Consider the following 72,089-nt stretch of genomic DNA (forward strand, 5'->3'; position numbering starts at 1 on the left):
CTGGCTGATGTCATTCCTGTCATTGGCATTCCGACCCCCTGATCTCTGCTTTCTTGCGTCAGCAGTCGCATGTTTCTTTGTGGTGAAATTAAACTTCTAAAACCCGGCATTTTATAGGCTGAAGGAACAGTGTGTACTGCTCGCAAGTTTTTCCACATTCTTACATTATGTATAACAGCAATGGATGGGTAAGTTTTGACCGATTTTAATATTGACACATGATCAAGCTGATTAAAATGATTTGAACTACTGAATTGTTTTAGAGAATATTCATGATTAAAACCCAGACGTGTTTGCACCGTTACTGCTCAACCTGTATGAAACAACTCATTTTATTACTTGTTGCGTTTTTAATGTCGCTCAGTGCACTATTCATTGATAAAAGAATACCCCGCGTGTTGGAGGTGAATGGTGTTGACCAGCTGTCTTCCCTTTACTCTATCATTGTTAAATTAGAGAAGTCTAGCACAGGTAGTTTTCAAGTAGCTCACGACATTTAAACAAAATAAACCAATCAAAACAAAGAATTGAGAGACAGTGAGTCTATTCGTCACTGATTGAGTTAATTGTTCAATAGCATTTTTATTAACGATGGATTAGCATGGAAATTTTGCTGATAAGTTATTGATTAAATTTATCTTTGAGTTAGGTCTCGAAATTTCTGTTGAAACATTGTTTTTAAAGTTAGTTCTAACAATTAACATAGCCTGTACAGAACAGTGTTGAAAACAAATAATTTAATTTATCGTTGTTGAGTGGACCTAATTTCAAATTATACTTTATCAAATAATCTGAAAGAACCTGTCCAATGATAGAACACGTTACAACAACAGTTTTAGAGGGCCTAATTGTTGTATCTGTTAATATAATGGGTACAATAGACCCGACACGGCCAAGCGTGTTAAGGAGTGTGACTCGTAATCTGAGGGTCGCGGGTTCGCATCCCCGTCGCGCCAAACATGCTCGCCCTCCCAGCTGAGGGTGCGTTATAATGTGACGGTCAATCCTACTATTCGTTGGTAAAAGAGTAGCCCAAGAGTTGGCGGTGAGTGGTGATGACTAGCTGCCTTCCCTCGAGCCTCACACTGCTAAATTTAAAAACAAACAAACAATGGGCACAATAATTATATTAGCAAAGAATTTCTACACTGGTTTCTTTGTTATCATAAAGAGTTTGGTGTGAATAAATTATCTAACACATTAATATTGTAAATTATATTTTCAATAGCTTGATTTAGATGCTCTCTAGCGGGCACATTGCGTTGAAATCAAAGATGCTCTTAAAAGTAATCATCGATTATAGAGATTGGTTTGATTTGAATTTAGTGAATGGCTACGTGAGGGCCATCTGAGGGCTAGAGGGAAGACAGTTATTCATCACCACCAACTCTTTTATCAACGAATAGTGGGATTGACAATCACATTGTAACGTCCCAATGGCTGAAAGAGCGAACCTGCGGTGCGACGGGGATTCGAACATGTGACCCTCAGATTACAAGTCGAGTGCCTTAACTGCTGCTTCTAATTTAATATATCCAGGCTAAAAGGAATTGTGAAGGTCAAATTATTCTCAACTTGACAAGAAACTACCCCTAAGTTCATTGTTCAGATCAGTGCCCCTAGCGCTTGACTATTTTGTCTTGCCTTGTACATATCAGCTGGAAGATCGTTAAATATAATTTTGGTTTTACTTTGTGTTTCAGTTAATTATGTGATACTTGTGTTTTAAAATTAATATCTGAAAAGATTAATAATTGGTATAAAATAATCAAACATCGTTTTTTCTCTACAAGTCTTATATCACTAGGCGTGTACAATACTTTGCCAGAAGCTAAAGTATCTGTGGCCTGGCATGTCCTAGCGCGTTAAGGCGTGCGCTTCGCAATCTGAGGGTCGCGGGTTCGCCCCAAAACATGCTCTCCCTCCCAGCCGTGGGGGCGTTATAATGTTACGGTCAATCCCACTATTAGTTGGTAAAAGAATAGCCCAAAAGTTGGCGGTGGGTGGTGATGACTAGCTGCCTTCCCTCTAGTCTTACACTGCTAAATTAGGGACGGCTAGTACAGATAGCCCTCGAGTTGCTTTGTGCGAAATTCCCAAACAAACAAACAAACTAAAGTATCTGCTTTACACACTGTTCTTGGGTAGCCGTTTACACGTATTGCCATAAATAATCAAAGGTACATAACAGAAAAGGAAAATTAAGCCATTATATGTCAACTTATGCCTGCGACCTTTCTTAATTTTAAACCCATAATTCCACTGTAGGTTGATGATAACAACTGGAGTTGGTGATATAGTAGAGAAAATATAAACATTTACCTTTAAAAAGCATTTGATGTTCATTTAGGAGGTCCTAGAGATGGTGCAAATAAAATGTCAGAATTGTTAGACAATAAATAATACATTTACACTCAAAATGAAAATCACCTTGTAGAGGAACTATTCAGAGTCCCACTACAAATAATTACATTAAATAATGAATTTTTATTAGAAATAATATAAAAAAATCTAAACTGAATATATATCTTTAAACTGCGTACTTGTAGGAAAATTCTTGTCAAATTTCAAACAAGTTTATCCACTAATTTTATTTTTGGAACAAAATATTAATGTGAGAAATAAACTTACTTTATCATTTCACCCAAAATCTATTCAATTATCAGACTAAAAAGATCAGGTTAAGAGAAAGTAGATGTTCAAGTTTGGATATAAATTGTTCATCACAAGTTTGATTATCACATAAGTGGAGAGTTCTTACATGATTATATGCGTTATATGGCAAAGAAGCATTTGATTAATATGGACCTTCAATCAAAATATATAAAATAATGAATATAATTTGTACCATAACAGTAGCTAATTGGTGAAGAATATAAGTTGATGTAAAAACAGGTAATGATGTATGCAGCAAGTAAGGATTTTTTATTGACTGTGTAAGTGATTCCAGATGCAATGAGAGAAATAGTATAGAGGCTATATGATAAATTTTCTTTTGTAAGAGAGGAGGATTGAAGCATTTGAGGCATAACCGATGCTTACTGGAGAGAAAATCTAATATCCCATGCATTTCATATATCCACATAAGTTGCAGCAAGGATATTCACATTAACGAGCATATAAAAGAAGCTTCATAAAGACAGTTGTCCCAAATAAGGAATTATTAAGTGACAAGTTAAATTAGATACATAAAAAATTGTGGAATAATTTATTTGCATAAACAACTGCTATCCTAACAGAGAGAAAATCTACAGGAAGTTTATGTTAACTTTAATAACTATGGAAATGAAATGGTCAACAAAAAGGAGAGATGCATGTAAATAAGCAGCCAATCAAGAGCTTCTGACTAATTAGTGTCCAGTTTTGGTTCAAGGAATCACCAGTGATGCAACATAATTAATTCAATTAGAGGAAGGATCTACTTTTAGACTGGACCAGGAAAGCTAGTTGAGGTACGAGAAAAATATCCATGTTTTGAAGTAGAAAATTGGTTCTCTTCAGTATCCCTTAGTTAGATAAATCTATACCAGTTCTCTCTAGTGTTCCCATGGTCAGACCATTCTACACTAGCTATGAAGGCCAAACACTAATGAAAGAAGATGGCCATTGTGGAGTTCCTTTACTGGTTTCAACAGGCAAGATCTCTGTGAGTTTCAACTTGCATATTCTCTAATCTAGCAACACACAGCTTTGGAAGTTTGATCACGAATTCTGACTGAAAATGGATATATATATTTTACATAATAATTTAGTGGATAATTTGTTAAACATAGTGTCAGAATTAATGAATCTGATACAATGGTTTCTTATTAAAGAATTACATAAGCAAAATGAGGAATATGATATATCTGATGCAGAACTGTATTCTGATATCTTCAGCATTTTTGATGTCAATGAATATTTAGATATTTTTAATATGGAGGTAGAATAAAGTCTTGTATGTTGTTGTTATCATTAGTTTCTGAGTGAATTCTTTGTTCCACATGTTCATTTCCTGAGTTGGTGGCTTGTGTTCTCACTCAGCTAATACACACAATGATCTTCCCTGAATTTAGATAAATTAATTTGTGACATGTGAAAAGTCGAACCCAAACAACTGGTCTTCAATGGCTCACATATTGCACACTACAAATGTTTGATGCCTATTATTTGGTTTGTCTACAGAGTGAATTTTTTCATGCTTTCTAAGATCCCAATTTCTTCCAAAATTTTTGCCACACACTACACAGCTGTATGGTTTCTCACCAGTATGTACCCTCTCATGGCTTTTAACTTTGCTGGTTGTTCCAAATTCTTTACCACACACTACACAAAAATATTGTTTCTCACCAGTATGTATTCTCTGATGTATTTTTAAAGAACTAATTGTTCCAAATTGTTTTTCACAAACTGCACAACTGTAAGGTTTCTCCCCAGAGTGTATTCTCTGATGTATTTTTAATTTATTATTAGTTCCAAATTGTTTTTCACAAATTTCACAACTGTAAGGTTTTTCCCCAGTATGTATTCTCTGATGCATTTTTAGGTCACTATTTCTTCCAAATGTTTTTCTACATACTACACAACGATATGGTTTCTCCCCAGTGTGTGTTCTATTATGTATTTTTAGGTCACTACTTCTTCCAAATGTTTTTCTACACACCACACAACAATATGGTTTCTCCCCAGTGTGTATTCTGTGATGTATTTTTAAGGAACTACTTGTTCCATAGTATTTTCCACAAACTACACAACTGTAAGGTTTCTCCCCAGTGTGTATTCTCTGATGTATTTTTAACTTACTATTTGTTCCAAAATGTTTTCCACAAAGTGCACAACTGTAAGGTTTCTCCCCAGTGTGTATTCTCTGATGCATTTTTAGGTTACTATTTCTTCCAAATGTCTTTCTACATATTACACAACTGTAAGGCTTCCCCTTTGTATGTATCTTCTCATGTTTTTTTAGGCTATATTTAATTCCAAAATGTTTACCACATATTATACACCTGTATGGTTTCTGTCCAGAATGAGTTTCTTCATGGCTTTTCAGTTCACCATTTGTTATAAATTTTTTACCACATACTAAACAACTATATGGCTTCTCCCCAGTGTGTATTTTCTGATGTGTTTTCAAAATACTGTTACTTCCAAAGTATTTTCCACATATAACACAATTGTATGGTTTCTCCCCAGTGTGCACCCTCTCATGTTTCCTTAGGTTACCCATTGTTCCAACTTCCTTTCCACACACTACACAACTGTATGGTTTCTCACCAGTATGTATCCTCTCATGCTGTTTTAAATTACCCACTGCTCCAAATGTTTTGCCACACACAGAGCAACTGTATGGTTTTTCACCAGTATGTATTCTTTCATGTACTTTCAATTTGCTTTTTGTACCAAACTGTTTTCCACAAAATGTGCAACTATGTGGCTTCTCCCTGGTGTACATTCTCTGATGTATATTTAATTTACTATTTGTTGAAAAGTCTTTCCCATAACTATAAGGTTTATCACCACCCTGAGGTATATTAGATTGCTTTAGGTCATTTTCATTTATATCTGTTTCTCCACACACATCACTATTTGACTTTGAGGACTTAACAACTTCTGTAAAGGAATCTTCTTGTCTTACAATATGATGACCAGGAAACTGACTTTTACAACAGTTGTTTTTACCCATTCTTATATCTGAAATAAAAATATATGGTGAAATAAACAGTTAATGAATACATTACTTTATTTGATGAATTTCTATATACATGTTATTTGTCTAAAATGATCATCACACATATTAATATCAAGATATTAAAGATAAACTAATATGATAATGTTCTTAATTTATCCCTGGATAAAAACAGCATAAATACATATGTAGAAATGTCAAGTTCTTTATAAAACTAAACTACCAGTACGCTACTTAAATAACTCAATCTACATAAACAATTACCCACGAGCTTTGATTAATGTAACAAAAATTACATTCATAACTTTCAAACATGTGGTCAGCTTCCGGTCAGTTACCTCTTTCTTTGTGAACCTGACGATGACCAAAGAAGGTCGAAACGTTGTTCGCTCTTCTATGTAAAATATTTTCTCAACCCAAACGAGCCGTTTTTGCATATAAAGATGACAGAAAAGTTTTTTTGTGTGCACTTTAGTAAAAGACTTCTTAATTATTAAAAACAAATAATAATTATTAGAGAGAAACTGAGCTTGATCAAAAGAACAATCACAAAAATATCACCTGTATCAGTGTAGGCCTTGGATAGAAACCTAAGTTGTGTTTCTAATAATGATTGCTTTTACAATTCACCTGTTTTTTTAAGCTATTTTCACAACTTCATAACTACTTCAATAGGCAAAGAGAAATAACAAATATGAACAACTGATTAAAAAATACAAGTTAAAAGGCATTTGATACTTCAAACAGAACTTCCTTATCTATAAATAAATATACATATATCTTATATATATAAAACATGTAATAAAATCTGGTAATATTTCCTTCTTTCATATTTTAAGTTATAATTTTCTTTGTACTAAGAGCCTGTGTTAAGAGACAAGAAACTGAATATCAGAACAATAACATTATACTGTTATTGAAAACTAATCTTATTAAACATTTACATGATTTTGGTCACACTATAAGATAAAACAAACCATTCTTTAAGGTTTTAAAAAGCAGTGTGTATGATGATATTTCTGAAAATTACATAAGAACTAAACCTAACTGCATTTTTTCAAGCTCAAACAACATATTATTAAAGTGTGTACCAAATATCATGTAATTAGATTACGTATTTTAAAAGTAATTAGAAGCCAAACAAGAGTGACACAAAGTTACCATGCCAGCATAGAGAGGATCAATGGGCCTCTTATTCCTATGTTCTAACATATCATGATCAGGCATTCCTCTTTTGTTCATTTGTAAATTTGTGCAAATAGCAAAACCTTTTCTTTCAACGAATATACTCTGCGTAACAGACAAACTACAATATTTTAAAATGGTGTGATGCGGATGTTCCAATACCCAAAAGTAATGCATTGTTTATGGAAAATTGGAGGTTGTTTTACTTGGGAGTTTATATTAACGTATTAAAAATTTGTTGCCTATGAACAGCTTGTATCAAAAGTTTAGTTTATTTTGTCTTATGGATAATATTAGGACACTAAAAATATGTAATTGAATATACAGTTAAAATAAAAAAGTTTTCTTTCACCACAATTTAAGAGTTTATCAATGCCTACACATCCACATATAACACTGCTTAAATGTAGATCACTGCATTCTACTCACCACCATATTCATTGACTTAGCATATTTGGGTGCATATAAAATGCAAACACAATCCCAAGAGCTCAGCATATGTAACTTGTATTGTCCTGTACCTGCTAGCAACCTCACTAGCTAATTGTATATAGAGAAAATGATTGTGGAATTTGATAACTAATTACTTACAGGCTAATTAGCTGAATGCATTCAGCTAACTGATTACTCTTCAATAAAACATGGGCATTTGGAATAACAAAACAATAACTAATTACACTAATTTTGAATATTTGATTATTTTTGTGAGTAATGACATTAACTGACCTGAACAACACTGAATTAATTGAAAACAACATGAGAAATCATAATGGCAGTATTTTGATTTTTTTAGATGGCTAGGATAATTAAAGATAGTAATAAGCAGAAACATGAATTTAGATTCACTCTTTCCCTTTTTCAAAGAATAGCTTTATTTTTACTCAGAAACTATCATTACTTTAAATTATATATGCATTACATATCATATATTCCTTGCTTTTCAAGTGTTACCTTTGTATGTTACTGCTCATTTTTTGTACATGCCTTAATTAATACCAATTTTATGATGTCACATTAAGGAGTATGATTAGTTACTAACAAAACAGAGCATTGAAAACACCTATAAATAAAATTCAAATACTGGAAACAATTAGAATTTATATTGTGGTAAATAAGGTGATTTTAAGCAGTAATTTAAGGTTCTGTGTTTAGGTACTAGTCAGAGCTCCTGTAAAAGCTTTGAGTAAATAACATTTTTTTTTACAGTTTTGTGGTATATGAGCATGTCATGTGTTCTTATCTTTTTGTAGTGTTATAATATTTATCCTGTATATGTATAAAAGTTTCACAAAACACATAATGAAGTAAACTAATTAGCTGATCTTGTTTCAAGTTCCCTAGTTTCTTTGTTACTCTCAAGTTAATATCTGCTACTGCCCATCAAGAGCATTGTTTAAAGTGATTTTCTATAAGGTTGTTGAGAGCAGAAACATTCAACATTGTTTATGTGTTTAAGTTAAGAGAAAAGAAACACAATGAGTTATCTGTGCTCTGTTCACCATAATTGAAGTTCATAAAGAATGCAGAAATTACAGTCACACCTACATTTACTGAAAATTACCAGTCAGGTGGTAATGCATATCAAGCTGAGTAAATGCAAGATTTCTTTGGCACTGAGGAATCTTGGATTTGACAGTTTGACTGGAACAACACTGAAGTCAGTCTGGTAGATGATATGACAACATCCATTACAAACAACAGTGTGACAGTTGTAAATATAAACATTGTGTTTGTGTTTAATATTTAATAAAGACTGTTAATTTTGTTTTACACTTGTGTCCAGGTTCATTATTCAATTTAAATCTCTCACAAGGTAGATCAAAGTGTGCATGTCACAATCTTTAACAAAATTGCATTCAAAACTTAATAAAATTACTTTATTATCAAAGCACTTGGTCTTAAATTGTAGTTAATAAACATAAACTTACTATTGTATAAGTGTTAAATTCTTTATTTTATAAGATCGTATTTTTTAAAAATTCTCAATTTCCTCCAGTACGAAAATCGTGAAATTTCTTCAACAAGTGTTTCCTTTATCAATTTATTGATCACCCATATTTTAAGTACAGAATTTAATGTAAATTACTCATTGTGATAGATATTACTATAACAAAGTCAAATTTCTCTAGCTTTCTCTCTTATTTGTTTAAGGAGTCATAAACTAGAAAACCAGACATACACTGCTGGCCAAAATCTTAAGGCCAATAAACATAAAGAAAACATATGCATTTTGTGTTGTTAGACTCAACCACTTACTTGAGTTGAGCTTCGAAAGATGAAAATAAGAAAAGGGAAAATAAAAATAAAAAACATTTTTAAACATTTAATAGGGAAAATGTGAACACTATAAAATTAGCCTAAATACTAGCTGGTCAAAAGTTTAAGACCATACTGAAATGAAGCATTAATCGGTAAACACGTAATGAAATTTAGTCATTTGTGTTCAAGCATTAGTGTTGTCAACATCTCCAACTGACATCTCCTGTGTTACATTGGGTAAAAACATGGCAAAGTTGACAGAGTTTGAATGTGGCAGAATTGTTGAGCTGCAAAAGCTAGGTCTCTCACAATGTGCTATTGCTGGTGAGAATGGGCACAGTAAAACTGCTGTTGTAAATTTCTTAAAATACCCTGAGGGATATGAAACAAGAATTTCAAGTGGTTGGCCCAAGAAAATTTTGACAGTGTTGAGCAGGAGGATTCAACGGGTTGTCCAGCAAGACACCAGCTGATCATCAAACCAGTTTGATCATCGACATGTTTGAAAGGGGTTTTGTAACTGAGTGTCGGAATGTAGAGGGCGTGCTTAAATGTTTAAAATATAATGTGATAGCTGCCTCAAATTATAATTTAACTTATAACTCAAAATATTTTCTAGTTCGCTCTTCTATGTAAAATATTTTCTCAACCCAAACGAGCCGTTTTTGCATATAAATGAGGTCTATACTGTGTAAAAACTACACTGACAAACACCACACCAACATTATTTATAAAATACAATGTGATAACTGCCACGACTTCTATATTGGAGAAACAAGTAGAAAAATGGAAACCAGATTCAAAGAACATAAAAAGTCACCTTCACACATTTTCGAACACTGCAAGTCAAATAAACACAACATAACCATAGAAAACACTCAAATACTAAATCAAGAAACAAACATAAACAAATGCAAAATTAAAGAAGCCTTACTTATACAATAACTCAAGCCCAAAATAAACCAATACAAAGGAACACCTTTATACCTATATTAAAAAATAATATAGTAAATAATAATAATAAAATAATATAAAATTATATATTAAAACATCTAAGCATGCCCTCTACATTCCGACACTCAGTTACACAACCCCTTTCAAACATGTGGTCAGCTTTGGTTCAGTTACCTCTTTCTTTCTTTGTGAACCCGACAATAACCGAAGAAGGTCGAAACATTGTTCGCTCCTCTACATAATACATTTTCTCAACCCCAACGAGCCATTTTCACAAATATATTTCATCTGTAACTTGTCATATTTCATTTGCATTATCCATAAAACCTCCTATGTAAACTTCAAATTTTTTAAGCTAAACCTTTATATTTTGTTTGTCATTTTCTCTACCCCAGCTCTATAAAGAGTTAGTCAATTTGACTGGTCTCACAACCACCATATAAAATAAAAATGAATCTAGATTAGTCTTTTTTATCCTAAATATCTTAAAGCTAGTAACAGTGTACATATTACTTTATAAATGTTTTTGTTTTTTTCTCATTGAACCATGTCCAACTAATATCCCACCAAATAAATTATAAATCACTCGACAAAAATCTAATGTTATCATATTAAATTATTCCACCCACAAGATGTCAACAAGCATATCCTATGAAAAAATTTTCTATTATTTTTCTTTTTCTTTATCTTTCCTAATCTGACTTCATCTAATTTAATAAGTTTCTAATTTTTACATATCAGTTACTAATATAATAGTAATAAATAAATAATAAACATGAAAAACAAGAAATATAATACTTTCTTGGGTCTTCTTTTGTTTTGTTTTTGCTGTTAAATGTTGATGAAAGTTAACTTTTTAATACTAATGGTACTGTTGCACTAAATAAATTTTTATTTAATTAAGTACTATATTTAAGAATATAGAATAATAACATCTAAAAAATGGACAATATCCTATAACTGTCATAATGTTTCCAACTCTCTAGCAATGTGAAAAAGAGCTGGTAAAAATTCAGCTAAACTTACTGATGTGTTTCCCATGGGAATAAAGTTTGAACTAGGAATAAAACAGAAACTCCTCTGTATAGAAAACAATGTAATATAATGTATAACTTGAAAAATAATAGCTTGGGTTTCTATTGGCTATAAATAATATAATATTAAACATGAAAGAGAACTATTGGCAATTTGTAAAAGAGACGATGTGATAGGTGGATATAGCAAGAGAGAGGTGCAATAATCCAGTTTATGGTTCTGTAATCAAATAATATTGAAAGCTATAGAGATTATGCTTTGCCTGAATAATAACAATATTATAATGAGTAATTTACATTAAATTCCATACTTCTCAGAAGAGTTGTAAATAAATTAGAAAATATGAGATTCCGAGAAAGCAAATGTCACAATTTTCCTCCAAGGGTGATTGAGGATTTAAAAAAAAAAAATTTCCTTATAAAAATTAAAATGCATAACTTACAGAATATTAAAATTTGATTTATTAAATGTATTTTTGTGCCAAGTCTATTCATATATCATGATAATAAAGTAGTTAAATTAAGTTTTAAATGTAACTCTTAAAAAATTGTGGCATGTGTACTTTGATATGCTCATGATGAGTTTTAGTCATGTTGTATAAAAAATGAATAGCTGGCTAATTATTATTTCAAATTGGAATCATGAAGAGTTTTAAATAAAAACAATATCACCCTTATCATTGATGGAAAACGTTTTCAATATCTGATTTATTTTAAAAATATACAAAATGGCATTCACTTAACTATATCATCATTTGCATTTTACCAAGTAGAAATTATGATTATATATATTTTTTAAAGTTCCAAAAACTTTTCAATAAAATAAGTTTGTTTGTTTTTTTCAAAAATGTACAAATTACAATCACCAGTGAAAACATTGAAAATGATTAACATATTGAATGAAGGGTACTTTGAAAATGTCTTTAAAAAAAAGAAAAGGAAACTAGAAAGATTAATCACATGAGAACAACATATTAGCAAATTCAACAAACTACCCAGCTCTATTGATATCTATTTTATCATTTTTTTGTGTGAATACTGGATTTGGCATGCAAAATTTCATAGATATGAGATTTGGAACATCCAGAGTCCATGGATATCAGTCATAGCAATAAATTACAACACATGTTGAAATATTAATCTATAAAAATTAGTTGCAGCAATGTCCAGTTAGAACGTTTCTTCATATATTCTTTAATAGAAAAATGAAGACTTTCTTTCTTGCAGCAATTAATCACATAATCCATACAAAAAGAACCAGGAAGACAAACACTGTCCAGTTAGAAAGTTTCTTCATATATTCTTTAATAGAAACAATGGCTGCTCCCTTCATCCATTTCTAAGTAAACTTAAAAATATTAACTTCTCTTTCATTAGCATTTTATCACTTTGAACCCATTTACACAATAATTCCCAAATACATATATATATATAAAACACACCAAATGCAGACTCACATACCTCAAATTAATCTTATCACATATAGTTCATTTTAAAGGATTACCAAAAATTCAAAATTTCTTTTCAGCCAATGTTAAAGAGTTTAATATTTAGATGTTTGTACTTACCAGATGCACTTTCTAGCCCAGATTCAATCTGTTGTAAATCTTTTTGAAATAGAGTTTCTGTTTTTACATTTAAAACTCTGTAAGTGGAACTATCCAGATGATCATAACTGCTGTCACTGAACTTTGAAATAATATCATCTTGTGGTACATCATCAGGCCATTCTGTTTTCACTTTGACAAGCATGTTCTAAAATCAAACAAGATGTTTAAAATTTCAATAAAAATTGCTAACAATTTGAAGTTAATAATTTCTAATGAACACTATTAAAACTATTTAAATACCTTAAACATTTTAAATTTTCATTTCTTTAAGTTAAGACATTAACATGGAAAAATTTAGAGAAAAGCAGTTTCACTTTTATTTTAAGACAGAAACTATTCCCAAGCAAATCCAGAAAGATTTAAACAACTACATAAAGACAAAAAGCTGCCTGTCTGTCACACTAACATCTCAGCCACTGTGGTACTGATCAACACACAACTTGCATGGCAAGCTTGTTTGTTTTTTTTAAATTCTTCCAACCATATGTAAATAAAATGGATGATGCACTACTTTGGGCATATAATTAGATTTTAGGGAAAGCCGATAGAGATAATGACAAGTAATAAAATCTAGCTGGGTCTATGCATGCCCCATGATTAGTATTACTGATGTGAAAAAAATCATAATCACTAGCTGAAATTCCCCATTGTATGTTTGCTCAGTTATCAGGTAGACATGCCGATACTTCGCTATATTTTACCCTTGGGTACAACTCTATAATAACTCACAGCACATTTCAATTTTGAAAATGCCTAAATTAAATGCTGCTTTTTCAGCTCAGTAGGCTAACAAAGCCAAAACCAGGAAGAGAGTCAAAAGTCTCCATAATTCATGATAAAATTCACTGCTTAACCATCACATTTTATAATGTGAGGGGTCATACAGTCTTTAAGAATCAGTGTTTTTGCATGTTTCAATATCTTGAAGATACACAAAACTCAAAATGCAAATCAAGCAATATTTACAGGTGATGACCAAGTATTTCTAAAAAAAAAGTTTTTTTGATATACAAAAATAAGAGTCATATATGGGTTACTCGGTTACTAAATTATAATCAATTTCTACAAAACATGTTCATAAAATATTTATTTTGATATAATTTTGAAAACAAATATTAATTGTTTTCCATCATTCAGCTTGTTTTAAATAAAGAAGAAAGACATTGCAATTCTTGCTTTTCCATCAAGAAGAAAACAAGTGGAGTTTCAGAAAATAAGTGTTTTAAATGTAACAAGACAATTTTTCATACACAAATGTTTATAAGAAATTTTATTTTATTTTTGTAACATTGATTTCATCAGTATCGTCTTAAACAACTGATATTTATCAGTAACTTAGACAATAATTTCAAGGTTATTTAATGCTAATTTCGATTGAGGATACATACTTGTGTACTATGTTTAGAGAAGAAACACTCACATACAGAATAACTTGGTTTCAGACAAGTTATATATTCTTTTTTGAAGTGACACTTTCACACACATTGTCATTATCAGCAAGCCAGAAGTGTAATTTTAAATCAGAACAATGAATCAATATTCCATTCTACAAATCTCTCCTGTATCCTTATAAGATATTTCTTTAACACATGGGTGAAGTTAAAATATAGATAAGTAAACAAAGTTATGGTGGAAACAGTTTTGTATCAATTTCTCATTCATGAAGGACTTATAACCAAATAGTAAATCACTGTATGTTTATTATCACTTTCAGAGATTGGCTATTTCCTGTAATGCTGTTACAACTTTCACATTAACCAGTAAATAATGATCAGAAACTATTTCAACAGCTAACAGACCAACAGAGATAGAGCTGCTGGTCATGTATGACTGGCTACAAAACCTCTGTGAGGGTCACCTATCTCAGTACATGGATATTATCATTATGTACAATGGTACTAATAATAGGAATCATGATGAAACAAAATGGCAACCATAAACATCACCTGTTTAAAACCACCTTTAAAATGCCTGGATATTATTAATGTATATTTCCAAGTATTGACTGAGTAAAACTAAAGCTTTTTGCACTTATAAAGCTGTTTAAATTGGCATATACCTGTTTACAGAGTGAATCAAAATTTCATTATTTCAACAAATTTTCATCTAAGAAAGTAAGTGACATTTCAAGACAAGGATAAAGTAACAGTGAGGAGTGTTAACATTTTCTTATACTGAAAATATATTTCCAAGAAATAGATAATTCTACTCACAGAAAACTATCTCAATCTTGATTCTGCCCCCCTACGCATTTCTAAACAAGTTTTCATAGTGAATGCACCAGTCTATATACAAGACAAATTTCACTCAGACTAATATAATTACAGTGATCTGATAGTCAGGATAAAATGTTTTACATTTTAAACAACTCAGTTTTGTCATTTTGACTATCTTGTTTCAATACTTTTTGTAGTATTAAAACTTTCTATACCACTATAGTTAATTACATTACAAATATATCAATCCATACTCATCTTTATAAAATTTAAAAATATTTTAATATATTTGTGTCAGTATCAATTTCAGAAACAAATATTTAACAGGTCCCCCACGAGTCAGGGTAATGTTCTTTAGTACCAGTTTGGAGATGGCTTGCAAAGTATCAAAGGAAAAATATCCAAAAAGGCATTTTTTGGGTTTAACTAGTCAAGAGAAACAAATCTGTGTATTTGATTATTAGTTTTAAAAACAAATGAGAAAATTATAAGCAACTGAATATGCTATTTCAACAGTACCAGATTGTACAAAACATGATAGTACACAAAGTTAAAAAATTTAACCAATAGTTTAATCTTGATTGATGTTTTGTACACTTTTACTGTTTTGCTTTTTTGTGCTCACATTTCGTTTGAGAGATGAATGACTTAACCTTAGTATCAGTGGGAAAAATGCCATATTTCTTGTTGTTTATATGCATGATGTTGAATTTTGTTAAAGTTCTTCTAAAAGGATTCTGAACACTCCTGTGAACAGTTTGAACTGATCCATACTTCTTGTACTGCTCTACTGTGATAGTAAGATGTTGAAAAATTTCAATGTATGATGGGAGGTCCAACCTACTAGCACACTTTTCAGCCAGGTAGGTTATTAGGTGAGCTGGAACCTAAACCCAAATAATTACAAATACCAATAGTATCTGTGGCTTCAATTAGAGCTTTTCACTTACTACTTCCATGCCATTTCTGAAAAACCGGAGCAGTACTTACACCAAGGTCATTGTGAGCTCCATCAGCATCACTCAAAGCCAGAGATTCAATCACACCATCGTTAACATCATCCTGATATTTATTAATATCATTACAATCCTAAAATTCATTCTCATTACTATAAATATAAATATTAAAAGTACATAAGAAAAAAAATTATTCATGTTCACCGGGACTGATTATTTAAATAACACTTTATTTTTATTTATGTTGTTTTTTTGTCAAAAAGGAACATGTGACTTAAAAATGTCTCATTAAAATCAAGATGTGTGTGTGTGTTAAAGTTATATACAAACAGCATGTGAAAAGGAAATCATTTTGATAAATAAATGAAATGTTTAACAACTGTTTTACTAGTTATGAATACAAAGTGTTTCTGTTTTTGTCTTAACTATGCTAATCATGATTGAAAATACAACCCATGTAATGAAAAAAATGAAATTAGAAAAAACCCATCTGTACTCCTAATGGCCACCTCCACTCAGTAGGTATTTTTCTATATTTAATCAGCATTGGAGCTATGAAATCTGTGGAATTTGAAAGAAAAATAACTTCTTTTTCACACATCCTCAGCCATTCCTAGTTGACTAAGCCAGTAGTTCTCAAACTGTTTTAGTCTGAGGCTCTCTTGATTTGAATAAAAAATGTTTGAGGTCCAAAAACCTATAAAAATGCCTTAAAGTGTGATTTATAAATTTAAAAAATAAGTACTAATGAACTTTAATGATATTTGTGAAGTACGTGTTTTTATTAAGTTGTATGCTTGTAATTTAATGTGGCCTTTTCTTCTCAATTTACAAGTATTACAATTAGACCATTAGCAATTTATTATACTTCAGTTAAATTTGTAGACTGATGAGCAATCAAATTTCATGTAAGATTATCTTATTTTCTTTTAAAAATATAGGGCAATCCTGTAATTTACATTTCAAGATTAATAATAAATCATAACAAAAATTTAGAAGTAAACATTTTAGTTAGAAATGAATATACAATTGAACTGAAATAAAACACAAAACAAAATAATTATAAAAGAGTAGAGAATAAGAAGAGAAGAAATCAACAACTAAATTAATAAGAGGCATGCAATATATTGTTCTTTCATAGTATTTCTTTAACTTTCTACTGGTTATACATAACACAGAATTAAACATAAGAGAAAACTATTAATATATCCTGAAAGAGATGTGACTGGTAGGTGTGGCAAGAGGGGCCTAATTTTCTATTTAATGGTTCAGCAGCCAAATAAGACTAAAAGCTATACAAGTTTTGGTTTGTCTGAGCAATGATAATTATTTATACTGAGTAACTTATGTTAAATTTCATATTTGAAGGATGGTAAATAAAACAGAGAAGAGGGAATGCTCAGAGAAAATATGCGACATTTTTGGACTAGGAGTAATTCAGGTTTTTTTCAAATATTGTCTTGTAAAATTAAGAACTTAAACCTTATACATATTATTAGCTATGATGTTATGTTATATTTATTGGTATAACATAAACAGAAATTAGTAGATTAAAATTTTGAATGCAAGTCACTAAAATCTCCTGACATGCACAGTAAATGATACCCATGGCAAAAGGGTTAATTAATTATTAACTAATCTAATTTCTACATTCAACATTCATTACAAATCATCTCATCTATAATGCAAATCTATAAAAATAAAATGAAACTGGAGATTTATTTGTTTTGCATGTCACATTGGATGTTTCAGTAATCGAAAACAACGTCACCAGATTCCAAATATTTCATACTGATACAAAGTATTAGCCTATTTCCACAACTGTTATAAACATTTTATTAAAAGTACAGCAAATGTAAGCTAATCTGTCTTATGCTTACTTTATAGATTCTTATGTGTGAACACAAGTGGTTAGCATTTTCTCAAGTCTTGTGACTGACTGATGTGGGCCTGACATTGATTTATAATAAGAGTGTAACATCTGGAGACTGCTAACATTTATGCTACAATAAGAATAGTGAGACATCCGAGAACTACTACAATAAGAACATTGTAATAGATGTAGAGCAATGTTAAGTGAATGTTTTCAACTCATGACTACAAACATCTAATCACTAATTAGACTCCAGCCAAAAGACATCATTACACCTGCATAGTTATTTTAATAGAAACTGTAACAGTTCTGATATACATGTTACCTTAGTTTTCTCTACTGCCCCATCATAGATCTTTTCTTGTTCTTTTTTTACAACAAACTTCAAAGTGATGTCTGAAGATCTTTCTTCTGAAGAATCAGCTTCTCCTATTGTTACTAGAAGTATAAATGATATAGATTTGTCTATAGAAAAAGACTGAATATACTTTATGCTTCCTAAATCATAATCAAACTCTACACAATATACTTAGCTAATAAACCTCTTGTACAATTTCCTTTGTAGTTTCCAGTTGCACTGATATCAACCTGAAAAGTATCAATTACACAGGTCTGAAAATTTAAACTTCATAAAAGTTGTTTTGGTTTTATTTAATTTACCACAATAATCATTTTTTATTATAACGTTTGCTATGTTTAGGTTTTGAAATGATTGGTAACACTTTTATGTTGTGAAAGGTTGAGGAAAATCTACAGCCAGTGGTTGCCAACATTTTAAGCATAACAAAATATTATCCAATTTCAATGAAAATAATTCAGTTGTGTAAAAGTACATATAATGTTTTGTAAAAAATCTGTATGTGATGGAGAAAAATGGATATCAATTTCAGATTCAACATACATGGATTACTGGAAAATATGTAAAAATAAATTTCAAAATAATAAAACCATCTCAGGCCTGTGTTATCAGCAAAATGCAGGTTCTTATAATGTTATGCAGAGAATAATTTCAAAAATAAATAACAAAGAAAAACAAGAAACTAAAATATATAAAGTCATTATCCATACACAGTGTAACTAACTTTTTGATAGGACAAACAGCAGGATAATGTCATGTCTGCATTGTACAAATCTTCCATCTTTAGAAATGAAATGAACTTTAAAACTTGTACTTACTTCTAAAATACCAGCATTTTCCTTGCTGGTTTATTGTCTGTCAAGAACAATAACATGACTTTTGATTTAAAATTCCTTGATGTGGTAAATGTGTGCACCATCTCAACCAAACTGTACCATACTTTATATGGTTTGCTGCTTTCCTGCTGCAAGCCAAATAGATTTATTTGTTTTAAAATATGATGATATAATATGATCTTCACAACTGTTGTGAGGAAGGTGGAAACACATCTCAGAAATAAGTACTTGTTCAAAGTTCACCTCCAATATATAAAATTTAAATTAGATAGGCTTATTCCTGAAATACTGCATATCAGAACAACTACAAACAGCTGAAGGAGGGAATTTGAAAGTCTGATATTGGAAAACAAAGATCACAGATGCTGTTCACAAAATAACCTTTAGTACTGTTAGCAAGAGTTTGAATAGAATATGGAAGAGCTGAGTAAAAAAAAAACAACAAACAGCATCTAAAGAGAAAAAAAAAAAAAGGAACATTCTTCTCAGCATAATGCTTCTTCAATTAAAATATAGGGGTTAGGTGAGGGCCAAAAGAATGGATATAGCTGGGTTGCCATGGGCATTCTTGTAGATAATGTAGCCAGTGTCAGAGTGCAAAGATTCTCAGGTGAGAAAATCAGTACTTGAGTACAGCCTGAACATAATTCTGGGACTAAAATATCCATCACCTGAAACTGAAAAAGACAGTAAAATCATGCATACAACCAAGTCAGGAGGTACTCAAGGAGAATCAAAGAGTTTAGCTGTCCTGAGGATGGATTCAACAGGTGGAAGGCAATCCAATGAGAGCAATGATTAAGAGAGTAAGAGAAGCTGAAAATTAATAGTAGAGTGTACCCAATCCTGAATGGGCCATGAGACATCACTGAAAAGTAAAAAAACATGTTTCCAATGTCTCAAAATACTATGTACAAATGTGCATTGAGGTGGGTAAAAGTATTCACAACCTAACATTACCCTCTATCCACTTGCAGATGGCATCATCTTCTCTTGAAACACTATCACAGAAGATGGAATAATGTGTACAACAATTGTAGAAGTAAATAAAAGATAATCTAGGAGAGTCCTAACTGGAAAATTCCACCTAAACATTGATTAATTTGTTTAAAAGGTACAGACTTTGAAATCTGTTTCTGAAAAGAAATGCAATTGAAATTATCTGTTAAGAATTCCATATGACATGAAAAATCACCACAAAAGTCACATGAAATCCCCAGACTCAAGAGTCAGTGATAATTATATGACACAAGTAACAGTTTAAAAATGTATTTTGATTTATCCATATATTAGCTTACAAAATGATCTCTAAATGGATGCAGTGCTGTAATGTGAATGCCTAAGTTATCACAAAGTTTTAAATATAAAATCCTCCTTTATGGTGATCACGTATTAGAAAAACAAGCTAGCAGAAGATAAAAGGACTGTGGTTCATCATAAGGTATAAACAACTGGCTGCTGAGCCTCCTGAATTATTCAGTGAATGTAAAGTAACAACAAACACTGACTGCTTATAAAAAAACTACTTTAAACAAGAAACTAAGTAAATCAGAACAAGTAACAGAATAAGTAAGGAAAAATAGTCACCCTCTCTACAGCTCATCCTTTAGGTAAGAAGGTTCTATCAGAATACAAATATAAAAGCATAGTCTGTGTAATAAATACAAAATGTGTGATGAGAATATGACAATAAAGAAATTATTTTGCTAAAGACTCACAAGTTCTAATTTTTCTATATTACATTAACTATTACTCATAAGCTATTCTCATCCAAAATTTTTTCTTTACACATGCCACAAGCCTTTTGCTCCTCCTCTTGGAACTGAAAATATCCAACATTACTTCTCCACCAACAGGAATGTGACAATTTCACATGATGCATGCGACTTCCTCTATATGCCTCTACCAAACTATCACTTTGAGGTTTGACAGAAGACATAAGTATTGGAGGGAAGTGTGAAAAGAGAACTGCCTCTTGAAAATATGTTTTTTAGCCAGAATCCCATACTGATTAGTTGGAGGGACAAGTGCAAGGGAATGACAAACGTATGCCCTCAATACCTCTAAAGGATACCCTTAACAGCACTACTTCTGAACCACATATAATTTTTACCTATCTGTGAAATGTGTAGCAGATAATGGTGGAAAAAGAGAGAAGTACATTCAACTGGAAGAGAACTGTGACAGAACAATGATCCTAACCATGTAAATATATATATATAACTTAATACCACAAAGAATAAAAGTGGGTGAAACAATGGACATGGCAATAGGTGTTGAGTAGCTAGGGTATAATGGACTGTACTCCTCTATATATCAACTACAAACAAAACCCATCCATAACATTTTCCCATTTAAATGCTAAAAAAGTTTTTTATTTTTATTTTCCCTTTTGTTATTTTTATCTTTCAAAGCTTTACACAAATAAGTGGTTGAGTCTAACAACGCAAAATGCATATTTTTTCTTTATGTTCATTGGCCTTAAGATTTTGGCCAGCAGTGTATATATGTGTACTATATACACAACAATAAACAGTGCAAGATAGGAAGAAATAAATAAAATTAGCAAACATTAGGGACAAAATGTAGTTAATGTTAAAGGAATTAAGTTATTGTTTCTTCTGCAGGCACATGTTAAGATATAATCATTACTTACATTATCATATCATTACACACTTATTACATAGTTTGTGTTAATAATAGCTTACGAATTAACTCTTTAAATTATATGAAATTGTTTTGTTTAAGCTTAAACTACAGTGTATAATGTAAGCAATCTCATGATATTGGTTATACAAGGTGTTAATTGTTTATTGCCTTGTGATCTAGTATAATCTTAATAGTTCTAAGCATACGACATGAAGTACAATGAGCTATGGTACATAAATACTTTATTGCCCAGTAAAGAGAGAAATTTCGGAGTAAGTAGGTTTCATTACTATTATATTTATAGACATTACCTTGAAGCTTTCAACCAACTGATGCCTGATATGTGTAAAAAGTTACTATACATACACACGTCCAAAATTTCTTTCGCTGCTCAGCACGTTAATTTTACTCGTCTAGTGTTCATAAGTTGTACACTGAAAGTTGCCTTATTGCATTGCAAGACAGTTATCAAAATCACTCAATAGGTCTTTATTGGGTTATTGTGAATGACTTAATTTCTATGTTACAAAAAAAAAAGAGTTGTTACACGTGTAATAATCAAAACAAAAAGAGCTAAGAGGAAGTGATTATTTTTATTGTAATAGTTATCTGAAATATATATTCTCCAAGATGAAGCTTGTAGTTTGATGATTCTGATGTTAGAGTTTTAAAGTTAGCAGTAGCCTATGAGAGTAGGGGAAACACATGGAGTTGAAGTGGATGACTGGTTACACTTGAAACTGCTACACATTTTTTTACACTTCATCTTAAAACTTATACTGTTTCATTGTTTTAATATATATATGTTACATAGATATTAAATTCTAACTAAGGAATGTGTAAATTCTGAAACATTCAAATATTAAAAATTCGTTTTACTACAGTGATTCTTTTTCTTATCAGACTTTGTTTACAACTTAATTACTCACTTTAATAATATGCACACTTCACTAGTACTTTTAAACTTTTACATACAAGTATGTAAACCAAGACCAATATGTCTATTCTAAGATTTTAACCTGAACAAAAAGAACAATTTGTCCACTGTCGACCCTTGTTATTATTTAACTCGTAACAGAAAATGTCTGCATTCATAATACCCCTAAGGTTTTGTGGATGTTCCAACTATCAGACATGATCCAAGTGCAAATGTCAAACTAGACTGCCATGAGGGAAGATCAAACTAAAAGTTATGAATTCAATGGTATGACCTACTGCCTTTTACTGTCTGCAGCTAGTTACAAGGCAGGAATGAAGCAAAGTAGAACAATGATGAAGTGAATGAGCCCTTGTGCTATGAGCTTGACCAGTGTGACCAAATTTGTAATCACAAAGTTACCATCAGAATTTTCACACTATAACTTATAACAGTAAACAACTTTTTATACTTAAGTTTTATTGCCCTTAAAAACCATGTATAACTAATAACTTCACCACACAAGTTATAAATCACTCAGAGGATGTGCAGCTCATATTATCATATCAAATTAAATTGCACATGAGCTGCTTATGAATATACCTTGAGTGTGTGTGTTTTCTTATAGCAAAGCCACAATGGGCTCTTTGCTGTATCCACCGAGGGAAAACAAACCTCTGATTTTAGCGCTGTAACTCTGTATTCTTACTGCTGTCATAGAAGAGGGCCTATACCTTGTGAAGAATATTTATTATTATTTTTCATTACCTGAAGTCAACTAACCTAACAAGCTTCTACGTTTTACAGTTTAGTTACCTGTATAATAATGTATAAAGAATATATACATGAAAAACAGAAAGATAGTAATATACTTTAAAACTTTTACAAAGCATCCTGCTTTCTCCTCTCCAGTTCAACCACTGGCTGAATTTTTCATGAAATCATATAATTATAGGCAGCTTACCAGCAAAATACATTTACCCTCCTAACAACTTGGTTTTCTTTTAAAAATTAATTTTCTTTATTCTTAAAATAACAAAACTGAATTTACTTGTTGTTCTGTACTAAACAAAATATCTAAAATATGCAAAACTATTGATTATTTGAAATAATAAACATCACTGCCCCTTCTAATACCATAACATGTACCTATGGTTTGATAGTGTGTGTGTGTGTGTTAATTTTGGTGTTCTGGTTCTAAAATCACATTTTGTTTGTTTGTTTGTTTGTTTATTTGTTTGTTTTGAATTTCATGCAAAGCTACATGAGGGCTATCTATCCCTCTAATTTAGCAATATAAAACTAGAGGAAAAGCAGCTAGTCATCACCATCCACTACCAACTCTTGGGTTATTCTTTTACCAATGAATAGTGGAATTGACCATACATTATAATGCCCTTCAAGGCTGAAAAAGTGTACATTTTTGGTGTGATGGGAATTCAAACCAGAAATTCCCAGACTGCAAGTCGAGTGCCCTAACTATCTGGCCATGCTATGACTATCACATTTTAATTAAAATGAATTGTTTTCTAAATTAAACTAATACAATGAAAAAGCTATGAATCAGAGTAATCAGTGTTATTTTTCTGTGTAAAGTATAAATTAGAATTTAAAAGTCAAAGCCAGAATTTCTAACTTTACTAACCTACCTTTTTCTTGTGCTTTCCTTAAGCAATACACGTGTGTGTGGTAAAAACATATAAACAGTTTGGAACAAGTGTTAAACGTTAAATAAAACATTTTACAAGTTTTAAAACAACACTTTTTGCAGTTATGTTCCATATTTACTACAAACTGACGGCTTTTCTTATACCTTTATCATCTGCCTTTTTAAACAAAAAATTTATATAATTCAATATTATTTTAATTTTAAATATATTAACCTTTTAGAAGATATTTGTACATATACAGTCAAACTCAAATATCATTTTTATGAGACTATAATGATAAAAAAAATTCATAAAGTTAAAATTGTAATGCTATTATATTAAAAAGTATTTCTTTAAATACAATGGAAAATACAGTAAGTGGGAAGCTAACAGGAAGCCTTTCAAAGAAGTTACACCAGCAAACAGTAAATGAGACTCAAAAATTTATAATGCAAACTATTTTATTACAGAGATCTTTAACACTATTACATTAGTAATACTACAGTGTAACTACTTCATAATATACTTTCAGGCTTAAAACAATAACAAATTCAGAAGCTCTCAACTTGTTTCATCTTTAACTCAGGTTGCTAGTTTCTCAATTTTACTCACTCAAGTTAGTTAACTAACCAGATATTGCTAATTCTAGCTAATTCATAATCTTGATCTGATAACAGTTTTTGTATTATGATTTCCTGGTGCAATTATACTGCTTAGTTACAAGATTTTATTTACACCAAACAAAGCCAATGTACAGTGTAAGGAAAATGATGCACACTTTTATTATCACAGAACCATGAAATAATGCCCGAAGATGATCCTATTTTGTGAGTTGAAACAAATATTTTGATATATGTTATTAAAAGTGTTTTATGAGTAGATACTATTGTGATACTCCTTTAGCCCAGTTACTGGAGCACTTGACTGGTTGTTGAAAGGTCTCAGATTTGGCATCACTCACAAATGATGGCACACAATATAATCACAACAGTGTAATTAGTTTTAGGTTTCTAATATCAGACACTGCAAAATTATTTTACTAATACATGCTTTTTGGACAGAAAATGAAAGCAATGAGTAAAAGAGGTAATCTCCACGTTATAAATTTTTGTTGGGAAAAATGCTAAACATTCAAATTCTTAAGATAACACTTACTACTTGTTGTAATTTCATCTTCAGTTTTCACTGATTTGATATCCAACAAAGTGTCCTGGAACTTTTCAGAAAAGGGTTCAACCTTTATCTTTGATACTTCCATAGTTCCATCAAAGATTCCCCTTTATATTATCAATTCTTATAAATAAAAAGGCTAAGAATTAATATATGAATTCTTAAAAAATATTACAGAATTTCCAACAAATACTAATATCAAAATTCACATTATTTATTAACTGATATCAGTTAATAAGATTCATCATCTTCACATGTTATGCTAAAATTGTTACAAATCCTCCTCATCAATATAACCAACTTTGAAACAAAATGTGTAGTAAGAGAACAAAACAATTTTTACAAAAAAGTTTCATAGTTTAAACACATAAAAAAGGAACAGAAAGTGGGTTTTTAGATTACACTAAAACTTGACATTACTGGAACTCCTGAAACATTACACTCTGTGTCTTTACACCACTTTGGGCTTGAAATAACTGACAGTTTCTGTGTTTCACAATTCATAATGGATGTACTAATATATACATTTGTGTGCAACAACGATGTCTCAAACAATGAAAAACTTCATTTGTTTGAATACAAAATATGTTTAAAGATGTATTGTCTAAAGACTATAACTACTAATTATTTTGTGATTTTGATTATTTAATATATATTAAAAATACTTGTCATATTTTAACAGAAACAATTATATCAGATGTCAACAAATCCATACAATTAGTTTCTGATTACAGCCTTGAACAGACTGACAAGGTAAGTGAACAGTAGTATATGCATAGCTAAATGATGAATATAAATGTTATACATATCAGTAGTATTTCAATGAGAAGATATATTTGACTTCTGTTGATTTCAAATGAGCATGAGTTATGATGCATACATGAAAAAACATTAATGGCTATGAACTTTATAAACATAATTCCTTAATTAGAATCCTGTCCAGAGCTGGACAATAAAATTGATTACCAATAAAAATTAACTATATCAATTAGTGTTACATTAAAAAAATAAATTAATCAATTGTTGTTAAAAATAATTGAGTAGTATAAATTACTATTTTTGACAGTTCCAAATATCTAATAGTCAGATAAATTTACTCTTTAATCAGTATGGCAGATGAGTGCAAGATACACTTACAACTCAGTCATTATTTAATATTATTTTTTGTTTATCTTTTACAAACAACATACATAAACGAGTTGACTTACTGACTAGTTATTTTTAACTGCAGTCATGATATATTCTAAATACACAATGTTACCTGTATTGATGACAACACAGCATGTTTTCACTATATTATTATCAGTTTATTTAATTTACACAAGATCAGTGGCAACTTATTGCATATTTAAAAAAGAAACATAACAATAAGTACATAATGGTATTTATTTGACATTAGCAATGTCCATATTATTTATAAAACAATTTTTAGACAAAAAATGTGTTGTTGGTTTTTTGCAAAATGTGCAATGATGGATTTCAATAACAGTTTATCAAATGAAACTTGAGGTAATTTAAAAATTACTTAAAAAACATGTTAGAAGTCTGTAAGCCCCTATTTCTGTTTTATTTTGCATGTACTGAAGAGAGAACTCTGAGGTGTACTAACCAATGAATTGAACAAGTCAATTAATGAATCTGTCACTTAATTAACAAATAATAATAATTATCCAGATGTTGCAAAGGATAAGTCAGTCATATCATTGAAACAATGCTAGTAGTTAAACTAACAAGATTTTAGGTAATATATTTATAGATATAACAATTAACATTCAAAAGAAATATATCTATCTAGAAATTACTGTGTGTAGTATTAACTTACTGAAAATAATACAGAGGGAGGATACTAGAATGATTCCAGGAAGGAAAGTGCTAATTTAACAAACAAGCCAAGGTACTGTAATTTTCTTTTAAGAAAAATAAAAAGGAAGATGTATTCTGAATGAAGGTAAATATATGATGGATCATTGGTTTAAAGACCCAGTTTCCTTGATCTGTATTCTGATAACAATAGAGTAAGTGTGTATGTTTTATAGTAAAGCCATATTAGGCTATCTGCTGTGTACACTCAGGGGAATCAAAACCCTGATTTTAGCATTGTAAACCTGTAGAGGACAAAAAGGTTGAGAGGAGTCACATCTAAAATATAAAAGACATGTTAAGCTCCAATTAAAGCAGGTTTAACCATCTGCTTTTTCTCAAGAATGGTGTTCAGTAACAAACTTGAACTAAACTGAAGAACCTATTGGTCTCTTGTTTTCCATGCTATCTTATTATTAACAACAGAAATCAGAACAACAACCAATATTTACTTTCTCAGAAAAAAGAATTTTGGAAAAATCACTTACCATAACAAATTAGTTGTTAACTTATTTCATATCAACAGAGATGTTTACGAAACCTAGATCAACCATTATTTATAAGTTTGTTGGGAAGTGTAAATGTGGTACTTAATATATCCACATTTACATTAATTTACTAACGTATAAATAATGGTAGTACACTCCATATCACAATAATATACTACTATGAAATTAAGGTGATAATTTAATGCAGCATATCGTAATAAACATGGCTGGCAAGTCTGTTCAACAAAACCTAAAATGAAAACATTATGTTTTAAAGAAGTAAAAACATTAAACTGTTAAAGTACGTTAATCATGTTTCATCAGTTATATTAGTATGCAGCTTGAAAGGTACACATTGCATAGGTATAATAAATTATTGATGGAGAAAAAAACAGGATAATTTATTGACATATAAACTGCTTACTTCTAGTTTTACGTTCGTTTGTTGCACAATAAATCCGCATTTGGTTACAGAATACCGCATCCACCGCGAGTATTCAAACCCTGGATTTTGGCGTTGTAAACTCATCGCTATCCCATTGAGGGTCTATTTACTTAAAAAAAAAAAGTGAAATAATACAAATTGTTTAACGTGTTAGCATTATTATTAAACATCATAAATTAAATAGTTTTCGTTTTAATTCCATTTATACTTCAAGATAACACAGATTTTTTTTAAATTTATTTTGGAAATGAGTACAGTGAATTACGAGTTTGTCGTATATTTCTATTATAGGCGACTACAACTAGCGAACACTTTGTGAACGAAGCACAGAATGGTCGACAGTTTAATTTGTATATTTTACTTATTTATATAAATTTAGAAACTTTGCTCAACTAAAAATGCACTGATAGAAATATATATTTTTGAAAAAAATATTTTTGTTTTAAAAATTAGAATATAATAAATTGCATATAAACTTCCAAATTCTTATTATAAATGTAATTTTCTATTATATTTCTTCGTACGTTTTAATTGTTTTTTGTTTGTTTGTTTTTTGAATTTCGCACAAAGATACTCGAGGGCTATATGTGCTAGCCGTCCCTAATTTTGCAGTGTAAGACTAGAGGGAAGGCAGCTAGTCATCACCACTCACCGCCAACTCTTGGGCTACTCTTTTACCAACGAATAGTGGGATTGACCGTGACATTGTAACGCCCCCACGGCTGAAAGGGCGAGCATGTTTAGCACGACGCGGGCGCGAACCCGCGACCCTCGGATTACGAGTCGCACGCCTTAACGCGCTTGGCCATGCCGGGCCCGTACGTTTTAATGAATAAATAAATAATAGTTTTTTTTATTGTGAATACTTTGATTTTGTAAGTTTCTCACACATTTTAGTTGCGAACTTGATGTATATCAATATGCAAACGTGAAGCAGATTATTTTCAAAGAAGTATAGATAATTCAAACAATACCACGTTTACACAGTTTCACACGTTTTCCAATAAACTAATGGGTCAATTTTGATACAAGATTACGAAATAATTAAAAACTATCATTTTACTCAAGTAATAAAATAGCGCTTACCAGTAGATGGCACATTCGTATTAAGAATTTTTATAGCCGTCTCAACCAGTGTTTTTCAACTTCTTTCAATATCATTCACCTTCATAAGTATTTAACAAGGCGTGTTAAGACTGCTAAATTAGGGGCGGCTAGCACAGATAGCCCTCGAATAGCTTTGTGCGAAATTCAAAAACACTCACTCCGGTTCGAGATTTTAAAATATTCAAAAGAAATGCTCATAAATAACAGTGAATAAAAAAAAATCTAAGGTCCTTACGGGGAAGAAGAAACGAATATTTTAAAATATGTGAAGAGAGAAAGGTTAAATCTAAGTATAAATAGAAGAAATATGAGAAAAACCAAACGTTTCACTATCATTAACTGTTAGATACTTTTATTTTATTTAATTTTTAAAGCAAATTTTGGACATGTAAAACATATCACCCGTAAAATCACTGATAACGAATCGTACAATAATAAAACTCTTGCTTATTTGTATGATACTAAAAAAAAAAACATTTTTATTACGCAATGTGTAACCCCCAACCTCGCGAAATTTTTTCCTGTGTGCACGTAAATTTGCAATAGAGGTCACGATTTTTCCGTTTACCGTCACGGAGAGCATTCTTTTTCTCCACTCGAATGTACAGAAAAAATCTGGCAGCTCAATTTGCTGCGCGTAGTTAAGCTAAACAGAGGTGAAAAAGTCACACCCATATTCAACATTTACAGAGTTATACAGCAATGAATAGCGTCAGAAACAGTTCTGTATTATTAGTTTTTCCAGTATCTACCCAGTATTCAAGCGAAAAATTGTTATTTGCGACTAAAAATTGAAAAACCTCGGAAAATTCTCTTGAAGTTTACAAATACGCAGGGTGTAGTGCATGACGTCATTTCTGGCTCGTTCGTAGTACATTTTGAGATTCAAAAAACGATTGAATTTTACATTCTACTGAATACGATTTTTCTCAAAACATTCAATCCGACCTGTGTTCCCCGCTACACCAAACATGCACGCCCTTTCAGCCGTGAGGGCTTTGTAATTTGCGGTCAATCCCACTATTCGTTGGTAAAAGAGTAGCCCAAGAGTTGGCGGTAGGTGGTGATGACTAGCAGCCTTCCCTCCAGTCTAGTTATAACACAACTATTCCTGAACTAAAACGTAAGAGTTAGAATACAGTAATTCCTAATATAAAAATAATTATTTTCTACAGTATAGTTATTGTTAGGATAAAAGTAATTCATAATTCTAATTTCGAAGAATGCTTTAAAGTATAACATGTGAAAGAATGAAACAGTTTTTAATAGTAACTATGTTTAACATTCAACTAATTAAGGTGATTAATTGTTCTATTTTTGTAGCTTTCGTATTAATATTTTAAAAAATATATATTATTTTTTCTAGTTCTTGCTGTAATGACAAGTCAGTGGGAGTAATTTTAAAGCCCCCCGCTAGTACAGCGGTGTGTCTCCGGATTTACAACGCTAAAATCAGGGGTTCGATTCCTCTCGGCGGGCTTTGCTATACGAAAAACAAACAAGTAATTTTAAATCTTCTGAAGTGGATAGGGAGAGTGTTTTATGTTGATAATCTAGTATTGTCGGTGTCTGCAACTTTCTAAAATACAATTTATTTACATTTTCTAATACGAATTATAAGTCAAATGGTGTTTGTTTGTTTTTGAATTTCGCACAAAGCTACTCGAGGGCTATCTGTGCTAGCCGTCCCTAATTTAGCAGTGTAAGACTAGAGGGAAAGCAACTAGTCATCACCACCCACCGCCAACTCTTGGGCTACTCTTTTACCAACGAATAGTGAGATTGACCGTCACATTATAACGCCCCCACGGCTGGGAGGGTGAGCATGTTTGGCGCGACAGGGATGCGAACCCGCGACCCTCAGATTACGAGTCCAACGCCTTAACACGCTTGGCCATGCCGGGCTCAAGTAAAATGGTTGGTCACTTTCATTGGTGTCTTCTAAAAACATTAAGTTTTTGCTTGAATTGGTACACCATTGTGCAAATTAATTGAAACAAGACAGATAATTACGATTTTTTTTCAATTTTTTGCGTTTTATTTCTGAGAATCCAAAAATTGCTCACAAAGTAATATATCATATGATCGCCTTTATTTGTCAGAAGATCATTAATCGGCTTTGGCATCGAGTCCACGAGTTGACTGCAATCTTTACTAATTTTTGGATCGCGGTACCACACCTCAATTATGGCCTCAATTAGCTTATCTTTCGTAGTACAGTCTTTTCCCCGAAGTCCTTCTTCACAAATCGCCCAAAGATTTTCAATAGGATTTAAGTCTGGAGAGTTTCCAGGCCAGTCCAGCACCTTTATTCGCGTTGTAGTCATAAAATTCTTCACAAGTTTCGATGTGTTGCACGGAGCCAGATCTTGCTGAAAAATGCAGGCTGTTTCAGATAGCGCCGTAACGAAAAATTTAGAAAAAGTAAACAGTTTCTAAGAAAAAAAAATCTTTTTACAGCAAGTACTGCAGGGTAAAAGTGTTCGAACTGTGTTGATACAAACAATAATTTTTTATCTATTAAATGTGGTGGTACCGTTTATTGAAAAAATATTTTTAAACTACTTTTCTTAAAACTATATTTATAAATTACATCAACAAAAAAGACATAATCAAACCTTCAGGTTTAGTCCTAGTGAAAGTCGGGTCCTTGTTATACGAAGAGTTTTAATATTCTTTTCTATGATAAACAAAGGCTTGTTGTTCGTATCGTAGTTATTTTTATAACTGTCTGGATTTAGAATACCAAAGTGGGAATTTTTTTATAGATTTTTGTTTGTAGTGCCATTTAATAGACAGTGACGCAGTGTATTTATTATTTCGGTCACATAAACAGATATACTCGCCTTGTCCTTTATGTAATAGTGAGATTAGAAAATATTACCTAATTAATTTCACTATGTAACAAATTTTGTTCCTGGATAGTATGTGTTATTTTTTAATTGCTTATGTTGTAAAAGTACAGAAAATGGCCATTATTCCTTTCAAACTTTGCTTTTGTGACCTGGATAATGAAATTAACCTATTTTCTATGTAAAAACGGGCAAATTTACACATTTTCAAGTAATTGAGGTATATTTTCTTAGGGTAGTATATGTTTCTCTCACCAGCTGCATCTCTGAAATTGTAATCTGGATCTTCAACGTCTACTTCCTCTTCTGATTTGCTGCTCTCTTCTGAGGATGGCTGCTTTTTTCTCTGGCGGAGTGGGTAGAGGGAGCTCAGGGCAGTGTGGCACTGGGTCGATGGATGCTGGAAGGTCCAGATACATGATAGCAGATGCATTCTTGCCAGCCCGACGTTTGTAAGGGTCCACCATGCAGAAGTAGCAATTGCTTGAGTGGTCAGTGGGTTCACTCCAAATTCTTGGAATAGCAAACTTCATGGCTCTCTTTTCCCCTCTGTACCATCCTGCAAAAGAGCAAAATAAAATTGTTATTATGAAGAATAAATTTATTTCATCCACAACTAATGTATAAGAGGTTCATTCAAAATATTTTATATGTGATGTTTTCTATACTATTAAAAATTACAAAAAATGAATTAAAAGATATTTAAATTTTAAAAGGTCTAAAATTTGTATAATATAAAATCTTACTATTCAAGCAAGCAAAAATTGTCCACCTTGACTGCTAGAGTGTTTTTGCAGTGCTCGCAGGTAAAATGAGGTACCCAGTGTTTGTTATGATCCCCGACAGGCATGCCAAAATATGCCTTGTAGGCTTCACACATTTTAGCAGATGCTTTCACAGAGTACTTTTTCGCTTTTGTCTTGATAAATTGGCCACATACATAGCAGAATGCGTCTGCAGAATGTTTTAAGCTTCTTCATGCCATCTCTGATAAAATCAGATAGGTCTATGTGTTCACTTAGGCAACTAAAACTAAACTGAAGTGGTGAGCCCCTGTATATATACTGCTATAAAAAGTTCTAAAAATTCACGTAAGTCCTACAACATTCTAGAAAGTTTATGAAAATTCTTGTAAGTTCGAGAAAATTTTCTATCAGCTACTCAGCACTGAATCTACGTGGAATGTTCTAGATCTCTTTCATTTACATTAGGCATAAGAGATTAAGAAATAACACTTTCTGTCCAGAAACAAGAAGAAGTAAAAATTTTGTTACATATTGTTATTTATATTGGATTTACAAAATATATATATCCTGAATATTATATAATGCTGCAATTGTTAATACACAGCGTATACAATGTTGTTGTACTGTTAATTAATTATGCTTTTAGTAAATTTTGGATAATTATATTATATCTATAATATATAACCCACAATAGCAACTTAATATACTATGATGGTTTACCTGGTGTCGTCTGATCATCAGTCAAATGTCTAAGTTCTCTCAGGTATTTTTGGAATGCTTCTCACATTGGATGATAATTAATTAGGAGGCATTGATAATGTGGTAGAGTTATCAAGAATAACCAATATTTTGACCACGTAGTCATTTTATTTATAATGTCAGACGAATAACATGAATATTTTTATTTAATGATAGTTCTTTTAAAATATTTCTTCAGGGCTTAGATAGCAAGGACAAATATTAGATATAAATGTTTGAAAAATAGAAAAGGCATTGTTATCGTAATGAAAAATTACTGAGTCGATAAAGAGTTTCTTTATCTTTCATAAAATGGTCCTTTAGGTATCTGTATGGCGATTTGAAAATGTAAACTAATTTAGGAACATTGAGTTTACGTGGTGGAAGAGAGAAATGAAGACCTTTAGCTAGGACTAACGTACAGATTATTTGTGTTACAATTATTTCGGTTAGCCATCAGGTCGACAGGATGAAACTAGGAATGAATGTTGTTACTCAGTCAATTCAGCCTTAAATTTTGTCTTCGTTCCATTTGTTCCACTTATTTAATACATCGGTGTAATTAACGCCATTAACAACGATTCTAAGGTTAGTGGAGTACACATTGAACTGTTTCAGTAAGTTGTCTGTTCTTTTGATGTTTTGTTCGAAATTCTTGATCCAACTTTCACTCCACCAAACGTGCTCACCCACTATTCGTTTGTGAACGAATGGTTGGTGGGTAGTGATCACTAGGTGCCTATATTCTTTCACTGCTAAGTTACGGACGTCTAGCGCAGATAACCCTCGTGTAGCTTTGAGCCAAACTTAAAACAAACCAACAGTCTCTTTAGACAAATTTGATAAGCTAACGAAAATTTCGGTTTGGTTCTTTAAAGTGGAGAAACTTTGGAATGACGTGTTGAAGCTGGCATTTTGAAAGAAAGCAAATATCATGGTTCACTTTTTAAGTTCCATTTTTCAGATGCACGACTTACAGGCAACAGTTCATTTACATATGGTCATATCAGGGCATTAGCAATCAGTGTGCTCGAAGGAAAACTATGTTTGACAATTAATAGCATAATTATACTGAAGGTGAAAAAATAGATTCATATAACAGCAGGGAACAGAGATAAAGTTTTCAATATTTTACAGATTCCGTCTTCAGTGCTTAAAGCAAAACAAAAGTAATACATTATTTCTAACTAAATAAATAAAATACATTGCTGGAATAACGATAATTTAATCAAAACTCAAATACATAGAAAGTAAATTATTAACAATAAAATACTGTACATATTTTAAATGGTACAATTTTAATGAAGACTACATAATATTCGGTGTTGATTAAAGTTGTTTGATGTGGATGGTTTCTTTAAGTACTAATTCCAGATCAGTGTTAGCCTTACAAAGAATATTTATATTTTAAAGTTTGTGTTGTGTTTCTACACTATGTTGGCGTATAAACGAAAACCATGAGTTACTCAACTTTTCTGTGTATTTTCATGAACAAGCCCATATTTTATTAACTCTTACTGCGAGATGGCGATCGGTTTTGTCAACACAACAGACCCTGCAGTCTTCTTACGTGTAAATATGGACAAACTATCAACAAAGATAAATTCGGATGTCTTTAGTCAGAAGAAATCCCAGGTGTATGATATGGGGTTAAAACCAATCTGGAGCTAAAACATAATTTGTGAGTTATAAAAAGCAATTTCATATCACACTATTAATCTGTATTTTTTGTTTTTTAACCTATCTTTTTTTAACTTCCCTGTTTTTCTTACCTACCTCGACTTGTGAGCACCTTTCACATGTTGAGCGCACACCTATATATCAAATTTTAAACTTTAAGTAAAAATAATTATAAATCTGAATGAACAGTTTTACTCAGAAATACTTTAGACTTTATAGTTTTGTAACATTCATTCAGTGTCTGTCACAAATAAGAATGAAAAACCATCCAGACTTTCATGTTTGTTTACATGTGAATTCTGACGAGTTTCTCCAACAGACAATCTACCTATTGATTTTTAACTACTAATCCCGAATCCTATGACTGTATTTTTTAACTAATTATTATTTATTCACATTCTAATTATTCGTGTCTCGTTTTTTGTACACTTTTCTTAGTAGTTTACTTACGACAATCTTTTTACCTTATCCTTCTGTGATATTACAGAATTTGATCCGAACAACGACCGCCACTTGTGAGTAACTTTCAGATGTTGAGTGCACACCTTTATATTAAATATTAAATTTTAAACAAGAAATAATTCTTAATCTGTATGAACAGTTTTACTCAGAAATACTTTATAATTTATAATCTTGTAATATTCATTCAGTGTTAAGTCACAAAGAAAAAATGAAATCCAATCCAGATTGGAGAGAGAACATTATCTACTACATGTTTTATGCAAACTGTGAACCGTGGTGTCTGTCCATCCGTTAATCTGTCTCCTGAGAAAAGCTACTAATGAAGACAAAGTTCAACATTAACTATTTAAATAACAGTACAACAGGTATGAATAATGTTGACAACAAATATGATATTCTACACTAACTTGTCAGGAATTAATAACATAACATAATATAATATAATATAATATAATATAATATAATATAATATAATATAATATAATATAATATAATATAATATAATAAGTTCTTCACGGTAAGTACTTGCATGTTACTCTTTTATCGACACATTTTTAATATTTAGTGTTTGAATTAATTAATTACAGAAACAGACAAGGAAAGTTATTCAACCATTGATGAAATAAAACATGCTATTTTACTGTCAAAACAAAGGCAAACTATATTGAAGCGTCAACAACGAGAAGGCCTTACCCCAGAGCCCGGCATGGTCAAGCGTGTTAAGGCGTTCGACTCGTAATCACGAGGGTCGTGGGTTCGAATCCCGGTCGCTCCAAACATGCTTGCCCTTTCAGCCTTGGGGGCGTTATAACGTTACGGTCAATCCCACTATTCGTTGGTAAAAGAGTAGCCCAAGAGTTGGCGGTGGGTGGTGATGACTAGCTGCCTTCCCTCTAGTTTTACACTGCTAAATTAGGGACGGCGAGTAGCTTTGCGTGAAATTGAAAAACAAACAAAAACAAAGGCTTCCTCCAATTTTACCTAACATAAACGTAGGAGAAGGGACAAATTTCCCTCCCCCCGAAGGTATCGATGTATTGCGAGGAGATCGCATCAAATCGTAATTTTAAATTCGGGCACGCACTCAACCATGCGACTAGGCATACTGGTATGTCTGTACTACATACATGCCTGTTTGACTACTTTACTAGTGAATCTGTACAAATTACATGCCTGGTTGACTACTTTACTGGTACATCTGTACAACATAAATGCCTGGTTGACTACTTTACTGATCTATCTGAACACCATACATGCCTGGTTGACTACTGTACATCTGAACAACATATATGCCAGGTTGCCTACTTTACTGATACATCTGAACAACATACATGCCTGGTTGACTACTTTACTCATGCATCTGTACAACATAGATGTCTGGTTGACTACTTTACTGATACCTCTGAACAACATACATGCCTGGTTCAATAATTTACCTATACATTTGGACAACGTAGATTCCTGGTTCACGACCTTACTAATACCTCTGAACATCATACATGCCTGGTTGACTACTTTACTAGTACATCTGAACAACATAGGTACCTGGTTCACTAATTTACCTATACATCTGAACAACATAGTTGCTTGGTATACTACTTTGCTCATACATCTGAACAACGTACATTCCTGGTTGACTACTTTACTGATACCTCTGAACAACATACAACTTTAAATAAAAATAATAATTATAAATCTATACAAACAGTTGTACTAAGATATAATTTTGTAAGATTTATTCAGTCTAAGTAACAAAGAAGTGAGAAACCGATCCAGACTTTCATGTTTGTTTACATGTGAAGTCTGACGAGATTTCCCAGCACACAATTTACCTATTGTTTTCAACCCTTAATCCCAGACCCTATGGACGTGTTTTAACAATAGACAATTTACCTGTTGTTTTTAACTCCTAATCCCAAATCCTATTGTTGTATTTGTTAACTAATTCTCATTTCTTGACATATTAAATACTTAAGCCTCTATTTCGTACAATTTTCTTAGTGGTGTATGTCTACAGACTTTTTATCTTACCCTTTAATGATATTACAGAATTCTATCTCAACAGCAATCAGTGAAAGTCAGCTTTGAAAGCAGCTGTAGACAATATTTGAATGTTTTTGGACAGAGAACATTATTTACTAATTGTTTTTTATATATTGTGAACAGTGGTGTCTGTCCGTCCGTTCATCTCTGTCTACTCTTTATGGCTGAGTTTGAAAAAGCGGACGAAGTGAAAGTTCAACATTAACTATTTAAATAACGAAAGAACAGGTACGAATAATGTTGACAACAAGCAGAATATTCTACACTAACTTGTTAGGAATTAATAACATTGTCATTCACATTTTAAAATGTGACGTAACGGTATGTTTTTGTTGAGTGGCTTTTAACAAAACACTTCCTATACAAACATGGAACATCAAACAGAAAACTAAAACCCTTTTAACACACTCTAGAGTATCACAAAATCTCACAATTTGTTTTTTATCACTGGTAGGAAATTGTGTATCCTTTCATCTTTATATGTTTGTTTCTTAGCAGCATTTATTTGTGTACTTTAATCTAATCATAAAACATTTTGTTTTTTTTTCTATTTCACATAATACGACTGTATAATACATATATATATATAACCACACACATATATAAACCTACAGACATGTATGACTTGTCACATCTCAAACGTTTTGCTCTGGATATACACCAACAAACTGTTATACACGTTATCGCGAAGAACGATCCTTTATTCACACTCTAGGTACAATTTGTTAAATAAGTTTAAAGGAGAAAATGTTTTTTATAACTCAACTTTGAACATCTTCTGTCTTTTCCAATTGTTATCCCTCACTTATCTGTTTCATATTTCTGTCTTTATTTTCCTTCTCTTTCGTTTACGTCATATATTTACAACAATTGATTGATAAGTATTGCTACGCCTTTAACCAATACAAACTGTGAAAGACAACAATAAAATGGAACCATAATATTATTGAATATTTGCATATAGTAACTAAGGAGACAAGATATTAAAGTAGGAACCGAACTGCGCGAAGAAAATGAAGAATTTTGTAGTCGAACTCACTTTGCATTTCATGGGTACTTCGTCCAGTACAATTTTTAGGTATAAAATTTTGTATAAATAATTTAAATGTGTATTCATGAAAGATCATTCTATAAATCCGAATTAAATTATTGAAATGAGAAACAAAAAGTTAGACAACATGTAGGTAACATTCACGTTACTCTACAACCTGTGAGAGGTTTAATAATTAGAGTTAGCAAACATTAGGCTGTTATAGATAACGCCATGCTGGAAAATTTAGAAAAAGTGAACATTTTCTAAGAAAACAAAAGATTATTTTTACGGCAAGTGCAGCAGGGGAAGAGTGTTCGGACCGTGTTGGTAGAAACGGTCATTTTCTATCTGTTAAACGTGCTACTATTTATTGAAAAAACAAGTTTTTTTCTTTTAAGCTCCATTTCTTAAAACTAAATTACATCAATAAAGATGCAATCAAACCTTCAGGTTTAGTCCTAGTGAAAGCTGGATTCTTGTCACAGGAAGAGTACTTAACATTCTATCTATAATAAACGAAGGAATGTTATATGTATCGTATTTATTTTTATAATTGCCTGAATCTAGAATACCAAAAGTGGGAATTTTTAAATAGATTTTTGTTTGTGTTGCCATTTGATAGATATGCCATAATGTATTTATTGTTTCGGTCGATAGATACAGATATAAACACTAAATTGTAGTAAGATTAGAAAATACGACGTAATTCTATATATTGGATTTACCAAAAATATATCTTCAATGCTACAATCGTTAATACATAGCCTATACTATGTTGTTGTATTATTAATTAACTTTGCTTTTTGTTCGTGATTTTATTAAAGTTTGTTAATTATAATTATATAACCCACAACAGGAACTTAATATACTGTGATGGTTCACCTGGTGTCGTATCATCATTACTAATATGTTTACAACATTTCTATTTCTAAGTTCTCTCAGCTGTTTTTGAAACATTTTCTCACGTTGGGTGACACACAATTAAGGGGCATTGATAATGTGGTAGAGTTTACAAAAATAAGCAATATTTTGATCAAGTAGTCATTTTAGTTAAAATAACAATTTTAGGTAGGACTAATTTACACTGATTATTTATGTTATAATTATATAGGTTAACAATCTGGTCACTAGGATGAAACTAGGAATGAACGCTATTATTCAATCAGTTCAGCCTCAAATTTTGGACATGTTCACATGAGGAATTTGTCTTCGTTCCATTGATTCCACTTGCTTAGTACATCGGTGTAATAAACGCTGTTAACAACGATTCTAAGGTTAGTACAGTACACATTGAACTGTTTCAGTAAGTTGTCTGTTCTGTTGATGTTTCGTTCGAAATTCTTGATCCAACATTTGCTCCACCAAATATGCTCTCCCTTTATGACGCGTGACTGGGCGGTGTACTGTTGCGGTCAATCCAGTAATTTCCTTTGTAAAACAGTGGTTGATGAGTGGTGATCGCTAGGTACCTTTTCTCTTTTCTTTCACTGCTAAATTACCTACAGCTATAGCAGATAGTCCTCGTGTAGCATTTAGCCAAATTCAAACAAACCAAGAAATCTGATAAGCTAACGAATTTTTCAAAGTTTGGTTTCGTTCATTAAAGTAGAGAAACTTTGGAATGATCTATCGAAATTTGCATCTTGAAAGAAAGCAGATTTCAAGGTTGACTTTTTTAACTTTAATGCCCCATTTTTCAGAGTCACAGCATACAGGCAACAATTCATTTACATATGGTCATATCAAGACATTAGCAATCAGTGTATCGAAGGAAAATGATGTTTGACGATTAATAGTATAACTATATTGAAGATAAAGAAATACTTTGATATAACAGAAGGGGATAGAGATAAAGTTATCAATATTTTACATATTCCATTTTCCATATTCAAAGCAAAATAAAAAAATACATAATTTTTAATTAACTGAATAAAATACATTGCTGAAATAAGGATAATTTAAACAAAACTAAAATACATATAAAGTAAATTACTGACAATAAAAATGCTGTAAATATTATAAAATGTCTATTTTAATGAAGACTACATGATATTCGGTGTAGGTTAAAGGTGTTTGACGTGGATGGTTTCTTTAAGTACTAATTCCTGATCAGTGTTAGCCTTACAAAGAATATTTATATTTTAAAGTTCATGTCCTGTTTCTTCACTATTTTGCTTTATAAACGAAAACCACGAGTTACTCAACTTTTCTAAGTATTTTCATGAACAATCCAATATTTTATTAACTCGTACTACCAGATGGCGTTTGGTGTTTTTTTTTAAATATAACAGACTTTAACGTCTTCACTCGTGAAATATGGACAAGCCATGAATAAAGATAAATTCGGATGTTGTTAGTCAGGAAAAACCCCATGCGTATGATATGGTGTTAAAACTAATCTGGACCTAAAATATAATTTATGTGTCATAAAAAGCAATTAGCTATCACCATATTGCTCTACGCTTTTTGATTTTTTAATCTATCTTTCTAACTGCTTTTTTTAATCCTACCCCGATTTGGGAGCACCTTTCAGATGTTGGGTGCACAACCTACGTATCAAATTTTAAACTTTAAGTGAAACATAATACTAAATGTATAGTAACAGTTTTACTCAGAAATATTTTAGACTCTTTAGTTTTGTAACATTAATTCAGTGCATGTCACAAAGAAGAATTAAAGTCAATCTAGACTTTCATGTTTGTTAACATGTTAACTCTGACGAGTTTCTCCAGTAGACAATCTATCTGTTGTTTTTTAAACTACTAATCCCAAATCCTATGATTGTATTTGTTAACTAATTTTCATTTCTTCATATGCTAATTACTCATGACTCGTTTTTTGTACAATTTTCTTAGTGGTTTATTGACGACAATCTTTTTATTTTACTCTTGTATGATATTACAGAATGGATCTGCACAACAACCAATTAAAAATCGGCTTTGAAAGTAGCTAAAGACAATATTTGAATGTGATTGGACAGAGAACATTATGTACTATTAGTTTTATATGTGCCATGAACAGTGGTGTCTGTCCATCAGTTTGTCTCTGTCTCCTGCTTATGGCGGCCTTTTCTCCCGCTGAGTTTGAAAAAGCGAATGAAGTCAAAGTTCAACAATAACATTTTAAATAAGGGAAGAACAGGTCTGAATACTTTTGACAACAAACATGATATTCTACACTAACGTGTTAGGAATTAATAACACTATCATTCAGATTTTATCTTGTGATATAACATTCACATATCAAGATGTGACGTAACGGTATGTTATTGTTGAGTGGCTCTTAGCAGAACACTTTCTATACAAACATGGAACATCAAACATAGAAAACGAAAATCTCTTTAACACACTTACTTTACTCATATTTTTATTCCAACTTATAGTTATTCTTACTTGCATTATCTGGATTTAGAGACTTTGGAATATTTGTGGCATGTTTGGAAAGCTGACCAATTGAGTTCAGTACAGCTGCTCAGCACACAGTTATCCACACTATTCCTGTTTTTTCACTGTATACCTCTTTACCTTTTGTCTCACCAGAACACTACAAATATGAGTTTTCAGTAACCAGAAGTCCCACCAGAGAACTCTAAACATGAGTTATAAGTAACCAGAAATCTCACCAAAACACTGCAAACGTGAGTTTTCACTGACAACAAGTCTCACCAGAACACTAGAAACATTAGTTTTCAGTTACCAGAAATCCCACCAGAGAACTACAAACATGGGTTATCAGAAAGCAGAAATCTCACCGGAGTAATATCATAACATGAGTTATCAGGAACGAAAAGTCTCGCCAGAACACGATGAAAATAATTTTTCAGTAACCAAAAGTGCCACCACACCACTACAAACATGATTTATAAGTATCAAGAAATTTCAGCAAAAGATAACAAACATGAGGTTTTAGTAACGAGAAGTCCCACCAGAGAACTCCAAAGATGAGATATTAGTAATCGGAAGTATTACCAGAACACTACAAACATGAATTATCAGTAACCAGAAGTCCATCAGAGAACGAGAAACATGAGTTATCAGTAACCAGAATTTTCACTAGACCTCTTCAAACATGAGTTACCAGTAACAAGAAGTCTCACCAGAACACTACAAACATGAGTCTTCAGCAACGAGAAGTCTCAGCAGCATACTAAACAGTGATAAAACTTTCAATGAAATTGAAGACCAAGAGCATTGAAAGAGTTAGTAAAAGTGAAGACCAACAATCTAAAAACAGTCACTCAAACTGAAGAACAACAGTGTTGAAACAAAAGTGAAAGTGAAGACTAACAGTGTGAAAACAGTCAATTAAAGTGAATACCAATAATGTTGAAAGAAAGATTGAAACTGAAGACTAAAAGTGTTGACACAGACAGACAAACATTACACCAATAGTTTTGCAACACACAGTGAAATTGAAGAACAGTAGTTAGAAAACAGTCAGTAAAAAGTGAAGATCATCAGTGTTGAAATATTCAGTGAAAGTGAAGCCCAATAGTGTTGAAAGTGAAGACCAATAGCGTTGAAACAGAAGTGAAATTGAAGACCAACAGTATGAAAACATTCAGCGAAATTGAAGACCAACACTGCTGAAACACACTGTGAAATTGATGACGTACTCTGATGAGACAGTTATTGAAAGTGAAGACAAGTTGTGTTAAACGAGAGCAGACGTGAAGACACACTGTTGAAATACAGTCAAATTGAAGGCAAACACTGCTCAAGAACAGACACTGAAACTGAAAACAACACTGCTGAAACTAACAGTGAAATTGAAGATCTCCACTGTTGAAACATTCAGTGAAAGTGAAGACCAACACTGTTGAAACACAGTAAAATTGAACACCAATACTGCTCAAACCGTCAGTGAAACCGAAGACCAATAGTGTTGATAATGTCAGTGAAATTGAAGATCTCCATTGTTAAAACATTCAGTGAAAGTGAAGACCAACACTGTTGACACAGACGGTTAAATTCAAGATCAACACTATTGAAACAGTAATTGAAAGTGAAAACCAATAGTGTTCAAATATAGAGTAAAAGTGAAGACAAATACTGCTGAAAAAGACAGTCAACTTAAAGACCAACGCCGATCAAACAGACAGTGAAACTGAAAACAAATACTATTAAACAATAACTGAAATTGAAGACCAGTAGTGTTAAAATATAGAGTGAAAATGAAGATCAACACTGTTGAAACAAACCAAAAATGAAAAATACTGTTGAAACAGAGAGTGAAATTGAAAACCCTTCGTATTGAAACAGACAGTGAAAAAGAAGAACAATAGTGTTAAAAAAGTCAGTGAAATGAAGATCAACAGCGTAAAAACATTCAACTAGAGTAAACACCAAAAGTGATGATAGAGACAATGAAATTGAAGACCAACACTGTTGAAACATTCATGGAAACTACAGACCAATAGTTTTAAAACTGTCAGTGAAATTCAATATCAGTTGTGTTGAAACACAGTCTGAAACTCATGACCAACTGAGTTGAAACAGAAGTGAATTTGACCAACAATGTTGAAACAGTCAGTGAAAGTGAAGACCAACAGTGTAAAAACTGTCAGTGGAAGTCAAGACCAGTAGTGTTGAAAGGGAAGTGAAAGTGAAGACCAACAATGTGACAACTGACAGTGAAACTGAAAACAAATAGTATTCAAAGACAGAGTGAAATTGAAGACCAACAGTGTTGGAACAGTCAGTGACACTGAAGACCATTAGTGTACTAAATAAAATTAGTGGAATTGAAGACCAATAATGTTGAAACAGACGTGAAAGTGAAGACCAACAGTGTGCAGACAGACAGTAAAACTAAAAACTAGTTGCATTAAAACACACAGTGAAATTAAACACAAACAGTGTTGGAAGAGTCTGTGAAAGTAAAGACAAATATTGTTGAAACAAACAGTAAAAGTGAAGACGTACAGTGTGAAAACAGTCAGTGAAATTGAACACCAATAGTGTTGCAACATACAGTGAAATTCAAGACCAACAGTGTTGAACAGTTAGTGAAAGTGAAGACCAAAAGCATGAACACAGTCAAAGAAACTGAAAACAAGGAGTGTTCAAACACAAATGGAAGTAAAAAACTAACAGTGTGAAAACAGTCAGTGAAACCGAAGACCAATAGTGTTGATACAGACAGTGAAACCGAAGACCAACACTGCTGAAACACACCGTGAAATTGATGATTTACTATATTGAAACAGTTATTGAATGTCAAAATCAGTTGTGTTAAAACAGACACTGTAGAAACACCAGACAAGTTAAAGACAAACACTGTTCAAAAAACGGACATTGAAACTGAAAACCAGCACTGCTGAAACTCACTGTGGTATTGAAGTGAGTTGAACCAGACCATGAAATTGAAGGCCGACACTACTGAAACAGTCATTGACAGTGAAAACCAACACTGTTGAAACACAGTGAGATTGAACACCAACACCGTGCAAACCATCAGTGAAATTGAAGACCAGTGGTGTTAAATTATAGTGAAAGTGAAGATCAACACTGTTGAAGCAGACTGAAAATTTAGACTACACTGTTGAAACAGAGTGAAATTGAATACCATTAGTATTGAAACACACAGTGAATGAGAAGAACAATAGTGTTAAAACAGACATTGAAATTGAAGACCAATAGTGTTGAAGCAGACAGGGAATTTGAAGACCAACAGTGTTGAAACAGTCAGTGAAACAGAAGACCAACAATGTTGAATCAAAAGTGAAAGAAAAGACCATCAGTGTACAAATGGACAGTAAAACTGAAGACCAGTACTATTAAAACAGACAGTGAAATTCAATACCAACAGTGTTGAAATATCCAGTAAAACTGCAGACAACTAGTGTTAAAAAAGTGAAGTTGAAGACCAACAGTGTTGAAACAGTCAGTGAAAGTGAAGACCAATTGCGTTCAAACAGACAGTAAACTTGAAGGCCAAAAGTGCTTAAACAGACAGTGAACCTGAAAAACCAAGTGTTGGAAAAGACAGTGAAGACCAACAGTGTGAAAAGAGTCAGTGAAATTTCAGAACAATAGTGTTGAAACAGAAATGAAAATGATAACCAACATTGTGAAGACAGACAGTGAAATTAAACACCAACAATGTTGAATCAAAATTGAAAAAGAAGACCAACAGTGTACAAATGGACAGTAAAACTGAAGACCAGTACTATTAAAACAGACAGTGAAATTCAATACCAACAGTGTTGAAATATCCAGTAAAACTGCAAACAACTAGTGTTAAAAAAGTGAAGTTGAAGACCAACAGTGTTGAAACAGTCAGTGAAAGTGAAGACCAATTGCGTTCAAACAGACAGTAAAGTTGGAGGCCAAAAGTGCTTAAACAGACAGTGAACCTGAAAAACCAAGTGTTGAAAGAGACAGTGAAAGTGAAAACCAACAGTGTGAAAAGAGTCAGTGGAATTTCAGACCAATAGTGTTGATACAGAAATGAAAGTGATGACCAACAATGTGAAGACAGACAGTGAAATTAAACACCAAGTGTTAAAAGAGATATAAAAATTGAAGACCAATAGTGTTGAAGCATACGGTGAAATTCAAGACAAACAGTGTTAACACAGTCAGTGAAACTGAAGACCAACATTGTTAAAGAGTGAGTGAAAATGAAGACCAACAATGTTGAAACAGAAATGAAAATGAAGATCAACAGTGTATAAACGGACAGTATAGCTGTAGAGCGGCACTGTTCAAACAGACAGTAAACTTGAAGACAACGGTGTTGAAACAGCCATTGAAACTGCAGACCACTAGTGTCAAGAGAGATTGTGAAGTTGAAGATTAACAGTGTTGATACAGTCAATGAACGTGAAGTCCAACAGAATGAAAACAGTTAGTGATAGTTAACATCAATAGTCTTGAAATGGAAGTTAAAGTGAAAACCAAGATTATGAAAACAGACAGTGAAACTATAGACCAATAGTGTTGAAACAGTCAGTGAAATTGAAGACCAGTAGTGTTCAAATTGAGAGTGAAAGTGAAAACCAACACTGTTAAAACAGAGAGTGAAATTTAAGCCCATTAATGTTAAAAAAGTTAGCGAAATTGTATATCAACACTGTATAAACAGACAGTGGAACTGAAGACCAGTAATGCTGAAATCGACATTGAAACGTGTGACCAACTGTGTGAAAACAGTGAAACTGAAGACTGAGAGTGCTTAAACAGAAGTGAAAGTGAAGATGAAGAGTGTCAAAACAGCCAGTAAAACTGCACACCAATGGTGTTGAAATAGTCAGTTGAAATGAAGCCCAGTAGTGTTGAATCTGACAGTGAAATTGAAGATTGAAGACCAATAGTGCTGGAACAGTAAGTGAAAGTAAAGACGAACAGTTTGAAATCAGTTAGTGGAATTGAAGGCCAACAATGTGTAAACACACAAACTAAAAACAATATTGTTGAAACACACCGAAAAGGGAGGACCAACATTGTTGAAACAGTCAGTGGAGGTTAACACCAATAGTGTTGAAATGAAAGTTAAAGTGAAAACCAATATTGTGAAAGCAGACAGTGAAACTGTCGACCAATACTGTTGAAACAACATTAAATCTGAACACAAATACTGTTGAAACAGTCAGTGAAATTGAAGACCAGTAGTGTTAAAACAGTGAAAGTGAGGACCAATACTGTTGAAACAGAGAATGAAATTTAAGTCCATTAGTGTTAAAAAGCAGCGAAATTGAATAACAACAGTGTTTAATCAGACAGTTGAACTGAAGACCAGTAGTGTTGAAACAGACAGTAAAAGGTATGACCAACATTGTGAAAACAAACAAACTGAAGACTGGTAGTGTTTACCCAGAAGTTAAAGTAAGACCGACAGTGTAGAAACAGTCAATGAAAGTGAAGGTCAACAGTGTTGATACAGTCAGTAAAACTGAAGACTAATAGTGTGAAAACAGTCAGTTAAAATGAAGGTAAGCACTGGAAAAACAGTCATTGAATGCTAAGATCCATACGGGTGAAACGGAGAGTGAAATTGAAGACCTACAATCTTGAAATGAATTGACCTTGAACACCAACACTGTTCAAACAGTCAGTGAAACCAAAGACCAATAGTGTTGATTAGGACGGTGAAATGAAGACTTACTCTGCTCAAACACTCAATTAAAGTAAAAACTAACACTGCTGAAGCAGACCGTGAAATTGATGATTTACTCTATTGAAACAGTCATTGAAAGTGAAAATCAGTTGTGTTAAAAGAGACACTGTTGAAACACACAGTTAAGTTAAATACCAACACTGTTCAAAAACAGACATTGAAACTGAAAACCAGCACTGTTGAAACTGACTGTGGTATTGAAAATCTCCGCTGTTGAACCAGACCATGAAATTGAAGGCCGACACTACTGAAACAGTCATTGAAAGTGAAGACCAACACTGTTGAAACACAGTGAGATTGAACACCAACACCGTGCAAACCATCAGTGAAAACGAAGACCAATAGTGTTAATAAAGTTAATAAAATGGAAGACGTACACTGTTGAAACATGCAGTGCAAGTGAAGACCAACACTGTTGAAACATGCAGTGCAAGTGAAGACCAACACTGTTGACACATACCGTGAAATTGAAGACCAGTGGTGTTAAATTATAGTGAAAGTGAAATCAACACTGTTGTAATAGACTGAAAATTAAGACTACACTGTTGAAACAGAGTAAAATTGAAGACCATTAGTATTGAAACACACAGTGAAAGAGAAGAACAATAGTGTTAAAACAGACATTGAAATTGATGACCAGTAGTGTTGAAACAGACAGTGAAAGGTATGACCAACAGTGTGAAAACAAACAAACTGAAGACTGATAGTGTTTACCCAGAAGTTAAAGTGAAGACCAACAGTGTAGAAACAGTCAATGAAAGTGATGGTCAACAGTGTTGATACAGTCAGTTAAACTGAAGACCAATAGTGTTTAAACAGTCAGATAAAATGAATTTAAGCACTGTAGAAACAGTCATTGAATGCTAAAATCCATACTGGTAAAACGGAGAGTGAAATAGAAGACCTACAATCTTGAAATAGATTGACCTTGAACACCAACACTGTTCAAACAGTCAGTGAAACCAAAGACCAATAGTGTTGATACATACGGTGAGATTGAAGACTTACTCCGTTCAAACACTCAGTTAAAGTAAAGACCAACACTGTTTTTCTCCTCCGTATTGAAGAAGCTTCCACACTATTCTTAATGGATTGTTTGGTACTTTAATGTATTTCTGTATTATCGTTCAGTCCTGGAGATGGGTTATAGCCAAGACCTGTCTTTGCTGAGTTGTAGTTGATAGACGATAACTGGCTCGATCTTTCAGTGAGGCATCGATAAAGTCGCTTTTCGCTTGTCATGGAATCAGCGAGCTCTTGACACCAATAATTCATACAGTATTTTAGAAATGCTCGCTGAATAGATAAGACTGCTCTTCAGGCACAAACACAAATCCTTTCTAACATTTCTACTTGTTTATCCTGAAGTCTTGTGAAAGTTCATAGATGAGAGGAGAAGTTTGAAATTTGACAGACTTGTCAAGGTTTCAACAACATATGTGCTGATACACAAATACACATAAACACATGTATTACATTATACAAAACTATGGCACTTAACAATACAGCAGTCACAAAATTAATTATAACCATAAACAACTGCATTCGTTATTTGTTCTTAAGCTGACTGTGTCAGACTTTCCTCATGCGAAAATAAATCTTGATAGAACTATCAAGTTATAAACACGATGTTACAATCAAACTATTACTGATGTGAAACATTAAATAGTCACTCAATCATAATTTGATAATGTCATACACATGTACGTGTCACAGTTGTACAAAATGTTGCTTGTCACAGAAATAAGGAGAAAAGATAAATTTCTATAAGACAGTATCCCGCTATTAATAGATAGATACCCTTTGTAATTACTTGTTTTGAAAGTGATTTAGTACACCTTTTTATGTGCGCAAACATTTGATATTATTCTAATAACCAACAGCTACATTTTTTAATGTTGTTTACAAAACTTCCTGTGCAACCTGATAACTATCGTAACTTTCTTCTAATTGGTGGATTCAATCTTATTTAAGTGATTTTGAAAATTCGAAAACTAAAAAGTGGAAACACAAGCATCAATAACTCTTTATGTTAAAGATCAAAAGTCACCATTCATAACCACGGCTGAATTAAGGGCAACTGATGCCCTAAGCACATCCCAACTATGGTGCTCCCTCGGATCCTCCATTGCTTAACTGACAAGACATTAACACTCAATAAGCACCAAAAGTGAAACAAAACTTTGAAAATTTATAACCGTTCTTCAGTTTTCTTTCAAGTAAGAACCCACGACTATATTAAATAAAAACTTGTTTATTTATTTAACAGATTGGACATAGGTCAAAATCAAGCAATGGCTGAGACCTTTTATTTAGAAATGATGAGGGAAATCACTTCTCTGATTAATGTTGATTTTAAGAACTATTTTTACTGTATATTTGTTTCACTCTGAGTTAACAATTTCTCACTTTGAACTTAAAACCTTGTAAGCAAATTATCTACTTATACCTTAATATTTATTAAAATTTTAAAAAGTTTTCTTCTATATTTTTTAATCCCAAAGTCTTTGATCAAGTTCTTAAAACTAATTTGGCGTAACAAATCTGCTTCTATACTCAGCAGAGACAATGAAGGCATTTAGCCTGTCTTGTCGCATAGTTATTCTGTTGGGATTTTTAATATGCTTGACTTGAAAAAATGAATGCTTAGCTGTGCAATTTGTGACCATTAATGTTAAAAATATACGTAATGCAATGTATACGTTTGGAAACGAACACTCAATTTTGTCTTCCGAAATTATTTTATAAAGTTCAGCATGACTGAATCTTGTATTTACAGTTTTTGTTGCACTAAACTTATGGCACACATATGAGTGAAACTGCTGAAGCTCGGCAGAGATATTAGTGTCCAAGTGCTCTGGGTAAGGATCAATTAAATTTTGGGAATACTGAGAGTACCTTTCAGTGTCAGCAGATGAAGTGACGTCATTTGGCACATCACTTTGGAAAGAAAATCTGTTTGCTATTTCTTTGTACATCTCTCCTCTCCTTCTCATCTGGGTTTCTAGTTTGTCAACAATTGTGAAGGTGGTGATACGAAATTTATCTCTGGCATTCAGATCTACTTCTTGTGCATCTCCGTCATTGAGTACCTTCTTTCTGACGTTTTTGTGAGTTTGAGCTGCATTGTAATCAACATATGGTAATATTTCCTTTACAACTGCTTCAAATCTTTCAAAGTCATCCCTTAAAGTACGTAGCTGATCAGCTAATGATCCGTACAGATCTGCACGTATTTTTAAGTTCAAATCCTCATTTTGCAGAGCTTGACTTGCTTTATGAAACTTTTACAAAATCTCATCCCATATGATCAACATAAAAACAAATTATAGCTCTTGCATCTTATTTGTAATATTGTATGCTTTTCTTCTAGTGTCTCCCTTTTGTGACTTGTCTTCAACTAGACTTATACAGCTTCCAAAATCTTAAATAAAGGCTTCAAAATTGCTGTTGTTTCCATAAATGTGCCTCCCATCTGGTATCAGATAGAGATTTTAACACACATTCCAAGACAAGCTTTAAGAAATTTCCACCGGCTGGGCGAAGCTGAAAGAAATGTATTGCAGAGAACAAACTAACTGCCACTTGACAGCAGTCAACATCACATCGGCCTACCAGATTTAGTGAATGGGCTACACAGAGCACATATATGGTAAACTTATTTTCTTCTGAAATATTTTGCTGCATCCCCTTATTATGCCCAGACATGTTACCAGCATTGTCGTAAGACTGATCCCTACATTTTGAAAAATTAAGTTTGCAAACTTCATGTAAGTACTCCAATACCTGTTTTGTCAATTCCTCACTGGTGTGGCTTTTCAGTTCCAGAAAGGTTAAAAAGCGTTCAATAAGCTGCCCATCTTTTAAGTATCGAAGTACAACACTGATCTATATGTGATAGATCTGGCATCGAGTCAAATGACAAGCTAAAATAACCAGAAGAATTTACTTCATCAACAATGAATGCATGGACCTTCTGAGCCATTGGTTCAATGAGTTCTTCACAGGTGGTTTTGGACAAGTAAAAGGGATTTATTTTACCAGAATTTCCATATTTCGAAATATACTCAACTAAAAATGGTCCAAACTGACTTACGAGATCAAGCAGCCCTAAAAAATTCCCATTTTCCAGTGAACCAAATTTTTCATCTGTTCCTCAAAAAGCCAGGCCACATTCAGCTAATGTACGAATAACAGCTATTAGACGCTCTAAGACATGCTCCCAGTAATTGCACTCTTCTTTAATTTGTTTTTCCAACTCTTCTCGCAAGCCTAAACATTGTCTGCGAGTTAATATATTAGCATAGTCTGGGTGAGTAGTACTTCCTTCATAACGATCAATTACAGTAGTATTTCGCTAGTCTATTTCAACAAAACGAGAGGAAAATTTAGGGGCAAAAGATTACAAACAAAGCTGTAAATTGACCCTGCTGATGGTGAATACAATAACTACTCTATTGTGTTGCTCACCATTGGCTTTTACCACAAAGAAATGTTTTTGCGAACAGCATACTTTTGGTTTGCCGCTATTGAAAGTCTGGCAAGATTTGCCAAATGGCCCATTGTGGTGTTGACAGTCAGTGGGTCCACAAGTAATCCAATAAGCCACATCATCAACAGAGAAGTCGAGCCACAACCCTGGATGTTTTGCTTTAGTTTCTTCATCTTTTGTAGAATGAATCATTTTACAATAGTCCAGTAGATTTTCATTTTCAGCAATTATTTCAACTTCACACTGTCTTGTAGAGCAACTTGCATCAACATTAACACTAGAGATATCAGGAGAATTTACAGGCAAAGTTAGATCATTTGTGAGACTTGTGCCAGTTGAGCCAACCTGTGACATCTCAACGTCATCATTACGTTCTGATCTTGAAGTGAACAAAGGGTAGTTGTAGGTGTGAAGCTTGGTTCAACTTCAATCTTGTTAGAGACAGATGCAGTATAAGTGACTTCCGATGGCAGAGATAAGTTTTGATTTGGAAAATCATGTTGTGTAAGTAGTGTGAAAAAAGTAGTCAGCTTTTCAGTCTTGACCACTAAAACCAAAGCCTTTTGTTGGTTCTTTTTTGCCAATTTTCTGTAGTTATTAAGTGGTCTGAAAAACATTCCACGTTGTTAATGATGGACTTTTGTCGTACTCGAAAAAATAATTAGCAACTTTTCTTGTAACATTCTTCTGATCAATATTTCTTTACCACTCTATCCATGACTTGTTTAGAAAGTTTCTTGATCTTCACAATGTGAGTTGTGGCTTGAACAGATGATGCTTTTATTCTGATAATCTGCTCATAATCCAGTATACAAAATAAGATAAGTAAAAACTGAGAATTTAAAAATCTGCAAATAGGCGTCATAAAAGAATTAGGAAAAAAGGATCATTTTGAAAACACCAAATATAATTAAAGGTAACAGCATGGAACCAAAATAAGGGTTTCTAGTTTCAGTAAATAATGTTTACAGTATCTACAATCCGGTTTCTTTGCTTTGTATACTTTTAAATTCCCATTTTTATATTTATTTTATATGTACTTTACAAGTACAGCTAAAAATATAGCTTATTTGCCACAAAAGACAGTTGCTTTTACTGGAAAGTTCTGTTTGAAGTTCTTGTGAATGTGAAGTAAGATTGGCTGTATTGAGATACTCTTCAGACTCAGTTTGTTACTATTGTGTCCCAGACAGTAAATATCACGTTGCTCAGTCACCTTGATAATGTAAAACTTGTCCAGAGTTTGTCCACATGTTTATTTATTTGTGGATGTTCAGCCGTCCCTAATTTTGAAGTTAATACACTACAAATGAGGCAGCTAGTTAATATCATCCTCCACGAACTCTTACACTACTCTTTACTATGGAATATAAAGATAAAAAGTAACAACATTATGTTTAGGGATAACAAGGGACTTGTGGAAAGCACTAAAGAAATTTAAGTTACACTCTACTTAAAAAGTAGCTTTTGTAAGATAAATATTAATTTTAAAGATAAACATATGTATATATACACGTTTTGTAAATGTAACCGAGGAAACCGGAACTAGATCCTTCTTGTTCATTTCAGTCAGATTAATTATATTAATTCCCAATAATAATGTTGACGTAATAGAGAAAAATCAAGGTTGAGATGGACAAAGTGAATTATAAAGAAAACCAGCAACTCTGAGTGAGGATATAACCATCGTAAGTACTTGAGGAAGAAAGAGAAAAAGAAGAATTTTTTTCTAGACTTGACTCAAGTTAATCGCTATTAAATAGTTTAAATATTGACCTAGTGACTGGTATAGTGGAGGAAGTTATTTGACTGACATTAGAAAGTGAACAACCATCAGACAATTATCCTTTCACAAAGTCACTGAAAAAACCAAACGGAAATGCAGTTTACTCCATGGGAAGAAGTCAAGAAATCAGAGAAACGGCCTGCAGGAATGTTCTTTTCCAATGCGGATATGCCCAGCATGGCCAAGTGGCTAGGGCGGTCGACTCGTAATATGAGGGATGCGAGTTCGATTCCCCGTCGCACCAAACATGCTCATTCTTTCAGCCGTGGGGGCGTTATAATGTTATGGCCAATCCCACAATTTGTTGGTAAAAGAGTAGCCCAATAGTTGGCGGCGGGTGATGATGACTAGCTGTCTTTCTTTTCGTTTTACACTGCCAAATTAGGTACGGCTAGCGCAGATAGCCTCAGTGTAGCTTTGCGCGAAATTCAAACAAACAAACATTTCGAATATCAGGTCTTGTATGCTTTTCGTGTTTTTTTTTTCTTTTACAGTTCTTAAAACACCGGGTCCCTATTGCTACATATTATAATTTATTTCTGACAAGTATCCGATTTATTATGTTACGTACGTTACACATTACTATTTCAAATAACCAGTCATTTTAATTTGAATTTAGTAGTTAATTAAATGTTCATATGCATCAAATTTATGTTACTTTTCAACAAGATTGATACACAGTTTTCTTTCTTAATACAAAAATATTTTAATATACAAGTAATAATACAATTTATAATAACTGTTATTACAAATAATGATTTATATACAAATGTTTTACAAAGTTACAAACAATATTGAGGCTTCTATCTGGTCTGGAACTGAATATTTCATCAACAGTTTACGATGAACAGATTAATTTCGAGTTGGTATCGGAACAGTTAACTTAACGAGGAATTAGCTAGCTCTTCACTAATCACACCAAAGTTATATAATGTCTTCGTAGAAATATTAACGTTCGATGGTATTCCCCTGAAGTTAAACGGCTTGTAAATTTCGAAATCTATAAATTTCCTGGTCAAATATCTGTAGTTTTCCGATTAATAAGCGTTAATCACAGTTACAGCTTCCGAGGTTTATAGTCTACCAGTTGTAGCAAACTAAGATTATATACTTTCTCTTCGCTTATTGCGTTGACTATCTTTTATAAGCTTGAGAGGAGAATTGCTAGAAACTTTAGCTAAAATAACAATGCTGGCGATCACTATTATTTTACATATTCACGTAATACATTGTTGATTCTTACACTCAAGAACCTTCTACAAATTTAATGAATAGGCGGGAATTTTGCAATATAAATTTAACAGTATAAGTTTTATGCGTTTTTAAATATATATTTAACTGAAAAAGCATCGATATGAAAATAAATATGCAACAGTTAATCCGTCATAGTATTATAAACGCCAACATAATCATCGTATCAGAAACACTTTGCACAGAGAAACAAAACACCACAATCCCCGGATTCATCACACACAGCATACCTCACTCAGAAAACAACAGAGGTATAATAGCTTACTTTAGTATGAAAATATCTCATTTAATCTCAATAGAAGATTCCTTTAGATCTAACATAAATGAAACCATTTTCTGTAATATACACTTTAACAACCGGCTAACTATTCCGATTCTAGCCATATATTGTTCACCAACTAAAGATATCGACATTAACTTCCTTCAAAAATGTGTTAATCGCAAACCCAAACCAATTATTATTGGGGATTTTAATTCTCCGCATACAGAACTAAGGCGAAACAGAAACACACGCAGAGGATTGTGCATAAAAAAGTTTATCTCTAGCAATAAAATGCACCTAATTAATGACAATACACCTACACACTTCTCAGCCGCTAACGGCTCATACGATGTACTCGATTTCATCATTGCACCCAAGGACATGGTTAACAGAATATCTAGCTTTAAAGTGCATGATGAAATCACCAGTGACCACTTCCCCATGTCATGTATGATTCACCCGCGCCACCCTGCTGTGGCGTACGTGACTCCTTCCGCATACACCTACACTGAAACAGTTTGTTTGTTTGGAAATTTCGCACAAAGCTACTCGAGGGCTATCTGTGCTAGCCGTCCCTAATTTAGCAGTGTAAGACTAGAGTGACGGCACCTAGTCATCACCACCCACCGCCAACTCTTGGGCTACTCTTTACCAACGAATAGTGGGATTGACCGTCACATTATACACCCCCACGGCTGGGAGGGCGAGCATGTTTATCGCGACGCGGGCGCGAACCCGCGACCCTCGGATTACGAGTCGCACGCCTTACGCGTTAGGCCACACTGAAACAGACTGGCTCACTTTTAATGCCTCTCTGGACTCATACCTACCCCATCCAATCGAACATGTAAATAACAAAACAAAACTATACAACTATGTTGATCAAATTAAAGAAGCCATAAAGAAAGCCATAAAAAACACAATTCCTAAATCAAAAAGAAAACAATCACTTATTCAATGGATTCTAACACCAGAAATTCACGCACTAATAATCAAACGCAGACAATTAAGACGAACACACTACATCACACGCGATCCACACATTAAAACAGAAATCAATAGAACAAATACAAAAATTAAACAAGAAATTAAAAAAGTCAAAGAAAACAATTGGCATAACTTCTGTAAAAACTTAGAAAAAACCAAGAACAATCCAAAAGAATTCTGGAAAAAATTCAAGAGTATTGCTTGAGACAAAAACACAAATCACATGCTACAACATATCACACACAACAATAAAATCGCAAGGACGGACGAAGAGAAAGCTGACTTATTAGTTGACTATTACAAATCCTCTTTTAGCGATTTAAACTCAGTAGATTTCGACACACAACACCAACACCATGTCAACAACTTCATAAATACAAACCAAGCTTCATTCTCACCACGATTCCCCGGCGAGACACTAGAAGCATACTCAAATTCAATCAATAGAAAAATAACTATAACCGAACTAAAGATTAATATCAAAAACTTGAAGAACACTTCCCCCGGACATGACCAAATACCAAATATTATTATGAAAAAAAGTTCCACTCTCCTACTACAACACCTCACAAACATCATGAACATTTCACTAGCGACCGGATATTACCCTGACACGTGGAAAAAAGCCATCATAACAACGATCCCCAAGAAACAAACTAATAGAACAAATCCAGATAATTTCCGCCCCATCAGTCTGTTAAGCTGCCTTGGCAAACTGATGGAGAGAATTATCTCCAACCGACTCCTCCATTTTTGCGAATCGAACAACATCCTTCCAGAAACTCAAAATGCCTCCAGAAAAAATAGACAAACAACGGATCACCTCACACGACTCACCGAATCAATCTACAAAGCTTACAACAACAATCAAGTAACCATCAGGGTATTCCTAGACGTCAAAAAAGCATTCGACAGCGTATGGCACAACGCCATCATATACAAACGAAATCACCTGCAAATAAACCCCACGATAGTCAAATGGATTTCAAATTTTTTAACCAATAGAACAGCACAAGTAAAAGTCAATAAAACCATATCCAAATTATTTAATATAACGGCAGGAGTGCCCCAAGGATCAGTCCTCTCTCCACTTCTATACATAATTTTCGTCAGTGACATACCTTTTCCAAATCTAACATACACACACAATTCACAATACGCAGACGACATCGCAATCTGGAGCACCTCCAGAAACCCAGTAATGGCCATGTCGCGTGTACAAGAATCACTAAACAACGTCTCAACATGGAGCAACAAGTGGAGAGTCGTGTTAAATCCAACAAAAACACAAGCAATCACCTTCTATAGAAAACTAAAGAAGCAAAGAAAAAATCTAGAAAAAATAAAACTATCACTTGGAAACACAACCATTAACATGAGCAAAAACATCACATTCCTTGGCGTCACTTTCGACACAAAACTAACATGGAAAAAACATATAAACAATATCCACTCATCAATCAGAAAAAGGATTTCATATCTAAAGACTATAACTGGTAAACAATCTAAATGCGCACTAAACACCATTATATAAATATACAAGGCTTACATCCGTCCACTAATAGAGTACGGATGTCAAGTAACATACAATATGTCAAACAACACACTCCAAAAAATCCAAGTACAACAAAAGAGAATATTAAAATCTGCATCCAGCCTACCATCATTTACGCCAACAAATTATCTACACAAATTAGTAATTTTCCAACTATAAGAGATAGAATAACAGAACTTTCTCTCAAATATTATCTAAAAGCAGAAAATAGAAACAAACTAACGGCATCACTACACAAATTATCAAGTGCACCAACAAAATACATATCACCATACAACATATTTCAAGAATCACAATCCACTCAACAAAGAATCTAAATAAATAAAATCCATGTCATTAACATGAATTCCTTTTTTTTTTTTTCAGATACAGGGCACACGACAGGCAAAACTTTTGGCGCCTGTCCTGTGAAAGTGGGTTTTCTAGGGGCACTCCCGTTTTCCCCCCACATCAAAATCTTTAGGCATTGGATTTCTAGATCCCAGCCCAGGCAACTCTTTTGCCAGACCCCGAACCGTGCCGTTTGATTTGATCTGGATTTGAATTATATTCATATTCACATCTGCTCAACTTCTTTCTTTCCGCTGCTGCCTTTGCCTCCACCCAAGACAACATTTAGAGAGACATCCTCCACCCAAAAAGTCAAGAATAATAACAATAATTAATTTATTAAAATAAAAAAACAAAAAAAACACCACTTAATCTTAATAACAATCCACGAAAGGGGACGAAGAGGAACCACAACGTTCCTGAACACCCCGGTTGGGGGAGAACTCTTCTGATTTCTCTCTCTCTAAACTGAACCCCTGCCACGTTAGTTTAGTTTAGTTAGTATGTAAAGAGAGCCTGCAGAGATGCAGTTAGCTGTAGAATCATTTAACAAAAAATGCCATAAGTTAGTTTTATCATAGATACTGCCAAAAATTAATTGTAGTGATGAAGCTATAAATATGTCACTAGGGTTAAGTGCTAGGTTTAAGAATAAGCAGATATTCTAGTTGACTTATGGGATCAGTTCAGCGGATACAGGGAGATTTATTGTAATGGATGATTTACATTTACATAGGGTAGGGCAGGCTTACTTGCTGAGATTATTAACTCAGCTGTAAGAGAAGATTTTAATTAGGTCTAAACAATATTAAGGATCAGAAAAACTAAATGCAAAACAAATAAGAGGCAAATAAATGTTTTAGATATGTAATAGCATAGAAGGAGTTATAAGGATAAGTTTAATCGTTATTATTGTAATACTAGACGTAAAGATAACTTAGAGTACTGGTAGGAATGGACGATTTTTATATAATGAAAATATTCGAAACACGACTAACCCTAGATGATTTTGATATGGAGGTTGTTTTGAAGTAGAGGGTTTTTGGCTATTTATTAGGGATGGAGTATTAAAGAGGTAGGAGAAGAGTGACTGTATATGCACAATGTAGGTTACATCCTGTTGTAATTGAAAATACTAAAGATAATAGTATGAAGATTAAATCCATTACGGTCTGTATCAGTGGATAAAAAGGGAAAAGCTATTTAGTGGGAATTTCTTAGAGATCACCAAATGATGCTGATGTAATAATTGAGAATCTCTACAATGCGATTACGATTTAAATTGTTAATGAAGTAATAATTTTGGACAATTCTAATTTTAGGCATATATATTGGGAACTGCTAGGGTCAAACCATGAAGACAAATGTTTTGGAATCTTTTCAGGATTACTTTATTTACCAAATAGTCAAGGAACCTATCAGAAACAATGCTATTTTACATTTATTGTTAATTTCAAATATGGAAATGATCAAGAGTGTTGGAGCAAGAGAACATCTCGATGCAAATGATAACTGGTTTATTAGGTTTAATGTTTTGGTACAAATGGAGATAAATGATAAAGATATTTTGGTTACAAGTTTCAAAAAATGTTTTGAGAGGATGCAACAAGAATTATCTGTTGTTAATTTTTCATGCAAGTTATGTGGCGACACTGCTCAAATGTGGAATATTTTTAAAGATAATTTTTCAATATTCATGTTAAATATATTCCTCAGAGAAAGAAAGGGGTAGCGGGAGGGTAAAAAAAAGAACAAGTTGGCTCAGAAAGGGTTTGAGAGATAAACTCGAAGAAAAGCATAATAAATTGACTTGTATGACAAGAGTTTCACAGGATTATAGAAGATAAAAAAATCGTGAAACACGAAATTAGAACATCGGAAAGGATGTGTGATAAAATACTGGCTGGAAATTTAAAAATTAACAGTAAAGATTTCTTTACGTACATAAAGAGTAAACAAAATGTAAGAATGCTGTTAGTTCGGGCCCTTCAAGGGTGATATAGAAAGCCTAGTATATCGTAATTATGAGATGGCTGGGTTACTAAAATTTGTTTTTCTTCGGTTTTTATTTACGAATATTTAAGCAGTATTCTACGTTTTGAACAATTGATTAATGTAAACGAGTTTGAACTATTTTACTGAATTAATTTTGAACTGGTTAAGAAAAACATTAGAAGATTAAAGAAATGATAAGACTCCTAAGTGAGATAACATTTCCCTAATGGTTTTGAGGGAGGTTAAAGATTGGATAGGTGGGACATTTACTACTATTTTTTATCAGTTCTTAAACGGTTGTCAAAAAATAGAGGATTGGAAGTTAGCTAAGGTATATTCTCTTTTCAAGAGAGGTAATACAAATTGTCTCATTGAATGTAGACCCATTAGTTTTACATCAGTTGTGGAAAAATATTTGTAAATTATATAAAAAGAGAAAATAAACGGGATATGAGTTTTAATTATGGAAAACGAAAAATATTACATGTGAGTATTTATAATTTTATAATAAGTATAGTTTGAATGGGAACGACCTTATCAATATCATGAAAGAAAAGGAGCGTGGTTTAATGATTGATCAGTCTCCCTCTAAGTAGTGAGATGTTGCTTGTGATAGGGCAAATAAAAATGTAAATTGTAGCTTCAGAAATATTGAACATAAGTCTAAAGAGGTTATGATTTCATTAAACTTGTCACAAGTTTGGTAAGATTTGGAATATTGTGTTCAGTCTTGGGATCCTTACCTTAAGAAAGACATTGAATTGTTGGAAATGGTTCACAGAAGCGTTACTAGTACAGTGTCTGAGATGAAGGGGTTGTCACACAAGAAGATATTAAATCTTCTGAAATTGTTTTCTCTTGCTAAAAGAAGAGTTATGGTAGATCTGATTGAAATATGGAACACAAATATAAGTTTTGACAGAGTAGAAGTCATATTCAGCTCACACAGTTTCAATTTTCCAAGAGAGTGGTTGGCGTTTGAAATGGGTTACCTTCAGATGCTCAACGGCTGACTATAATTCTTAAAATTGTTTTAATTTAGTTTAGAGGATGAAACAGTTAAGATGGACAAATAGGCTGCATGCTGTTCCAAAAAAGTTAATTTGGTAAACGTGTTATCTTGTGTATGACACCATCTCTCCATCTGATTCCTACATACATCTGACTGCGTATTGCACAAGAGCCGGAGTAACTAGTTATGGATATTATATTTTGTTTTTCATAACTATTACATAAAGTTAGAAGTTGCATGGAAAAAAACTAAAAATATAATAAAAGTTCGGTCATACAAAAATATTTTTGATGAACAACAGTAAACTAGAGTTTATAATTTTTGTTATAATTTGAGTAGAAAGTTTCTGTATGCAATGTATATATAACCTTTGTTGTTTTTTTACTGTTTATGTTGTTTTCAACAGTGATTTATCTTTAAAGTGCTGCCAACCACGTAAGATCTGTTGGTAAAAACAGTTACATTGTTTAATTATTCTGGTTGTAGGGACTGAAACCCTTTAGTCTCAGTAAAACTTTATACAGAACTTAAATCTCTCATCGATTGATTCATCTATAGCTATTCTGCGGGTATGATTCAGTTTATTGACCAATAAAATTTAGTAACACACATATAATAGAGAATAAGAATAGAATTTAAGTTTATTTTACATCCGTTGTTTCTCAGTATTAATCTGTACATATGTATATATGCTACGACTTAAAGATTAATACTGAGAAACAACGGATGTAAAATAAAATTTTGTAATACACATATAATACAGTAAATATGGAATTTAATAGAATTTAAGTTTATTTTACAAAAGTATGTTTAATAATAAAAACGCTGGCGATGGTCGATGAACTTTTTTCTTTCTTTTTAGTTGTTATTCCGTTTTGACCGAGGTAGTATTTTCAACAGTACTTTGTTTTTCTTCATTATTAGGTGGTCTACCTCGTCGATGTCTTTTTCTTTTACATTAATCTTGTCAACCTCTATAATCTCATCGCCTACGTCGAGAAGCCCAGAGAGAAAAATCGATGATTCACAGTCCCTCATCCGGGTTACAAATGTTCCTGAAACCAACAAAACGATACATATATATATGAATAGTGAAATATTTGTAGTGAATTTGCATTGTTATTGCATTTACCTACCCAACTAAAATTCATCCACTGATATCTAATTTGATTTGTTCGACTATGCTTGTCGAAATACATGAAAAATTAGATTGCGTTTTTTCTACAGGTAAGGATTTCCCAAACTAACAACTCAATGTTTTTAATATATTAATCATATACTGAAATTTATTCAACTATTTTTGGCAGAAAAACAAGTAATAACTCATTGTGGCTTAAAGCAACATCAAATAAATTAAAAACATGCGAAACAGCGAATTACAATTATATAGGCGTAATTATCCCATTTCTTTTAATGAGGTTTGTTGTATAACTGTTAGTATTACAACGTGTCCTGGAGCAAATGGGTCATTATTAACCATGCTCAATTTCGCATCCTTTTTCCCTGACTTGTATCTCAAATCACAGACATTTTTTCAGGCTTTTAACTACTGAAGAGAGGCAATACACAAGGTCATATCGAATAATTTTATGTTTTTTTCCTGTTGAAAGTGTTAATGGACAGGGCTTGACCTTAGAGTTAGCAGAAAAAGAAAGTAGACCTGCGTGTATTATGGTTCATATCTCACCACCATAAGAAGATACTTCAATCTTTAAGGCTGTGGGTATGCTTTGAGAATGAAAGTCAAATCACACTTATTCGGTTAGAAAATAACGTTTTAAGAGTTGGATTGTTTATTTGGATTAAAGAAGAGATACTCAATGGGTTATCTGTGCTCGACCCATCACGAATATCAAAACCCAATTTTTATCGGAGGGAGTCCACAAGCATACCGATGCCATTCTTGGGTGCAGCAGTTGTTGGTGAGTGTAATTCCGTGAATAACTCCCATCTACGTTATCAGTTATCCCACATGGGACTTTGAGTGAAAAATATGCTAAAACACAAATTAATCAATTTGTTACGACAATTCGATGTTAATCCGTGTGTGTGCGTGTTTTATGCTAACAAGGGACGATATGCGCTATTTTCCAAACATTATTTTGAAACCTTCTTTCTTTATCCCAAAAGAAACAACTGGTAAAGGTAAATTGTAAAATGTTCAGATAAGATCGTTTCAGTCACGATATAAAACATTTAACCTATATATCATTTCAAAATCAGTTAATACAGGTGATTTTTACTTTCTCCTAAAATAAAAAAATAACTAATTGATAAAATATCATGTTGCGCTGAAACAAGCTTCGTCTTGATATTTAGTTATGAATTTGCTCGACCACATAATTTATTTCAAAATACAATAACATCAACTTCGACATGAAGTAAATTCTCACTTTTAATAACTACATCGTTTGAACCTTTAACATGGTACCATCATCAGTTAAAATTGTTGTAATTCTATTTTCAAATTAACGGTTACTTTATTTTATTTAAGATTATGTCATGATAATTGTCAGGACAATGTTGTTTCCCCTACAATGAATTAACCTGAAAATAACAAATAATCCTTTCATCTTTGGTTAGATTTGCACCGATGAAATATATTCAAAAAATTGATGCTTACTGAAGGGTCCTCTAATGTGTTTTGTTTCAAGGGTAGATAAAAACAAAATGAAGAGTAACAAATATTTTTATTTCTTGTTTTTCAAGTTCACGTGTCATGTTGCATGTTATAGAGTGCATAATTATTCTCATGATTCATGGCATGTGAACGTTTTACCAATATCACGGCAATACAAATCATAATGTTAAGTCTCATTCATATTACATCATCGTTTGTTTATTTTTTATTAATTTCGTGCAAAGCTACTCGAGGGCTATCAGCACTAGCGGTCTCTAATTTAGTAGTGTAAGATAGCACCTAGTCATCACCACCCACTGCCAACTCTTGGGCTACTCTTTTACCAACGAATAGTGGGATTTACCGTCACATTATAACGACCCCACCGCTGAAAGGGCTAGCATGTTTGGTGCGACGGGGATTCGAACCCGTGACCCTCAGGTTACAAGTCGCACGCCTTAACACGCCTGGCCATGCTGGACCATGACATAATTTTAGTGCCTTCAGACTGAGAAACAAACAGAGAAGAAAACAACTGAACGGCGGTGCAAATGATAACAACAGGTAACACCTCTAGGACCTCCTTTGTGGAAATAGTAATAATAAAAGAAACGATATTCTGGTACAAACAAGAGGATGCTTACCTTTGCTGTTTCCGACCTTTCTCCGAGCGGTAAAAAATCCGTAGGGCTTATGTGGAGGTTTTGTTACTTCCACAACACGTGTTCCATCCGACAGAAACTGAACGAATCGACCACACGTGTAGTCGGAAAGAGGTAGGGAATTGTTTTCAGATTCCTCAGACGTAGAGTGACTGAAATGTGGTGTAATACGTCATGTGAATAAATAAGTTAATGTAGAGGTTGATATTTTCCTTTTATATTAACATGGATGAAAAAGTTAAAATATTCAATTACTGTTATGTCAAGTGGACAATAGTAACAAACATAAAAAAACACGACATGGTTGTTAAAAGAAGTTACACTAATATCCATAATATACAAACTCCATACAATTTAAGCTTTGCTATGAAATGAATATTAAGTTAATAATCATAGATCATCCAAAGTGATGTCAAAACTACTGTATCTTTCATATCTGAAAAAAACACACGCTTCTTTGAAACAGATCTTCACTGAAGTTAAACTTAAACATTAATTTATTCTAATCTCTTCTACTAAGACAGTCCAGCATATGCATACATGTATAGTCAAAAATGTATGTTTCTAAGAGAATCCTAAGAAGCGATAAGGCCAGTCAGGCCATGGCCTGAACAAAATTTTTACAGTTACAATTTATTTATTACAACTTGTTTCTTGTAATTCAATAGTTTGTGTTCAGTATATGCAGTATGAAAATTTGGTATCCCATTTAAATCCTCGTACTTACGACAAGTAGTGACACACAGAGTCATTCTGGTCGTGAGAACTTCTTTTTTTTCTTCCGAAGCACGTGGGAAAACAACATGATTTTCTCGACCTTCGCGGATTTTTCCGTCTTTCTTTCTGGTTTGGTCTGTTGGCATCTTCCTGCAGAAGATGCCTTTGATGGTATATCTGGTGGATCTTGCAAAGACCTGAAGTCGCTTTTTGAGTGACGTTTTCGGCGACTTCGATTCTTTGCACAGGTCGCTGGAATAAAAGCAATTATTACAAATAATGAATACGTCATAATACATTTACACCCTTCACGGCAAAAAGGATGAGGATGTTCGGTGTGACGAGAGTTCAAATCTGCGTCCCATAGACTGTGACTAGAAGACCCTGACAATCAGTAAAGCTAAGAGTTAGGATTTACTTCAAAATACATACGTTTTGGTCACTTCTGGAGGAGCTGACTGTTCATGTTCGTCACAGAAGACGTTACCTTTTTGACATTGTTCAGTTGTTCCCACGTGCTCGATCTTCTGTGATAGTATTACACCTGAAGAAAAAATATTATACAGATGTTTTCTTTATAAACTTGTCTTCTAAAAAGTTTCTAACTAATATCTTTACGAATTATTTCATTTTATACAAACACAAGCATATTTATATATATATATATGTATACAGGATGTAAAATGAACAATTACATTTTGGTTTGGGGAAACCCTACATTCACTAACTCACTACTGCATTTTATTACAATTATGTACTTGCAAAAACGACTTAGAAACTGAATTAAACTGCTTAAACCATATACTGCTGAGTTAAAGACCATATTTGAAGAAGACAGACCAATATTCTGTGGAAACATGTACATCACTTCATTGTATGTATAAATCGTTGTTTGCCAACTTGTTATACCAGCCTAATGTGCTTCTTCACATGAGTATTAAAAGGAATGTGTACTTCTGCCTTATGTTTCATGTTTAATTATTATTTAATTTTATGTGTTTAATATCAGCAAAATATTTTATCCTATATTTCAATCGACGAATAAGATAAAGTAAATTTTCGTTAATGTTAAAGGATATATACAATTAAAACAAAAGGTTGAAACTTATCAATTTGAATGTTGACATTGAAGAAATTGTAAAGTACAGACAAAACATGATCTAAAATATCGTTTAACAGGACATCAGGTATGTAGACAAAATAATAATATTTATTTCTAAGAATGTGTCAAGACTTCTTCTCACACTTTTTTGTTTATAAATATTAGAAGTGTAATAACTCAGCATGGTGTCTCATCCCCTATTTTGGTGCTTAGCTTTGGGTGATCATCAGAAGCACGTAATTGTGGTTTGTAATTCGAAAGTTATTTGAGATGTTCATGTGGTAAAAGGGTCATGCAAATTGGTTGTCTTATGATTTTTTACTTTTCTTTCATCCAACTTTTCGCGATAATGATGCTGTAAATTGGTGATGAATTAAGTTTGCGGCATTGATTGGCTGTAATGTGAGATTCGATTTTTGTCTTATTTTATCTCTGTGTAGTCTATTCCAGTTAATAGATTATTTGGTATTTCATTAAAATGTATGATAACTCATGCTCACTTAAAATATAGTCAAAACGATTTTGGTTTTGTTCCAACTCTTCTAAAGAAAGATGTCTGCTGGAGCGCGACAAGTCCCTGAGCAAGATTTTCTTTTGTCATCAATATATTTCTGGGCTATAAGAAATGTGTTTTGCTCTCTACGTTTTGATCCTTTTTTAATTACATTTGATGTGGTAAGAAGCTGGTAAGATATACTGAATATAAGACGTGTTAGTTTTTAAGGCCTAAGACACTTTGATGGTCCTGCATAACTCTGGCTTGAAACATTGGGCTCATATGGTCTGTCTTTGCTTTGATAAGAAAAAAGTTCAGGATATGTATTGACTAATTCTATTTGATTAACTGATTAGTCGCTTTTATCATATTAATATTCTGAATGCATATTGTCGAACACAAAGTTCAGTTGTAGAAAATGGAAGTTTATGTGTTGAAAGTAGTGAATTCATATAAAATGTTTTCTTTCCCAATTCCTTTTCTCCGTTTTTTGATAGAAATTGTTTGTGAAACATTTCTGTTTTATTTTGGTGAAGTTTTACTTCCATACTTTGATTGCTTGTATTCCAATATTTCAACTGGTGTAAATTAGTGAAGAGGAGGAGGAAGAATAGATTTTGTCCTCGGGTGTACATATAAAATAAATTTTCAGAAAAGTTCTGACTAAAACCTAATAATTTTAACAATAGACAGTCGAAAAATAGAGATATTTTACCTTTTTCTTCGGATATTTTCTCGGAATCTTCGAGGCTTTTGGTGTGGTTCGAAGTTGTTGGTTTTGTTGTATCCTAGTGAAACAAATGCATATATATATATATATATTTAACCAAAAAATTGTTTGTTTGAATTTAAGCCAAAGCTTAATGTCGAAATACCAATAGAAGAAATTAATAAAAGAAGTCAGACGATCTGTTGTTTTATTAGATATATTAGTATTTCTTTTAAAAACAATATTTAAAAATAATTAAAATCTTTAGGTAAGAGAAGAAACATTGATTATAATGTAACCCATATACATTAATATTAATTTCACGAATACATTAAACTTATTTCATTTTAAGGAATCAGGTGTGTGATTTTTATATTTTCTCATAGCAATATTTAATGTAAATATTAATCTGTCCTTGATATAAATGTAATTATTTTGTCATTTTCAGAATTTAAGGAGGTGTCAATGAATATCAAAATAAAGAACAGCTCTTATTAATGCTAAATTATTTTCAGTGCTAACGAGATTTATCAATATTAATTTACGTTCAACTCCAATTTAAAGCTGACCCGTTAATCATCGGGTCCATCAGAACTTTTAATGCAGAACTGACATAATAGAAACCCGAGCTACCATCCTGAAACTGAGATAAAGTTAATATATCTGAGACTGGAAAACAAATTTGTCTCCTTCACTTATTACCAAAATATAATAGATATGTACTTTGATGAACTAATTCCTTGAGGTCACAGTGTCAAATTTGAAAATCCCTCAAAAGAAAGGCTTAACATTCGATCACACGAGTTTTAAAATTGTATATTCAAATTTGAATAGAAATTCAATGTGTATAAACATATATTTCAGTGTTAGTACAACAATTATAAAGTACGTATTTTCTGGGATTCACTCAACAGGTGATATGTCAGTAGATTTCCTGCTTAGTTAGGTGTATATGTGTATATCTAGGATATTATTATGTTTTCAGTTAGAATGGATTCATAGATCGAATACCATTGTTGTGAATTTACTCTCTAAACTTTCGGGCTGTGAGTGCGTTATAAGAGTGACGGTGAAATACCAAAATTCGATTATCGTACTTCAAGTGTTTGTAGTGAGTGGTGCTAGCCAGCTACTTCTTTGTAGTATACCAATTCACAATTAAGGACGAATTGCACAAACATTTCTTTTTTTTTTTTAGTTTTGTTGTTGTTGTTGAATTTCGTACAAAACTAGGGTTATGACTGCTATCCGTCCCTGACTGTAATATTCCAAAACTAGACATGGGTTACTCTTGACTAACAGATAGTGAAATTGATCGTTATAGTATAATGACCACAAGGCAGTAACAAAAGTCATGTTCGATGGAAGGATTCGACCTCGTGAATGTAACTCAATAATCACCAGGACACTCCAGACCAACTGTTGTTCAGAGTTGTACGAAAACAAATAACATCATTCAGAAAATATGAAAGAATACAATATCAGTTTCATAGAAAGTAACATATTTTTCTTTCAAACTAAGTACCACAGTGGTAAATCTGAAGCTTTATAAAGTTCAAACTGAGTTTCGTTACCACTAATGGAGACAGCATAGATAGCCCATTGTGTAGTGTAGCCTTATGCTCCACAACAAATAAACAAAATAAAACTACATTTCTGTGCTCATTGCATAAATTTGAAACATAAATATTGCTTATCAGCACCTTAAACTAAATGGTTGTTAACACTCACGTCATAAATTTCTGAATTATCTTTTATTGTTGCGTCTCTCTGTTGTTGCTGGTTTGTTTGTCTCCGTTTCCATATTATCATACTAAAAGAAAAAGAACTAATTTTGCTAAATCTGTTTGTAGTTATAGACATAAGTAGGTACACCTTTATATTAAAAGTAAGATGAAACCGGCGACAAATAGGGGCAATTTTACCGTAACATGTCAATCGTTAACTTCATTATAAGTTGACAGTGGTATATTACTACACCAGCTACATAACATGTTTTATGATACCATTCTTATTTCTTTTGATCAACATCACAAATTTTCGTTATTCGAAGACAAATTTAAATTAGATCCTAGATTCAGGTAAGTGGGAAAGAAAGAAATACGAAAATATCAATTCTATATTAAATGAATTAACTGGTCATTTAGTAAATCTAATCAACACTGATAAATAACAGTTTAATCTAAATTATTTTGCCTAGTGTAGGTACTAGTTAAATATTCGAATTTAATTGCTAATTCTATAACTCCTGAGTCGTAAATTGTTTACATGTTAGATATATTTAAATAGTATGAAAATCGTAAGTATCATTGGAAATTTTCAATATTCGAAGTCACTTTAAAGTTCGTGATAATAAACGTCAAATACATTGAAGTATTTCTAAACTATTACTTCTTCCAACCAATTAGCTGTAAACTTCAAGATTAATAGCACTACGATTAGGAGTTCGATCCAATTGGATGGCTCTGTACCTAAAAATAAACAAATCTAACCAACAGAAATATTATACTTACCATGATAAACATATTATAAGTGACATTCCCACTGTTGTGAATACAAAGGAAAGTGTAGACGTCTCTTCTGTGATGGGTTCTGAAATGAAAACTATATGATTTTTTAACATTTCTATTGTCAAGTAATAAATATTTTCATATAAAGTGTTGTTAGTATTATTGTTTTGATATATATATATATATATATGAAAGACGTTTCAAACCGCACAATTTGTTAAAATTTAACTACTCGCCAAGACTTTGTGTTCTGAGAAAGTGTTATTTAAATCGTTAGTAAAGATATATCTATGGCAAATGTAAAAATGTTTATACTTTTATAGTCTCTATTCTTGTTAACAAAAACAACTGCATTTAACGCACATACTTACGGAATGAATACCTGTTTTTTATCTTAAATAATTTTCTTCAGTTTCAAAAACAAGACCTTCTGTGGTAAGGCTTAGTTAACCAAAATGATACGACCCACGAAAATTAATTTATATATGTATATGTTTTAATTTCATTCTTTACCTTAAACTATTTAATACATAATATGTTTTAAAAGTTACTAACTGATAAAATATTTTTTATAAAGTTACCTCTTTTTGTCGCATCGATATCAAAAGGGAAATATTTGAAAAATATTTTTTGACGTACGATGTTTCCCATAGCACACTTATTTATGTTTTCTATCAAGTTATGGACAATTGTTTGCATTTTTGACATAAAATGTACGTAAATTTAGTCTGAAACATGATGTAACAAAGAGTTGAAAATGAAATATGTGGCTGATAAGAAACATCATGACAAAACAATACAATGAGATGGTCAGCCCGAGCTTCTATAAGAAGTGAAGAGAGACAAGTGGTCAAAGTAATGTCCTCACAACACGAGATGCTGTCGATAGTTGTAAGAATAAGAATAATAAGGAACAACTTTTCTTAACAGATAGCTTGTAAAACATCAGAAGCGATGGCTCCAAAACACAAGCAATAAAATTTTAAAAAGTGTTAAGTTAACCATTTCACTAACAACTGTTCAAAAATGTTTTTTGTGTGTTTGCACAGTGAGTTTTAATGGCAATAGGTTAAATTGCCTTGTACTTTCTTTCTCCTTATAAATGATTTTACTTTTATATTGCAAGTAATAGATATAAAATGTAAACCATCAATTAATTAAACTTGTTTAGTTGCAATGTTTGTGTCACACCGTCACTCAGTAACATAGATCAATCTCACGTCAGCTTGATACTCGCTATTAACCGACTTGACTTGTTTGAATATTTCCAACCAAAATATAACATAAGATTAAAAACTATGACTAAAGAATTGTGGAATATACTCTTATAGAAAGACTGCGAAATTTTAACATCGCTAAAAGTCACTGAAGTAACTTCAAACTTCTGTTATAAAAAGGCCGTGTTTGTTTGTCTTTGGACAAACCATGTTGTTTCCCCATCATGAATCCAAACAAGAAGATTTCAGAACATTAACCATGAACATCACTAAACAACATACTTTTATTCCCATACATAATACAATAGTTCAGGAGCTGTACAAAACATAAAGCACAAGATACAAGAACACAACAAACAAGATAAGTCAGCATCATAATGACAACAGACAATAGATAAAAATATATGGACTTGGTTTTGAGATGAGGTCAACTACAAACAGACCTTCGTAGATCTTTGAGACAGAAACGCACCTGGCTCTTC

At 32.5% G+C, this 72,089-nt stretch overlaps 1 protein-coding gene across 2 annotated transcripts; it reads right to left on the minus strand.

The window, feature by feature from the left end:
• Positions 1–2,565: 2,565 nt before the first annotated feature.
• On the minus strand, positions 2,566–28,420 carry LOC143223470 (uncharacterized). 2 transcript variants are annotated; one of them, XM_076451497.1, is made up of 5 exons: positions 28,103–28,420; positions 25,316–25,453; positions 18,078–18,190; positions 12,666–12,852; positions 2,566–5,670 (listed from the first exon to the last, which is right to left on the minus strand). In XM_076451497.1, exons 2-5 carry the CDS (start codon positions 25,416–25,418, stop codon positions 4,112–4,114), a joined length of 1,962 nt encoding a protein of 653 aa, XP_076307612.1. In that variant the 5' UTR covers positions 25,419–25,453; positions 28,103–28,420; the 3' UTR covers positions 2,566–4,111. The 2 variants fall into 2 exon arrangements, with proteins under 2 accessions (XP_076307612.1, XP_076307613.1); XM_076451498.1 differs by lacking the exon at positions 28,103–28,420 and adding an exon at positions 27,679–27,984.
• Between the last annotated feature and the right edge of the window lie 43,669 nt (positions 28,421–72,089).

The sequence above is a fragment of the Tachypleus tridentatus genome, chromosome 8 (genome assembly GCF_004210375.1).
Source record: "Tachypleus tridentatus isolate NWPU-2018 chromosome 8, ASM421037v1, whole genome shotgun sequence".
NCBI classification, from domain to species: domain Eukaryota; kingdom Metazoa; phylum Arthropoda; class Merostomata; order Xiphosura; family Limulidae; genus Tachypleus; species Tachypleus tridentatus.

Coding starts and splice junctions, on each gene's coding strand:
- LOC143223470 (XM_076451497.1), bottom strand. CDS start 25,418: ATGGAAGTATCAAAGATAAAGGTTGAACCCTTTTCTGAAAAGTTCCAG. Junction 18,191..25,315: donor AGATGAAATTACAACAAGTA/GTAAGTGTTATC, acceptor TTATACTTCTAG/TAACAATAGGAGAAGCTGAT. Junction 12,853..18,077: donor GGGCAGTAGAGAAAACTAAG/GTAACATGTATA, acceptor GTTTGATTTTAG/AACATGCTTGTCAAAGTGAA.